The sequence below is a fragment of the Schistocerca cancellata genome, chromosome 8 (genome assembly GCF_023864275.1).
Source record: "Schistocerca cancellata isolate TAMUIC-IGC-003103 chromosome 8, iqSchCanc2.1, whole genome shotgun sequence".
NCBI lineage: Eukaryota > Metazoa > Arthropoda > Insecta > Orthoptera > Acrididae > Schistocerca > Schistocerca cancellata.
Genome location: NC_064633.1, coordinates 196,118,065 through 196,190,153, shown reverse-complemented (window position 1 = coordinate 196,190,153; position 72,089 = coordinate 196,118,065). Strand labels below are relative to the sequence as shown.

At 43.3% G+C, this 72,089-nt stretch overlaps 1 long non-coding RNA gene across 1 annotated transcript; it reads left to right on the top strand.

Moving 5' to 3' along the window:
• The first annotated feature begins 37,716 nt into the window (after positions 1–37,716).
• On the top strand, positions 37,717–42,546 carry LOC126094733 (uncharacterized). The gene is made up of 3 exons (XR_007521865.1): positions 37,717–37,908; positions 40,044–40,158; positions 42,443–42,546. It is a non-coding gene; the product is annotated as an uncharacterized LOC126094733 (long non-coding RNA).
• Positions 42,547–72,089: the final 29,543 nt, after the last annotated feature.

The following is a 72,089-nucleotide window of genomic DNA, read 5'->3' as shown; positions in this document are numbered from 1 at the left end:
TGAGCACTGTATTGCCAATAAAAATTGAAGTAACACTTATGAAATTCATAGGTATGTTACTGTACTAGTGAATCACAGTACTACATTAACACAAAGGCTTGACTGTTATTTCCAACTTAATTAATTCTTGGAGTTCTTCCACAGAAGTGTTGCATATGTATGGTACCAAGAGGCATATCGATGAAAATGCGCTTTAAAGAGGTACGTCAGACTTCTGCGTTAAAGAGAAATATATTAAGTTGAACAGAAGCAATTGTGAGAGATGTGAGAAGTTCCAATACCTGGGAGTGCTAGTTACGGAAGATAGCAGAATAAGAGAAGAAATAAAATTTAGGATTGCTACAGGAAATAGAGCTTACTGGGCCCTGATCAAGGTCCTTCAATCACGTAACCTGAGCATAAAATCGAAGGTGACTGTCTATCGAACACTCATAAGACCGGTGGTAATGTACAAGTATGGCTCAGAAATATGGACAATGACTGCAGCAGAAGAAGAGCTCTTGAGAAGATGGGAGAGGAAAACATTAAGAAAGATTCAGCCGTGTATGAGGTGGGGCAATGGAGGATAAGGAGAAACAAGAATTGGAAGAACTGTATAGAAATCCTGACTTGGTGACTGAGATTAAGTGTAACAGATTGAGATGGCTGGGCGAAGTAGTGCAAATGTCAAAAAGGCTTACACAGGAAATACAGGTGGCAAAAGGAGCAAAGGGAGACTTCGGAAACCATGGCTGGAGGATGTGGAAAATGATTTGAGAAAGATTGGAGTCAGGAGATGGAGGAAACGAGCAGAAAACCGTCAGGGTTGCGCTGTGATCATCAGAGAGGCCAAGGCCCCACATGGGCTGTAGCGCCAAGGAGTAAGTAAGTAATATCTGAAGAAGAACAGATTTACAGTGCCTCTCTGCAGCTGAAAAATCAGTTGAAGACCTGCTAAAGGAAGGAAGGAAGGCAGAAAACAAGAAATCAGGAGAGAAGTCTTAAATGGAAAGAGGGCCCTGAGTACCAATCTGGGGCCTTCGGAAGAGGTGACATAACAAAAAAGGCTAAGCTGTACTTTAAATTGCATTTCCTGATAATTATATTTTTTAAATTTTATGTGCCTTTTTATCAGAATCTATGAAGGTCAGAATTACATAATTTTCTACACTTATTTCTATAAACATAATAAATGTTGTCTCAAGTGTAAATTTTAAAATTCTGGGTGTATACTGAGATATGGGGGAAAGTGTTTGGAATTTTGCATGAATTTTATATTATAGTTCTAGAATTAGAATTAAAACTTATTAAAATTCTGCTATTCCCATACATTCAAAAAGCCTCATGAGAGTAGCTTACTATATGCAAAGAAATTAAACAAAAAAAATTTAGTAGAAATCTGTAGAATAGTTTCTGAGGAAAAGGTACATATATCATTTTTTGAAAATAAAAGTTTTTAAATACCATGAAAAAGTTAAATATATATAATGCAAGGCACTTAACAGGAAATGCGTTAATTTCATGTAAAGAATATTACAAAATTTCATTGTCACATCTTCAGAATTGTGGATTTAGTACAATTTTTAAATACTGTGTTTTTCCTAAACATCGCCCCTGAATGCTTTTTATGGTAATACTGGATACTCATCGAAAATCATTCTCCACCAGTTAGAGAAATTTATTTTCAGTTGTATTGACTCAATCCAAGAAGTACTGTTTTGGACTGAAGTTAACCGTCTCAAACTATTCCTTCAGTCACTGACAGTTTTCTTGAAATACAGATGTTTACTTGTCGATTCTCCATATAAGGAAGATAACTATTGACTGAATTTATTGCAGGTGATAAGTTCAAAAATGTTCAAATGTGTGTGAAATCTTATGGGACTTAACTGCTAAGGTCATCAGTCCCTAAGCTTACACACTACTTAACCTAAATTATCCTAAGGACACACACACACACACACACACCCATGCCTGAGGGAGGACTCGAACCTCCACCGGGACCAGCCGCACAGGTAGGTGATAAGTACTGACTTATTTATTATGCGAATGGCCACAGTTGACATAGAGCATAAGTATAACTTCTTGGAACATCGAAATGTCTTGAACTTCATCTCCATACTGGTGAAGCTCGAATCTGCGAAGGAAACTAGAAGCTAGAGTTCTCTATGCAACACCTTGCTACATGACAGCCATCCTAGTTCTACATGGAACAGGAGTTAACGGAAATTGGCTGCAATCGCTTTGAAAAACTCTTTGGAAACTCTTGTCTTTGTTGCACTTACTCGAATGTGACTTACAATCTTATATACCTGAGCGAAGGCATTGAAGAAAATAGGTTGAAGTGTTTTCAAGGGCAAAGCATAACGAGGTACACTGAGGTGACAAAAATCGTGGGACAGCGATATGCACATATATAGATGTACATAAGGTATATAGGAGCAGTGCATTGGCGAAGCTGACATATGTACTCTGGTGATTCACGTGAAAAGTTTTCAAACGTGATTATGGCTGCACGACAGGAATTAACAGACTTCGAACGCGAAATGTTAGTGGGACTAGTCGCATGACACATTCCATTTCGGAAATCGTTAGGATATCTACAATCTCAAGGGTGTGCCAAGAATACAAAATTTTCTGGCATTGCCTCTCACCACAGACAACACAGTGGCAGACGACGTTCGCATCACGACCGAGAACAGCGGCGTTTGTGCGGAGTTGTAAGTGCTAACAAACAAGCAACATAGCGTGAAATAACGGCACTGAGGACACTGTGACGAAACTTTGTGTTAATGGGGTATGGCAGCAGACGACCCTCACGAGTACCTTTTGCTAACAGCACAACATCGCCTGCAGTGCCTCTCGTGAGCTCGTGACGATATTGGTTGAACCCCAGAGGATGGTTCATATGCGCCCCGATTTCAGTTGGTAAGAGCTGATGGTAGGGTTCAAGTGTGATGCAGACCCCACGAAGCCATAGACCCAAGTTGTCAACAAGGCACTATGTAAAATGTGGTGGCTCAGTAATGGTGTCGGCTGTGTTCACATGTAATGGACTGAATCCTTTGGATGTTCGGCTACGTGGAGACCATTTGCAGCCATTCATGGAGACTATGTTCCCAAACAACGGTGGAATTTTTATGGATGAGAATGGGCCACAATTGTTAGTGATTGGTTTGAAGAAAATTCTGGACAGTTTGAGCGAATGGTTTGGCCACCCAGATCGCCCGGCATGAAACCCATCGAACACATATAGGATCTAACCAAGAGGTTAATTTGTGCACAAAATCCTACGCCGGCACCACTTCGGCAATTATGCACGACTGTAGAGGCAGCATGGCACAACATTTCTGCAGGGCACTTTCAAAGACTTGTTGAGTTCATGCTACATCGAGATGCTGCACTGAGCCGGGCAAAAGGGGGTCCGACACGATATTAGGAGGTCTCCTGTGACTTTTGTCACCTCAGTGTAAAATGCAATGGCTGAACGTAGGACTTGCAGCAACTTCTTAGACCCACGTGCGGAATTCAGAGCAAACACCCAACATGGAAGGTGCTCTGTCTGTACATACACCTAACCATTTCGACAAATGCATCTCATTTTCCTCAACAAAATTCTGCTCTGATCGGAAAATATCTACCCCACATGGGGTAGTGACCAATGATTCCGAGAACAAGTATTCTTCTCTCCGTACGTCATCCTTTATACATCGAACGTAGACAAACATCTAGGACCATGATGCAACGTCAGTCGATCTTTCAGACTGCACTGAAAATCTTATTTCACTGACAAGGGGAGGCCACGACGTTTCGAACGCGGATTTACTGCAAACTTCGTACAGTCGTAGTACTCCATGAGGACAACAAAATGTGTAAGCACTAGCGCGTACTTCTCAAGCGTTACTGAGAAAATCGCAAGATAATTTCGGTCGTCGAATATACAGGGCTATTACAAATGATTGAAGCGATTTCATAAATTCACTGTAGCTCCATTCATTGACATATGGTCACGACACACTACAGATACGTAGAAAAACTCATGAAGTTTTGTTCGGCTGAAGCCGCACTTCAGGTTTCTGCCGCCAGAGCGCTCGAGAGCGCAGTGAGACAAAATGGCGACAGGAGCCGAGAAAGCGTATGTCGTGCTTGAAATGCACTCACATCAGTCAGTCATAACAGTGCAACGACACTTCAGGACGAACGTCAACAAAGATCCACCAACTGCTAACTCCATTCGGCGATGGTATGCGCAGTTTAAAGCTTATGGATGCCTCTGTAAGGGGAAATCAACGGGTCGGCCTGCAGTGAGCGAAGAAACGGTTGAACGCGTGCGGGCAAGTTTCACGCGTAGCCCGCGGAAGTCGACGAATAAAGCAAGCAGGGAGCTAAACGTACCACAGCCGACGGTTTGGAAAATCTTACGGAAAAGGCTAAAGCAGAAGCCTTACCGTTTACAATTGCTACAAGCCCTGACACCCGATGACAAAGTCAAACGCTTTGAATTTTCGACGCGGTTGCAACAGCTCATGGAAGAGGATGCGTTCAGTGCGAAACTTGTTTTCAGTGATGAAGCAACATTTTTTCTTAATGGTGAAGTGAACAGACACAATGTGCGAATCTGGGCAGTAGAGAATCCTCACGCATTCGTGCAGAAAATTCGCATTTCACCAGAAGTTAACGTGTTTTGTGCAATCTCACGGTTTAAAGTTTACAACCCCTTTTTCTTCTGCGAAAAAAACGTTACAGGACACGTGTATCTGGACATGCTGGAAAATTGGCTCATGCCACAACTGGAGACCGACAGCGCCGACTTCATTTTTCAACAGGATGGTGCTCCACCGCACTTCCATCATGATGTTCGGCATTTCTTAAACAGGAGATTGGAAAACCGATGGATCCGTCATGGTGGAGATCATGATCAGCAATTCATGTCATGGCCTCCACGCTCTCCCGACTTAACCCCATGCGATTTCTTTCTGTGGGGTTATGTGAAAGATTCAGTGTTTAAACCTCCTCTACCAAGAAACGTGCCAGAACTGCTAGCTCGCATCAACGATGCCTTCGAACTCATTGATGGGGACATGCTGCGCCGAGTGTGGGAGGAACTTGATTATCGGCTTGATGTCTGCCGAATCACTAAAGGGACACATATCGAACATTTCTGAATGCCTAAAAAAACTTTTTGAGTTTTTGTATGTGTGTGCAAAGCTTTGTGAAAATATCTCAAATAATAAAGTTATTGTAGAGCTGTGAAATCACTTCAATCATTTGTAATAACCCTGTATATCTGTGCATGGCCATTTTAACCATGAAGCGGCTGCAGCCGAGAGGTGCCGGTAAGGTAGCTCAGCGTGTTCGGTTACAACGTTAGCTACCCTTTATAATAAAACAAACCGAGCGAACGGATACCGAACAAACTGAACGGGTGTCATTGGCGTCCGCCCAGAACAAGTTCAACTTACAATACACAGCAAAATGTTTTATTTTTTATTTTTAAGTGTTTGGCGTTCAAGCCACTGGATCGCTGGATCGAGTTCCGTTCGTTAGTCATTTTTTTATTTTCAATACAGTCATTTTCTTTATTATTTATATTACAATTGATATAATGGGGAAAATACGTGTAATCTGATGAACTTTTATTAAATTTACAATGTTATTTGGCAGTCTACTAATTTTTATTATCACAAATAATGTAATATTCATAACTATCGACTAGAAAACGACCAAATGCATAAAGTGATACTGAAAATGTATGCTTGTCCGTGATTTGAGGAATCCTTTATACCTGGAAGGAGCCCGAAACGACTTGTTACCTCCGAGTTTTGACCGGCACAGACGGCTTTCGAAAGATGTACAATTAATCGTCGCTTTAGACATTACGAGTACAAATTGCAGGATGGTATTTTTCGTAAAAACATGGAAAACATAAAGTTAATCGGCACAAGCTGCATTGAATAAATGCCACGTTTCCGCATACGCAAGGTCTTTTGACGTTTTCTGTGGAAAAACAAACCTTGTTAACATTTTCAAAAACCTGTCTTTCAGACGATAGTTTGGAAGCAAACCACGCATAACGCAGTATTTCCTTAAAAATCGGCGCTGATAATTGGTTATGCAGTATCGAGTGTATTTTAATAGCGTCTTCCAAGGAGCAATTTCTCGTTCTCTTTCGATTAAATACGAACAGTTTTGAAGACACGGACAAGCATACATTTTCAGTATCACTTTATGCCTTTGGTCGTTTACTAGTCGATAGTTATGAATATTATATTGTTTGTGATAATAAAAATTAGTACGCTGCCAACTAACATTGTAAATTTAATAAAAGTTCATCCGATTACACGTATTTTTCCCATTATATCAATTGTAATATAAATAGTAAAGAAAATGACTGTGTTGAAAAGGAAAAAAAAAAAGACGAACGGAACTCGATCCCGCGATCCAGCGGCTTGAAAGCCAACCACATTTCTTTTTTTTAAAAAATACGTTTTGTTCTATAATGTCAGCTGAATTTGTTCAGGGCGGACATCCGATGACACACGTTTAGTACTTATTCGTTCGTCCGTTCGCTCAATTTGTTTCATTAGAAAGGGAAGCTAACGCTCCAACCGGACACGCTGAGCTACAGTACCGGCACCACTCTGCTTCAGACGCTTCATGGTTAAAATGGCCACGCACAAATATATATTCGACGACCGAAATTATCTTGCGATTTTCTCAATAACGCTTGAGAAGTACGCGCTACTGCTTACACATTTTGTTGTTCTCATGGAGTACTACGAGTGTACGAAGTTTACAGTAAATCCGCGTTCCAAACGTCGTGGCCTCCCCTTGTGAGTACCGTGTCAAAAATATCAGAACTCATACCCTCGGCACGACTTCTGGTTCTATTGTTAGAAAGAAATATCTTGTTTATCTTTTCCATGTGCTGGCGAGCGACCGACTGTCTACTGACAGAACAATAGTGAGCGAGCCGACAACACGGTGGAGCCGATGATGTACTAGCCGCACCAGGTAAGAGGCCGGCAGCGGCCAGCTGTCATCAACGATTGCGCGATTTTAAAATAATGAAGTGTGGCATCCGCTATATCACTCGTGTATTAATGGTCATATTTGATAATATTAGAGGGTGAGTCGAAAAGGATTTTACAACTTTGGAACGACACAGAAATTTATTGAGATAACTCACAGAACGGTAGATGTCGTTTTGTTGCAAACAACCTCAAGTTTGATTCACGTAGTGCCTCAGTACCCCATTCCGCCACCAGGAGCGCCAGTGTAGTGCACAGGGTGTTCACTAGAGAGGGCAAGCTGAAACACGTAACTCTTTCGAAACAAATGAATCAGTACAATGTAATGTTTCGATACGCTGTTTCGAAACGATGAAACAGTTTGTGTTTTGTAATCTAAGAAACCTACACATTTTATCATCTTGAATGTCTACTGTATAAGTATGTCCATATAAACATAAATGAGGCGCGAGAGCGGTAATCATATCGCAGAGAGTATGAAACTATCACTTAGGTGTCTTGGTAGTTTCGTATGTCCTGAAGCAAATGCGCTGCTTTCGTGTCGTGTGACTTTCATACTTTTCAACTGGCTGAGGACAGCCACGGCTGAAGACAGAAGAACTACCACGAACGGAACTGGAGGTGGGAGCAAACTGCAGAAACAACGGTTATGCTACTGGGATTCCCACATTCCGGTTGTATGGGTAATACCCATCTTGCTAATTTCCATGCACACAAAGGGAATCATTGTGGATAATAGGCACAGTGACTATAGACTCACAAATAATGCCAAATAATTCGAATAAATAACAAAATATAACAGAAAAAAATTTTGTCTTTCAAGGTGTTTCGAACCGCTACTATAAATTCACCATGCTTCCCAGCCCTTCCCGTTCCCTATTACACTATCAGTGATTTGTCAAACAAATTGCTTGCAATTATACCTACATCAAATTTACGTATATGTCTAATAACTGTCACTCTACGCCTTTTTTTATTCAAAATGTTGTAGGCTTACTAGCGTTTCTTAATATGATTACTGTACATGACCAGAGAAACATATGTTATAAAAAAGCGTAATTTAACTGAATGATTTTCACATATTTATTATTTTGAATGTGAATAGTATGCGTTGTTCTATTGTTTGGTTAGTGTTTATAAAGCAGATATTACGCGATTTCGAAATAGGACAATCAGATAGAAACGAAGCTTTATTTTCGGATATCTTAAGCTTCATGCTATTTCTTGTCAAAAACATTTCGACACTCTTGAAATGTTTCACTAAGTGGTATGTTGTGTTTCAGTACCTGTGCCGAGCCCGAACCTCGCCCGACACAGAGCGAAATGAAACATCATTGTTTCGATACAATTAGTCCGTTCCAAGCACAGGTGGACTGAAACAGCCTTATTTTGAAACAACGATACAGTTTCTGTGTCTGGCTCGAGATCAAATCTGGTCCGGTTATCCGAGACAGGGGCGGAATGAAACACAACTTTTTCGAAACAGTGAACCACAGCCGTTCCGAAACACTGAAACAGTTTCACGTATCGATACACTGTATCGAAACATAGAAACAGTGGCCAAGTCTAGTGTTCACTGTGTATTATGGTTTCATGAAACGAACTATGCAACGACTGTTCGGCGTAAATTTCGCACCGAATACGATAAAGAACCTCCAAGCAGGTCTACAATTTATTCTTGGCACAAGAACTTCGTTTAATATGGTCGTTCAGTGCGACATGATAAATCACCAGATCGTCGGCGTATTGATTATGTCGAACAGCTTAGGAGGAACTTTGCCCACAGTCCACAAAAATCAACGCGACATGCATCTCGCGAGACTACGTTCCACAAAAGACTGGCTAGCACTGCGTAGACATTTGCACTTAAAACCACACAGATTCACAGTGACACAGCACATTAGTGGTGCAGTAAAGGTTGCTCGCGGGGAATTCTGTGCGGAAATGTTGCATTGGATAGAGGACTACAACACATTCCTGAACGCAATAATCTTCAGCGATGAGTCAACTCACCCTGTACCCCATGCATCACCATTCCGCAGATCCATTCTTCCCATACATTTTTATACCAAATTTGCTCTTATGCTCGCTTTTCTTGCCACCAACTATAGCCTTTCGATTTACAAGGGCAGTAATCGTAACTGAATTGGATATACACTCCTGGAAATGGAAAAAAGAACACATTGACACCGGTGTGTCAGACCCACCATACTTGCTCCGGACACTGCGAGAGGGCTGTACAAGCAATTATCACACGCACGGCACAGCGGACACACCAGGAACCGCGGTGTTGGCCGTCGAATGGCGCTAGCTGCGCAGCATTTGTGCACCGCCGCCGTCAGTGTCAGCCAGTTTGCCGTGGCATACGGAGCTCCATCGCAGTCTTTAACACTGGTAGCATGCCGCGTCAGCGTGGACGTGAACCGTATGTGCAGTTGACGGACTTTGAGCGAGGGCGAATAGTGGGCATGCGGGAGGCCGGGTGGACGTACCGCCGAATTGCTCAACACGTGGGGCGTGAGGTCTCCACAGTACATCGATGTTGTCGCCAGTGGTCGGCGGAAGGTGCACGTGCCCGTCGACCTGGGACCGGACCGCAGCGACGCACGGATACACGCCAAGACCGTAGGATCCTACGCAGTGCCGTAGGGGACTGCACCGCCACTTCCCAGCAAATTAGGGACACTGTTGCTCCTGGGGTATCGGCGAGGACCATTCGCAACCGTCTCCATGAAGCTGGGCTACGGTCCCGCACACCGTTAGGCCGTCTTCCGCTCACGCCCCAACATCGTGCAGCCCGCCTCCAGTGGTGTCGCGACAGGCGTGAATGGAGGGACGAATGGAGACGTGTCGTCTTCAGCGATGAGAGTCGCTTCTGCCTTGGTGCCAATGATGGTCGTATGCGTGTTTGGCGCCGTGCAGGTAAGCGCCACAATCAGGACTGCATAAGACCGAGGCACACAGGGCCAACACCCGGCATCATGGTGTGGGGAGCGATCTCCTACACTGGCCGTACACCACTGGTGATCGTCGAGGGGACACTGAATAGTGCACGGTACATCCAAACCGTCATCGAACCCATCGTTCTACCATTCCTAGACCAGCAAGGGAACTTGCTGTTCCAACAGGACAATGCACGTCCGCATGTATCCGGTGCACCCAACGTGCTCTAGAAGGTGTAAGTCAACTACCCTGGCCAGCAAGATCTCCGGATCTGTCCCCCATTGAGCATGTTTGGGACTGAATGAAGCGTCGTCTCACGCGGTCTGCACGTCCAGCACGAACGCTGATCCAACTGAGGCGCCAGGTGGAAATGGCATGGCAAGCCGTTCCACAGGACTACATCGAGCATCTCTACGATCGTCTCCATGGGAGAATAGCAGCCTGCATTGCTGCGGAAGGTGGATATACACTGTACTAGTGCCGACATTGTGCATGCTCTGTTGCCTGTGTCTATGTGCCTGTGGTTCTGTCAGTGTGATCATGTGATGTATCTGACCCCAGGAATGTGTCAATAAAGTTTCCCCTTCCTGGGACAATGAATTCACGGTGTTCTTATTTCAATTTCCAGGAGTGTATTAATTTGACGTATATAAACTGAACTGTTTAAATGTATTCAAATTTTATAATTAATGCTCTACTGGCCATTACAATTGCTACACCAAAAAGAAATGCAGATGAAAAACGGGTATTCATTGGACAAATATATTATACTAGAACTGACATGTGGTTACATTTTCACGCAATTTGGGTGCATAGATCCTGAGAAAACAGTACCCAGAACAACCACCTCTGGCCGTAATAACGGCCTTGATACGCCTGGGCATTGAGTCAAACAGAGCTTGGATGGCGTGTACAGGTACAGCTGCACACCAAGCTTCAACGCGATACCACAGTTCATCAAGAGTAGTGACTGGCGTGTTGTGACGAGCCAGTTGCTCCACCACCATTGACCAGACGTTTTCAATTGGTGAGAGATCTGGAGAATGTGCTGGCCAGGGCCGCAGTCTAACATTTTCTGTATCCAGAAGGGACCGTACAGGACCTGCAACATGCGGTCGTGTATTATCCTGCTGAAACGTTGGGTTTCGCAGGGATCGAATGAAGGGTAGAGCCACGGGTCGTAACACATGTGAAATGTAACGTCCACTGTTCAAAGTGCCGTCAATGCGAACAAGAGGTGAGCGAGACGTGTAACCAATGGCATCCCATACCATGACGCCGGGTGATACGCCAGTATGGCGATGACGAATACACGATTCCAATGTGCGTTCACCGCGATGTCGCCAAACACGAATGCGACCATCGTGATGCTGTAAACAGAACCTGGATTCATCCACAAAGTGACGTTTTGCCATTCGTGCACCCAGGTTCGTCGTTGAGTACACCATCGCATGCACTCCTGTCTGTGATGCAGCGTCAAGGGTAACCGCAGCCGTAGTCTCCGAGCTGATAGTCCAAGCTGTTTCAAACGTCGTCGAACTGTTCGTGCAGATGGTTGTTGTCTTGCAAACGTCCCCTTCTGTTGGTTCAGGGATCGAGACGTGGCTGCACGATCCGTTACAGCCATGCGGACAAGATGTCTGTCATCTCGACTGCTAGTGATACGAGGCCGTTGGGATCCAGCACGGCGTTCCGTATTACTCTGCTGAACCCACCGATACCATATTCTGCTAACAGTCATTGGATCTCGACTAACGCGTGCAGCATTGTCGCGATACGATAAACCGTAATCGCGATAGGCTACAATCCGATCTTTATCAAAGTCGGAAACGTGTTGGTACGCATTTCTCCTCTTTACACGAGGCATCACAACAACGTTTCACCAGGCAACGTCAGTCAACTGCTGTTTGTGTATGAGAAATCGGTTGGAAACTTTCGTCATGTCAGCACGTTGTAGGTGTCGCCACCGGCGCCAACCTTGTGTGAATGCTCTGAGAAGCTAATCATTTGCATATCATAGCATATTCTTCCTGTCGGTTAAATTTCGCGTCTGCAACACTTCATCTTCATGGTGTAACAAATTTAATTGCCAGTAATGTAGTTTAAAAAGGGGGAACAGATTAAAATGACGACAAAAGATAGCAGCAGCAGAATTCGGACTGGAGCTGCGAGTGACCATTCAGCCTCAGTGCCGATACGTCAACTGCTGCTAAAAAAATCCCTCATACTCTGCTCTTAATTTCTTTGAGAACGTTTTACCTTTTCCTATGGCCTACTAAGGTGAAATATTCTACGAACTTGAATCTATCACTCTTTCCTCCAGGGATCTATTGGAAAAGCACCTACAGAATTCGACATGCTTCTTGCACTACGTTTTACGTGCACTTTCATAGAAAAAATGTGCTTGGTGTTATGAGCAACGTAGCAGGGATGACGTCACATCAGAGCATGCGGAGTCGAAACGGACACCTGCGTCTCTTCTCCGAGTTGACGCTAGCGCGGCTGACCGTCATTCACCGCTCGTCACTGGTTTCCAGTTATCAGGGAGAGAGCGTTGCAGAGCATGCTTTCGTCTGTCTTATTTGCATACCAGATGCATTCGAAGAGGGACAGCGCAATTTTTGTGCGATTTCCGTCTCGAATTTGAAGGGAAACGGCATAATTTTGGTGTGATATTTACAGTGTGCTGTTGCACATTAGCACATGATCACCGGCTGACACTAACGGTAGTGAAGAAGAATGGTCAACTTCTCTTTATTGGGAGAATTCTATGAAATAGGGACCATGTACAAAATACTTGTACGAGTCTTTCTTGAGTACTGCTCGAGTGTTTGGGATTCCCGGCTGGTCGGATTAAAGGAAGACATGGAAGAAATTCAGAGGCGTGCTGCTGGATTTGTTACCGGTTGGTTCGATCAGCGTGCGAATATTATGGGAATCCGCCGTGAACTCAAATCCCTGGAGAGCAGAAGATCTTGTTTCCGCAGGTCACTGTTGACAAGGTTTAGAGAACCAGCTTTCGCGATTCTACTGTTGTCAACGTACATTCTCGCCTAAGGACCGCGAAGACAAGATAAGAGCAATCAGGGGCCGTACGGAGGCCGCACGCACAAAGCTTCCGATGTCTGGGGAGACGTGCCGACACTGGAAAGAATCCACCCAGCGGGTTGTTGTCAGGGACGGTGTGCCGGTCAGACTGGATGTGGTTTTTAGGCGGTTTCCCACATATGTCCAGGTGAATTCCGGTCTGGCACCCAATTCCCGCCTCAGTCCCATGATTCGCAAGTATTTCGGAAATGTTCTCAAATTTTCACGCAGACAACACTGGACACAAACAGTTTTGGTCATATGTAAAATCGGTAAGCGGATCTAAATCCCCTATTCAGTCACTCGTTGACCACGATGGCACCGAAACAGAGGACGACCGAAGAAAGGCAGAAATACTGAATTCAGTGTTCCGAAACTGTTTCACTGCGGAAAATCGTAACACGGTCCCTGACTTCAGCCGTCGCACGGACGCCAAAATGGAAAATATTGAAATAAACGATATCGGAATTGAAAAACAACTGCTATCACTTAGTAGCGGAAAAGCATCCGGACCAGACGAGATACCCTTAAGATTCTACAGAGATTATGCTAAAGAACTTGCCCCCTTTCTATCAGCAATTTATCGTAGATCGCTGGAAGAACGTAAAGTACCTAGCGACTGGAAGAAAGCGCAGGTCGTTCCCATTTTCAAGAAGGGTCATAAATCAGATGCGAATAATTATAGGCCTATTTCGCTTACGTCAATCTGTTGTAGAATAATGGAACATGTTTTGTGTTCTCGTATTATGACATTCTTAGATGATACAAATCTCCTTCATCATAACCAACATGGATTCCGCAAACAGAGATCATGTGAAACTCAGCTCGCCCTATTTGCCCAAGAAATTCACAGTGCCGTAGACACTGGCGAGCAGATTGATGCCGTATTCCTGGACTTCAGGAAGGCATTTGATACGGTTCCGCACTTACGTTTAGTGAAAAAAATACGAGCTTACGGAATATCGGACCAGGTTTGTGATTGGATTCAGGATTTCCTAGAAGAAAGAACACAACATGTCATTCTTAACGGTTCAAAATCTGCAGATGTAGAGGTAATTTCGGGAGTACCGCAAGGAAGCGTGATAGGACCTTTATTGTTTACAATATACATAAATGACTTAGTTGACAACATCGGTAGCTCCGTGAGGCTATTTGCAGATGACACGGTTGTCTACAAGAAAGTAGCAACATCAGAAGACTCGTACGTACTCCAGGAAGACCTGCAGAGGATTAATGCATGGTGCGACAGCTGGCAGCTTTCCCTAAACGTAGATAAATGTAATATAATGCGCATACATAGGGGCAGAAATCCATTCCAGTACGATTATGCCATAGGTGGTAAATCATTGGAAGCGGTAACGACCGTAAAATACTTAGGAGTTACTATCCGGAGCGATCTGAAGTGGAATGATCACATAAAACAAATAGTGGGAAAAGCAGGCGCCAGTTTGAGATTCATAGGAAGAATTCTAAGAAAATGTGACTCATCGACGAAAGAAGTAGCTTACAAAACGCTTGTTCGTCCGACTCTTGAGTATTGCTCATCAGTGTGGGACCCTTGCCAGGTTGGATTAATAGAAGAGATAGACATGATCCAGCGAAAAGCAGCGCGATTCGTCATGGGGACATTTAGTCAGCGCGAGAGCGTTACGGAGATGCTGAACAAGCTCCAGTGGCGGACACTTCAAGAAAGGCGTTACGCAATACGGAGAGGTTTATTATCCAAATTACGAGAGAGCACATTCCGGGAAGAGATGGGCAACATATTACTACCGCCCACATATATCTCGCGTAATGATCACAACGAAAAGATCCGAGAAATTAGAGCAAATACGGAGACTTACAAGCAGTCGTTCTTCCCACGCACAATTCGTGAATGGAACAGGGAAGGGGGGATCAGATAGTGGTACAATAAGTACCCTCCGCCACACACCGTAAGGTGGCTCGCGGAGTATAGATGTAGATTGGGCAGACAGTTTCCGTCTGTAGCTGAGAGGGGTGAGAGGGGGGGGGGGGAGGGGCGAGAGCGGTATAACGGCAATGGAAAAGAACGAAGGCTCGAACGGAAGCATATAGACAGTCGATTTTCCCTCACTCAGTTTGCAAGTGTATGATTAGCAGTAGCGTAAGGTACCCTCCGCCATGGTGTCTTTCGTGTAATGCTAGCACTTCGCTAGCGAAATTGATTGCTCAGAGAAGATTTCTCCATCGGAAACGAAAAGAACTTCCTTCTGGAATTATTTGCTTAAAAGAAGAAGCACAGTCATATGACGTTCACAGGATGTGGTGAAATTAATAAAGATTCTGCAATTCATTTCTCGCGGGCAAAATTTCTTCATGGATGTAATAATTTTTTTTAAGGAAAAATTTCAGGACGTGGTTGTTCTTTCTTGTCGTGCCCTGAGAACCATTAGTCTGTTTAAGGACACTTCAGGGCATGGCTCAATCTTACATATTTATCCGTTATACGATCCTCCGCCAAAATCCGTTCCTCAGCGGTGCTGTTCCCACATACGCCGTGGGAAAACTTCTGGATGCATTGATGGAAAATTGTAGCTTGAAACGTCAGTGATGAAAGAAACTTTAAGTCAACCTTGGAAGTGTGTCATACAAACATATGGTCAGCTATACAGGAACATAGGGACAGACAATTGCACGAGATCTAGAAAGCAGTCTTGGTCCATATCTGTACCTATATAAATACCCTAAATTAAGATTTCTGACTACCCTACCCGACCCTCACGCCCCCCCCCCTTTCTCCTGTGTATTACTTTGTTACTACACGAATCGTTTTCATTTGACTGCCACTTACACGTTCAGACTCGACAAGAAGACTGGTTAGGCTGGTGAAAATGATGCACATGGTGGGATAAGGATAACTCATACTTTGAAGGCGAAATTTGTTTCTGATTTTTTGGTGATGAAAAACACTGATCTGCAGTTATATTAATTTCCAACACAATAATTGTTTCATTGAATTTTTTCAGTAACAAATATATAGCAAAGTTTAACTAATTAAAAATCTGTATTATACTTTCAGGAATAAAAATGTATAAGACTTTCTCCTATTGCCAAAGTGGGATTAACTTCTACAACTGATAAAATAACTGTGTTTATATGAAAATAAAAATTTATGTAAAGAGATACAATCAAATGAAGAGCTAGACTTTAATACGTGACGCTTTTTACAATACAGGATGGCGCACGAAATGTGTTACCAATTGTTTCTTTCACAATTTACGACGCACATTAGATATCCCGCTGGGATCTCTACAGCAGTACCAGCTGAGCTTGGAAAAACAGATGAGTTACGAAATGACGTGTAACTCACGATACTGCCGCTAGGAGACTAGTAAGTAGCAACGGCTGACAAAGGAAGACTGACGACACAGCAACGATCGGCAATTGTGTTACTTTTTCTTGAAACGAAAAGCCTTGTTGTGACTCTGATGCGTTTTCGAAAACAGTTTAACACACGATGGGTCCCTTGCAAGAAGACCATCCACAGGTTGTACGATAAATTTGTACAGGAAGGAACAGTATTGGAAGCGAAGCGACCTCGGGCTAAGCCTGTTTGTTCGCCGGAGAATATTGAATCGGTACGAGTTGCTGTACAGAGAAGTCCCGGGAAATCGTGTAGAAAGGCAGCAGTGCAACTGGGAATATACAGACGCTCCGTTCAACGCATTCTTAAAAGTCACCTCCATATGTACCCATACAAGATGACCTGTGCACAGAAGCTCACTGAAGAACACAAGCAGCAGAGACTACTGTTTGCTCAGTGGGCGGAGGATAGGGAAGAAGCTCTCAACAACGTTTGGTTTTCAGACGAGGCGCATTTTCATTTAGACGGTGTGGTTAACAAACAAAATGTATGCTTTTGGGCCACTTAAAACCCGCAAGTGCTTCATGAACGACTACATTATGCTCCGAGAATTACAGCATGGGCAGCAATTTCCAGTCACGGACTTATTGGACCAATTTTCTTTGAAGAAACTGTGAACAGCGAGCGTTATTTGAGCATGCTTTGTAATAGCATCATTCCACAGCTTCTTGCTACTGCCTTGCCCTTCAACACGCAGTGGTTCATGCAAGATGGAGCAAGGCCACATACTGCAAACACTGTGTTGGAGTTTTTACACGAGCATTTCGACATGCGGATCATTTCACTCAGTTTCCAGGTCGCTTCAATGACCGTCAAAATTGGTCCCCCAATAGTCCAGACCTCAATCCATGTGACTTTTTTATTTGGGGGTACCTAAAGGAAATAATTTTCCCGAAACGTCCACGTGATTTAATGGGGCTCAGAAGACTTATTCTTCAAGCTTGCAGTGAAATTACGGAAGACATGTACCGTAGGGTAATCACTAACTTCAGTGTTCTTTTGAAGGAAGTTAGGAAACGAAATGGTGGACATATTGAGCATGTGCTCAGTTAGAACAAATCTCCATGGACGGCTCTTCATTGTAGTATATGTTGCTTTCAGATTGTATTGACAACAAAGTTTATATTCAAAAACAAAATGGTAACACATTTCGTGCGCCACTCTGTATTTTCGAAGAATCTAAAACAATCTCCATAATTGAATTTGTTAATACTGGTTAAACTTTAAGATGGTCAAAGTGATCTGTAAATGAATTTCCCGCGGTATTGACAGGTCAGCTTTGCACACTGGTAAAGACTTGTGTTAACACGTACCTTTCTGAGATAGTGACACGACGCAAGATGATTTTACACCGAGTCGACTCATCAGCTGCTGCCTCAATGTGTCCAACCCTTGTTCGATGTCTCGCACCAGGCACGCAAATTGGTCCAGCCAGACTACTGTTGACATCAGGAGCATCTCTTCCAAAGTATTCAGCACTGTTAAGCAAGGGAAATATATGCTCGTCTTTGACACGTAAGCACGTGAGGCCCAAACGGCGACCATCAAAACGACCATCGCCACTGGCACGAGGTCCTGTGTCCTACTGCCAGTTTTGCACCTGCTCCTCAGGCCTCGTACAGATTTCAGAATCGACAAGACTTCGTCCATGTTTGCCGAACGAAGACCCTTACATACGAGTGTTAAGGATGTGGTTTGCATCAAGGACATAGTTACGAAGGACACGGAGGCATCACGGAAAGTAACTTCGAAACAAGTAAATGATCCAAACACAACAAACAGTGTTGCACATAAGAAGGTTGTTATCCAGATAGCAGGTAGGATACGAGTAGCCGTCGTGTGGCTGTTCTGGTGGCTACGGGGACATGGCAGGAAGCCAAATGCCCACCACAGCTTGAGTCTGCCTGGATGGTACCACCCCATGGCACCGTTTGTTTCTCTCAGGGTCCACCCACGTCGGCGCAGTGAGCGGCCAATACGCATCTGGAGAGTGTCCGTCCTCACGTAGGTAAAATACGAGACTGATAACAGGCTACAGTGTCGACCTGTTTCAGGACATTAACACATTGTTATTTTGTATTACTTTGTATACTTACGTCAAGTGTCCCAACGTAAGAGAAATGCAGAGTCCATTTTTACTTGTCAGCTTGTGTTCTTTTACAAATGGGAGCTGGAGCAATTACCAAACGTTAACGAAAAATCGTTTACATAAAAACGCACGTAAGAAGTGTGACAGTGCCACTTTCCGATCGATGTCCTGTCCATTATCGAAATGCCAGCCGCAAGCGGAGAGGCTATTCTCCAAGGAATATTTCAAAGTAATGGACTGCTTATTTCTTAAACCTTCATGTGGCAAGCACATTATTGCGCACGAACAAAAAGGACGAACGTGTTCTCAAGTTATTGACTACACTGCGTCTTGAGAGCGATGCATTAATATTCTGGAAGACAATTTTTCTAGGCATTGTGTAACAGCCTCGCCTAGCGCCATCTGGTCTTGCTTAAATGTTCACCCGCCTAACAGCTTTCCGTCTTGATTGTGATCATCAATCAGCCTCCTCTCATACTTGCAGGCGTAGTTAACCGTGGCCTCTAGTATAGTTACTGTATTTATGATCGAGCTACTGGGGAGTTATAATTAAGGAGCAGTTCCAGTGTGGGCTGTAAGTATCGTATGGCAGGGAATATTGCTAGATACGCTAATATGTTAATGCGAAAACGATTTTCCAGTTTTTGCCACGAAGAGCAAATCTAGCGCTGTACATCATCTCGTCAACGTCTCCGGTGGCTATATTGAACAAACTGTGTAAGTGGCAGTTCAAGTGGTTCAAGTGGCTCTGAGCACTATGGGACTCAACTGCTGTGGTCATCAGTCCCCTAGAGCTTAGAACTACTTAAACCTAACTATCCTAAGGACATCACACACATCCACGCCCGAGGCAGGATTCGAACCTGCGACCGTAGCGGTCACGCGGTTCCAGACTGTAGCGCCTAGAACCGCACGACCACTCCGGCCGGCAAGTGGCAGTTAATAATAATAATAATAATAATTATGCCTTCTCACTTCTGTGTCCTTTTCTGGCCATGTATCGCTCTTAACCCATTACATATGCAAACATTTCTATATTTTTTCTTCGCCAGATTGCATCTGGTGGTCAAAATTGGAACTAATTTTTTTCCAGCGTAGATTGGTTCCACATTAAGCCATAGAGGTTTCACTACCATACGGTAATTAAAGCCCACAATGGACCTCTGTGAGTAGCTATACTGCATTATAAATTAAAAAAATCAATGATCGGTTGCAGGATTACAAAACTTTTAAACAAAGGTCATACGTAGACTCAAAGAAAAGGGTATATCGAATAAAACTCTCGGATACAGACAGAAAAACCTGTTGGAGTTACTGCATCTAGTGCCCTGTCTGTGGGAAAATTAATTATCATATCGTCTCTACTTGCGGAGGATTCTAAATTCATTAACTAAAAAACTAAGGAGATAGAAAGAGGATAATTTTATCATTAAAATATTCGTAGACTATATTAAAATGAAGAAATTTCACATTGCCGGGAACACCCTTCACAAACGTACGGATGCAGCCAAGGGTCCACTGCAGACGACCATGAGCAACACACTGACACATAGTGAAACAGACATCGTTAATAAGTTACTAAATAAGTCATGATTACAGAGTGGTGGACAATGCTTCGCTAATCTAGAAACAAAATTTAACATTTACACTGAACATCTTACGATGTTTTGTACATAAAACTGCCTTTTCCTGCTGCTAGTACTTTATTTATCCCATACGCGTTTCGCCTTCTCCTGTTCCAAGGCATCATCAGTGGCATCTATAACGATACAGTTTTGTTAGTTATGGATTATCAAACAGTTCACTTCGCGATTTTTTGTAAAAAAGTAATTATTTACGATTTACTGATATGCGTTTCCTCACATCTGGTCTGGAGGTCGCACTACCACTTTTGTCACTGCCATATAATCACATCTTTGTGTTCTCGCCTACTACACACTGTTCACCATGTTTCTCACTCTTTTTGTGGTGGACTATTGTTCTTTTGTCGCTCGATACAACTATTTCGTCGTACACTGCTTTTCACAGCGTAAATATTGCGACTCCATTACGTGTTTCATCTTCTTTGGTATGTTTACCTATTTGTTGCCAGCCTAACGAAGTATATGTTCGTTACTAACTTCTATTTATGATGTTTATACAGTGTGTGTGTGTATGAGTGAGAGAGAGAGTGAGGGGGATGGAGTTTTTTTTTTTAAGGTTGGGGGGGTGGGGGGACTAGCTGTTAGCGACTGGCTGAAAGCTGAAAACTTTGGTGACAGCTGTTTTGACTTTTCGTTTCAATATTCTGTGGAGGGCTTCATGGATGAGTGAGAGTAAAGGTGTTGGGTTCTATTATTATTACATTGGACGGAATTAGACGGTATTATTATATATGTGTTGAATGACCAAATACACATGCCAAGCAATTCATTATTTACACTAATAGATAAAATAATAGAATAACGTTCGCAAAAAGTATTTATATAATAATACTGTCCAATGACATAATAATAGAACCCAACATCCTTACACTCACTCATCCATGACCCCTTCCCAGAATATTGAAACGAAAAGTCAAAACAGCTGTCACCAAGGTTTTCAGCCACTCGCTAACAGCTAGTCACCCGCCAACCCCCCCCCCCCCCCCCCCCCCAAAAAAAAAAGTCGACTCTATCCCCCTCTCTCTCTAACTGACACACACACACACACACACACACACACACACACACACGGTATAAACATCATAAATATAGAAGTTAGTAACGAACATATACTTCGTTAGGTTGGCAACAAATAGGTAAGCATACCAAAGAAGATGAAACACGTAATTGAGTCGCAATATTTACGCTGTGAAAAGCATGTGCGACGAAAAAATTGTATCGAGTGACAAAAGAACAATAGTCCACCACAACATAGGGTGAGAAACATGGTGAACAGTGTGTGGAAGACGAGAACACAAAGATGTGATTATATGGCAGTGATAAAAGTGGTAGTGCGACCTCCAGACCAGATGTGAGGAAACGCAGATCAGCAAATCGTAAGTAATTACTTCTTTACAAAAAATCACGAAGTGAACTGTTTGATAATCCGTAACTAACAAAACTGTATCGTTATAGATCCCACTGATGATGCCTTAGAACAGGAGAAGGCGAAGCGCGTATGGGATAAATAAAGTAACTAGCAGCAGGAAAAGGCAGTTTTATCTGCAAAACACGTATTTATATGCTTGCTGCGGAGGATGGCCACACAAAAAAACTTGATCTTCCGATGTATGTGGAGCAGTTAAATGAAAACGAGACAAGTGGAGAAAAGTAAGTAAACTGTTCATTATTGCAAGAGTAATTGCCCCAAAGAAAGACATTCGTGGCCATCGATTTACTTCGGACGAAGAGGTGCATAGCTGGATACGATCATGTTTCCGTTGGAAACCGCAAACATTTCTCTGTGAAGGCAGTGACCGACATTTCTCACAATAAGGTAAGTATATTAACTGTTATGATGATTAACTTTGAAATAATAAACAGGTCACTTACATTTTTTCCATATGGGTCTCTTTCATTTGACTGTCCCTTGTTGTTGTTGTGGTCTTCGGTCCAGAGACTGGTTTGATGCAGCACTCCATGCTACTCTATCCTGTGCAAGCTTCTTCATCTCCCAGTACCTACTGCAACCTACATCCTTCTGAACCTGCTTAGTGTATTCACCTCTTGGTCTCCCTCTACGATTTCTACCCTCCACGCTTCCCTCCAATACTAAATTGGTGATCCCTTGATGCCTCAGAACATGTCCTACCAACAGATCCCTTCTTCTAATCAAGGTGTGCCACAAATTTCTCTTCTCCCTAATTCTATTCAATACCTCCTCATTAGTTATGTTATCTACCCGTCTAATCTTCAGCATTCTTCTGTAGCACCACATTTCGAAAGCTTCTGTTGTCTTCTTGTCCAAACTATTTATCGCCCACGTTTCACTTACATACATAGCCACACTCCATACAAATACTTTCAGAAACGATTTCCTGACACAAATCTATACTCGATGTTAACAAATTTCTCTTCTTCAGAAACGCTTTCCTTGTCATTGCCAGTCTACATTTTATATCCTCTCTACTTCGACCATCATCAGTTATTTTGCTCCCCAAATAGCAAAACTCCTTTACTACTTTAAGTGTCTCATTTCCTAATCTAATACACTCAGCATCGCCCTATTTAATTCGACTACATTCCATTATTCTCGTTTTGATTTTGTTGATGTTCTCCTTTCAAGACACTGTCCATTCCGTTCAGCTGCTCTTCCAAGTCCTTTGCTGTCTCTGACAGAATTACAATGTCATCGGCGAACCTCAAAGTTTTTATTTCTTCTCCCTGGATTTTAATACCTACTCCAAATTTTTCTTTTGTTTCCTTTAATGCTTGCTCAATATACAGATAGAATAACATCGGGGAGAAGCTACAACCCTGTCTCACTTCCTTCCCAACCACTGCTTCCCTTTCACGCCCCTCGACTTTTGTAACAGCCATCTTGTTTCTTTACAACTTGTAAATAGCCTTTCGCTACCTGTATTTTACCCCCTGCCACCTTCAGAATTTGAAAGAGTATTCCAGTCAACATTGTCAAAAGATTTTTCTAAGCCTACAAATGCTAGAAAAGTAGGTTTGCCTTTCCTTAATCTATTTTCTAAGATAAGTCGTAGGGTCAGTATTGCCTCACGTGTTTCAACATTTCTACAGAATCCAAACTGATCTTCCCTGAGGTCAGCTTCTACTAGTTTTTCCATTCGTCTGTAAAGAATTCGTGTTAGTGTTCTGCAGCCGTGGCTTATTAAACTAATAGTTCGGTAATTTTCACATCTGTCATCGCCTGCTTTCTTTGGGATTGGAATTATTATATAGACCGGAAGGATTAGACATTGTACTTGCACTCATAACGGCTTGATAGAAAAGACAAGAGGTTTGGGGGGGGGGGGTTCAATGTCTTCTTACCACATGGCAAATATCGAAGGTGGCATACAGTCCAACAGGCTGCTACAGTGCCCCAGCCTGGAACTATCTAGTCAACCAGTATGAATGGAGGTTGGTTATAACTGTGAAAACTGTATTCACGATGACAGCAATAAAGGAACTGCTAACGAGTGGTCATGCATCAAGCGAAAAGCCCTAGACACTGATGCTCTGGAGACACAAATAACAGCACTGAGTCCATTGGAACATGTCAATCCACTGCAGAATTATTTTACGACAAGCTGCTTGAACCGAGGATAATATCAACTCTTATTAACTTGGGATTTGCAGGTCTACATGTGCAGGAGTGCCTGTTTATGCCCCCAATAACAAAGTGAATGCAGATGGTTGTGGATGATGTGATTCTTTATGCTTCTAACAAGACACAACGTACGGTCGCCGTATTGTCGGTGAAACTCTGTGGGTGTCCCCCTCTGATATCTCTTATCCTACCGCCATGTCATTGACGTCTTCAGTCGAGGAGAGGTTAGCCTAGATTAATGTGGACTAAGTGACCCTACAGTACCGATTATATCCTACTTTTCGAGACAAATAATATCGAAGTATCATTCCTCACTCGTTGCAGTATCCAATAGTCATTCACTGGAAGTTTATCACATGGAATGAATGGTATCCTAGCCAGTTAATCAAGCAAACAACCAATACTGATATTTCTCTGAGCAATCAAATAACATATCAGTAATCAGTGAGTAAGCGTTTGAATAATCACGGCACACTAGGGATACCGTTAAGCCTTTCATCTACCCCCATACCAGGTCACCGAGTTTAGCACTGTGTTCGTCACAGCTCGAACAGCAAAACAAAGAAAAAAAAACAACTACAAACAACATACAGTAATGGGAATGTTGATACTCCATTCATATGTTTCACTATCTAGATGGACACTCCAACTTCAGTGGACAGGACTAGGTGATACTACCATGTTAAACAGTTTGAGTTTGTTGATAGGTTTTCCGTTCTCCAGGGGTATGCACCTAGTGGTGTGACTGGTGATAACAGAGACCCCAAGCTGTTCACAGTATTCCCTTCCAACTTGTTTCATACTACGATCCACCTACCTTATGATCAAGTTACCCTGTGTCATCTTGCTATCACACAGACACCCACACGCCTCACAAGTACTCTGAACACTACATTGCTTCAAGTACGTCGTACTGACCATACCCACATTCGAAGTACTCCGTATGTCTCAGACTTGTAGCCATGTTTTCATCAGTTTTGTACGTGTTATGTCTGTTGTTGGATGGTAGCGGGAAATGGGCATCTGGGTTGTCAGAATATTTTTGACAGAAATTCAGAACCAGGAAGTTTGCAGCTTCAAAACTGGAGTTTTGTTGGCTCCAAACCTATTCTCTAAGGTCACAGAAGTGTTGCACTCTGCGGAGAGAGAAGGCTTCCAACGCCAGACAGTGGCCATATTGGCCGAAAACAGGAAGGAGCTGGGAAACACGCCCAGTGAGGGGGAGAGCTGGCACGTGACCACTTCCAGCCCTTCCACTGGCTGTTCGAGGGGCACTATTCACGTACCTTGGTCAGCACTGCCTTTGGAATAGTGGTAGCCTCTGTGGGAAAGCTACCTACACGTGTAGGTGCGCATCGTGTAACATCCGGTACTCCGCCAGTCCAGAGCCAGAAGGCAAAGTCCTAAACAATGAAATGTAACAAAATAAAATTTGGAAAAAATGATTCCCCACTCCTTGCATTAATCCCTCTGTCTGACTGCTCACCACGCACATTCCCTCCCCCTTCTGTATGAACCCAGTTATTGGTATTAATTTTAATTTAGCAAGTACAAAGGCAGAAAACAAGTTAAGGATTCCCTTGGAGGATTGGAGGACATTTAGTATAGGGACTTAATGTAGAGGACATAACAGTGAATTTGAAAGACTCCTTTAAGCGAATCCAAAACTGCCAAGGGCGCAAAAGTTATCAGTTTTAGTTTTCATATGACTTGATTGAATTTTGTCAGTTTGAGAAGATAGAAGGAGCGATCTGTTTTACTTGGTATAAACATTTTAAAACCGAGAGCACATAAATATTTCTTTATTTAAACAACCAGATTTGAAAGTTTTTGCTGTCATCTTAAAGTCTTATAAAAATCTCGTTGTTACTAAATGTGTTCGTTTTGAGCTGGACCTCACGCCAAGTTGCCATGTAGATACTTGTCCATTGCGGTGTCACCGCCAGACACCACACTTGATAGGTGGTAGCCTTTAAATCGGCCGCGGTCCGTTAGTGTACGTGGGACTCGCGTGTCGCCACTATCAGTGATTGCAGACCGAGCGCCGCCACACGGCAGGTCTAGTCTAGAGAGACTCCCTAGCACTCGCCCCAATTGTACAGCCGACTTTGCTAGCGATGGTTCACTGTCTACATACGCTCTCATTTGCAGAGACGACAGTTTAGCATAGCCTTCAGCTACGTCATTTGCTACGACCTAGCAAGGCGCCATGTTCAGTTACTATAATTACTTCAAGAATGTATTCTGAACAGATAATGTTGTGAATCATGTACTGTCAAGAGCGATGTTCATCATTAATGGATTAAAGTTAAGTATCAAACTAATTACGTCCGCTTTCTGAATTCTCATTCCTTGTCATGTTCCAGACCTCACGTCAGTAAGCTAAAACGCGTGCATTTCGGCCTCCACTCGTAACACGGTGTTGGCTCTTCTGCTAACACAACATCCATATACGCCGTTTAAGGTGTATTTTCAACGTTTAGAATATATCCGGCTTATGTAAACAGATACGCTACTGTGTACTGTGTTTTTGTGACGTAACAATCATCTGCGGGTGATATGTACACTAAAGTGCCAAAGGAACTGGTATAGGCATGTGTATTCAGATACAGAGATTTATAAACAGGCAGAATACGGCGCTGCGGTCGGCAACGCCTATATAAGACAAGTGTCTGGCGCAGTTGTTGGATCAGTTAGGGCTGCTACAATGGCAGGTTATCAAGATTTAAGTGAGTCTGAACGTGGTGTTACAGTCGGCCCACGAGCGATGGGACACAGCATCTCCGAGGTAGCGATGAAGTGGGAATTTTCCCGTACGACCATTTCACGAGTATACCGTGAATATAAGGAATCCGGTAAAACATCAAATATGCGACAACGCTGCGGCCGGAAAAAGATCTTGCAAGAACGGGACCGATGACGACTGAAGGGAATCGTTCAACGTCACAGAAGTGCAATCTTTCCGCAAATTGCTGCAGATTTCAATTCCGGGCCATCAACAAGTGTCAGCGTGCAAACCGTTCAACGAAACATCATTGATATGGACTTTCAGACCCGTAGGAAAGCCGGCCGCTGTGGCCGAGCGGTTCTAGGCGCTTCAGTCCGGAACCGCGCTGCTGCTGCGGTCGCAGGTTCGAATCCTGCCTCGAGCATGGACGTGTGATGTCCTTAGGTAGTTAGGTTTAAGTAGTTCTAAGTTCTAGGGGACTGATGACCTCCGATGTTAAGTCCCATAGTGCTCAGAGACATTTTTGAACCCGAAGGAACACTAGTGTAACCTTGATGACTGCACGACACAAACCTTTACACCTCGCCTGGGCCCGTCAACGCCGACATTTGACTGTTGATGACTGGAAACACGTTTCCTTGTCGGACGAGTCTCGTTTCAAATTGTATCGAGTGGATGGATGTATATGGGAATGGAGACAACCCCATGAAGACATGGACTCTGTATGTCAGCAAGGGGCTATTCAAGCTGATGGAGGCTCTGTAATGGTGTGGTACGTGTGCAGTTGGAGTGATACGGAACCAATGGCACGTATAGATACGACTCTGACAGGTGACACGTACGTAAGCATTCTGTCTGGTCACCTGCATCCATTCATATCCGTTGCACATTCCGACGGACTTGGGCAATTCCAGCAGGTCAATGCGGCACCCCACACGTCCAGAAGTGCTACAGACTGGCTTGAGAAACACTCTTCTGAGTTTAAACACTTCCGCTGGCCACCAAACTCCCCCAACATGAACATTATTGAGCACATTTGGGATGCTGTTCAACGTGATGTTCAGAAGAGATCTCCACCACCTCGTACTCTTGCGGATTTATGGACAGCGGTGCAAGATTCGTGGTGTTAATTCCCTCCAGCACTACTTCAGTCGAGTCCATGCCCCCTCATGTTGCTGCCCTTCTGCGTGCTCGCGGGGGCCTGGACGATATTAGGCAGGTGTACCAGTTTCTTTCACTCTCCATTGTGTAAGGACATTTGCACAACGTGTTTATGTTTATAAACATTTTATTTATGACAGCCCTTTTGTAATGTGGCGCTGTTTTATCCACATGACAGCCTGGCGTGAGGTCCAACTTAAAATAAAGATCACAAAAGATATTTTAAGACCTGAGGCTGACAGAAAAGTCTGTCGAAACCAGTTAATAAAGAACCGTTTACTTGGCTTTAGAATATTTCTTCAAATAACAGAATTAACTACACTACTGGCCATTAAAATTGCTACACCACGAAGGTGACGTGATACAGACGCGAAATTTAACCGACGGGAAGAAGATGCTGTGATATGCAAACGTTTAGCTTTTCAGAGCATTCACACAAGGTTGGCGCCGGTGACGACACCTACAACGTGCTGACATGAGGAAAGTTTCCAACCGATTTCTCATACACAAACAGCAGTTGAGCGGCGATGCCTGGTGAAACGCTGTTGTGATGCCTCGTGTAAGGAAGAGAGATGCGTACCATCACTGTTAGCAGAATATGGAATCGATGGGTTCAGGAGGGTAATACGGAACGCCGTGCTGGATCCCAACGGCGTCGTATCACTAGCAGTCGAGATGACAGGCATCTTATCCGCATGGCTGTAACGGACCGTGCAGCCACGTCTCGATCCCTGAACCAACAGAAGGGGACGTTTGCAAGACAACAACCATCTGCACGAATAGTTCGACGACGTTTGCAACAGCTTGGACTATCAGCTCGGAGACTACGGCTGCGGTTACCCTTGACGCTGCATCACAGACAGGAGCGCCTGCGATGGTGTATTCAACGACGAACCTGGGTGCACGAATGGCAAAACGTCATTTTTTCGGATGAATCCAGGTTCCTTTTACAGCATCATGATGGTCGCATCCGTGTTTGGCGACATCGCGGTGAACGGACATTGGAAGCGTGTATTCGTCACCGCCATACTGGCGTATCACCCCGCGTGATGGTATGGGGTGCCACTGGTTACACGTCTCGGTCACCTCTTGTTCGCATTGACGGCACTTTGAACAGTGGACGTTACATTTCAGATGTGTTACGACCCGTGGCTCTACCCTTCATTCGATCCCTGCTAAACCCTACATTTCAGCAGGATAATGCTCGACTGCCTGTTGCAGGTCCTGTACAGGCCTTTCTGGATACAGAAAATGATCGACTGCTGCCCTGGCCAGCACATTCTCCAGATCTCTCACCAATTGAAAACGTCTGGTCAAATGGTGGCCGAGCAACTGGCTCGTAACAGTACGCCAGCAACTACTCTCGATGAACTGTGGTATCGTGTTGAAGCTGCATTGGCAGCTCTAGCTGTACACGCCATCCAAGCTCTGTATGACTCAATTCCCAGGCGTATCAAGGCCGTTATTACGGCCAGAGGTGGTTGTTCTGGGTACTGATTTCTCAGGATCTACGCACCCAAATTGCGTGAAAATGTAATCTCATGTCAGTTCTAGTATAATTTACTTGTCCAATGAATACCTGTTTATCATCTGCGATTCTTCTTGGTGTAGCGATTTTAATGGCCAGTAGTGTAATTTTCATACAAAAGAAGTTTGGCTTTGTAAATAAGATAAAAATAGAGAAAGCAGCTCAGCCCTTTGTTTTGGTTTGTTCTTTTGATGCGTTGCCATCGGAGCGCAGATGGTGCCAGAGTGGCGACGATGGATGAAGCTGATGGGGCAGTGCGAGGACAGGCCAAGGGCGTCAGCCGGGCAGCGGCTGGATGGCGCTCTACAGTATCCGGGCGCAGTGACAGGGAACATTAATCAAGACCAACAGTGCTGGGGCCGAAGAAGGGTCGGCAGGCGCGAAGAACGGGGGTTGCAAGAGACTGCAGCACTCAGTGACGAGGGCACATCGGCGGATGTGTATAGGAGGATGTCGATATAAAAGGGGGAAAGAATTACAGATAACAGTGGCACAAACTACTTTCAGTTTACAGTGAATTATCGAATAGTGGTTGTATCACACTTCAGTTGCAAAATCTCTCTTTTGAACTGACGAATATGTAACACATTACTTAAGTATTTGGATTATGTAAGTTATTAAAAGATCATTAATTGTTTACTACTCCCCATTATTAGGTTTCCATCATACAAAGTTACATGTTCCCTTAATACAAGACAAATGGGGCTTTCAGCATTTCAATTACAAAACTAATGGTTGCATTTACATAGCCGGCTGCTGTGGCTGAGCGGTTCGAGGCGCTTCAGTTCGGAACCGCGCTTCTGCTACGGTCGGAGGCTCGAATCCTGCCTCAGCATGGACGTGTGTGATGTCCTTAGGGTAGTTAGGTTTAAGTAGTTCTAAGTTATAGGATACTGATGACCTCAGAAGTTAAGTCCCATAGTGAAACTTCCTGATAGATTAAAACTGTTTGCCGGACCGAGACTCGAACTCGGGACCTTTGCCTTTTGCAGGCAACTGCTCTACCAACTGAGCTACCCAAGCGCCACTCACGACCCGTCCTCACAGCTTCAGTTCTGCCAGTACCTTGCCTCCTACCTTCCAAACTTCACAGAAACTCTTCTGCGAACCTTGCAAAACTGTCACTCCCGGGAGCGCTAGTTCTGCAAGGTTCATAGAAGAGCTTCTGTGAAGTCACGCGTTAGTTAGTCACTTAGGGAAGAAATTAAAAATGACCTTCAACCAATAATTAACGGTTTTGCAACTAGATTAGGTGACCTTGAAACAGGAGGCGAAAACTTGAAAACAAGTCAGTGTAATGACAAGGACGAATTGTTAGCTAAAATCAACATTGTAGTTCCGACTGCGATAGTTACACAGGTAAAAGAACAGGACGAACATCTTAACACAACGGTAAAATAAGTTAGCGAACTGATGGAAACTTTGACAAGAACGAAAAGAACAGTGAAGCACAGCTAAAGAAAAAGTTGATGACCTAACAATGAAAGTGGCAAATTTGTCAACGAATGCAGACAGATTCAAAGGACACAATGCCAGTACAATTTTCTGACAAGGCAGAGTATCAGTCTTTAACAGTTCTAAAGAAAATCAAGCGAAAATTAATCGGGAAAATAATACTATTAATGAGAAAGTCGAACGTCTTGAAAGAAAGCTTAACCGCGACGACGAAAAAGACGAATTTGATCGTGTACATTCATATTCAGAAAAGTTTGGTGACCATATAGAATAGAACCACATATCCAGACACTATAATGAATCGCCGATGTCTTGCAATCAGTGATGAATACAGCCACTTTCCCCGGGTAGGGAGGGGGGGGGGGATATATAGCTTGCCCGGGGGGGGGGGGGGGGAGAGGACAAAGTTATAGGCTTAAAATTTAAGTGATAGCGTTCTAAAGACGTAGCAGCGCTATTAATATTTAAAATTTTTCGTGAATAGCTAATATATAATTAAGTATTATGTAGGTTAGGTACTAAGCTGTTAGGCTAAGCCTAAGTTGATTATATTAAATAATAAAATAATTTTATTGCAAGCAAAAAAACTCATTTACATCAAACTAATACGTCGAGGCTTTTTTACAGCATATCTCTTGATGACGTCATCAATAAAACTTTCTGTTGGCTCGTCGTCCCCTTCAGTTGAAATCTTCACACAAGCTTGGAGCGTTTCCTGACCCATCCTCTTCCTTAATTTTGTCATTATCCTGTTCAATGTGCTAAATGACCTTTCCACACTGCAAGTCGTAGCCGATGTCGGCTCTCAGAATGAAAGAAGCAACATCAGAAGACGTATCGTCTAATTTATTACTAACAACGTACCTAAAAGAATGCAAGTCTGCAATAACAGCGTCGACATTTGTAAGTCCTAAAATCAAGCACAGTTCTTTACAATCATTATCACTAAACTCTAGAAATTTTTTAAAACTTTCAAAATATGCACTTAGTTCTATCACTTTTATTGCCTTCTCATCAAACTGTTGTCCAAGTTCATCAAATATACTTTTAACAAATTTCCTTGCGCTTTTCGTAGCTCGAATCTGCTCTTCTACGTTCGTGAATAGCACATCTTTGACTTCTGTTGCGTCCTCCTGCAGTTTTTTAATTTTAGAGTTTCATTTTCTGCACTATATCCATCGCAGTCCCAAAGACAGTCTATGTGTCTTAAATGTTCCAGAGTTCCAGAAACAAGTAGAGGGATTTGCGAAATTTTAAGTGATTGTCTCTGCAAAACTTTACATAAGTTTGAGACTGCATTTAACGTATCGTCTAAAATCACTAAACCTACAATGAAATTGGAATTCATCATTTCTAACATGGTTCCTCCAGCTAAACTTGTTAAATCCGCGCCATCCTTGTGTATATGTTCACATGCCATTTAATGTACTTGTAGGTTAGGAAAATAGCATGAACTGTGCGATAGGCATTTAGCCATTGGATGTCAACAGCTTCGGGTATTTTTAAAACAGGTTGCTCTAAAGCACACTGAATTTCATGTAAAACATTTTCTCGTTTGGAAGAACCATGAAAAAGTTTGTAAATGTCTTTAACAACATGTAATGTGCGTTTTATAATTGGGTGTTTATTCCTAGAGTTAGTGGCAGCAATTGACAAAACATGTGCTCTACAGTGAATGTATGGCAGCTTATAGCCTTTCCTCTCTGACAACCGAGCGCGGACTTCTGAGATAGAACCACTAAAATTAGCAGCCCTGTTGAAAGAACAAGATAATAATCTGTCGTAAGAAAGTTTTCTTTTCTTTAGTTCAGTGTCAATTGCTGTAAATATGGATTCATCTGAAGTTCTTTTCAACTCAACGAGACATAAAAACCTATCCTTCACTTCAAACGATGGAGACGGTGCAACATATCGAACTACTAAAGACAGTTCACTTTAGTTGGAAACATTTGTAGATTCGTCTGCCATTAATGAAAAACATTTGTCATGGAGAAGTGTTTCATCTTGAAAGTCTAAACACTCTCCCATACAAGTCAACAATTCTGACGCAGTATACTTACTAAGATATGTGGACCTTTCGCTCTGAAATTTTAACCACTTTTCAAGATTAATGTCGCTTTTCAGTACTACCTTACGAATTAGAGGTTCATATTTTGTTGTGTGGGGTATTTCTTCCTTACTAAGTAAATACAGACTTCGAATTAACGATGACAATGCTTGGCGGTTTAAAGCTTTTTCATTTTCATTTTGTTTAAAAATCTGTGTATGAATTTGAGCGATTAATGCCTGTAATCCACAATTTTCAAGTGCAATGGCTCTTGCATGTTTTTCTGAGTTGGTGTGCTTTTCTAGTTTTCCCGTGCTTCCGGTGGCTTTTCTAAATTTAGTGAAAGGTACAGAAATGAACACTCCTCCGGTTTTCTGTAGATCTTTGATATGGTTTTTTAAATGAATTTCGCACAATTTGCAGAAAGCCCCACCCCGCTCGTGATCAAAGTACAACCAATTGTACTTACACTCCCATTTTTGCTGATACTTAATCTCGCGTTGAATACTTTGTTTAGAATTGCAATTTACGTATGGGTCAGAAATAGCACATTTATCGTTGGAAAACTGTGGAAGGGAAACTGAAGACTTGGTAATCTACGCAATTCATCGTCACAATCACTAGCACTTCTTTCAGTAGAAACACACGTGTCCTTGTCTTTTGCAATACACTGTCTTTTATTAGAAAAGAAAGAAATTAAAGTTTGTTGTTTCGACACTAACACTTCTTTTTATGTTATAAACTGACGAAGACTGCACGTAGTACACTACATAATCACATCACACTTCCACAGTAACCTGTCGACTGACTGTTACAACCTTACAACAGTTTCAACAATGCATTGAGTTTTTATACAACAATGAAAGCTTAGATTATACTCGTAGAGCAGCGTTGCCAAAAGTCCCACTCATGGTGGAATGTACCGCTTCTTTAAGCAAAAACTGTGTCCCCATTGACACTGCGAAAATCATTGTCAAGTGTACACAAATACACTCCTGGAAATTGAAATAAGAACACCGTGAATTCATTGTCCCAGGAAGGGGAAACTTTATTGACACATTCCTGGGGTCAGATACCTCACATGATCACACTGACAGAACCACAGGCACATAGACACAGGCAACAGAGCATGCATAATGTCGGCACTAGTACAGTGTATATCCACTTTTCGCAGCAATGCAGGCTGCTATTCTCCCATGGAGACGATCGTAGAGATGCTGGATGTAGTCCTGTGGAACGGCTTGCCATGCCATTTCCACCTGGCGCCTCAGTTGGACCAGCGTTCGTGCTGGACGTGCAGACCGCGTGAGACGACGCTTCATCCAGTCCCAAACATGCTCAATGGGGGACAGATCCGGAGATCTTGCTGGCCAGGGTAGTTGACTTACACCTTCTAGAGCACGTTGGGTGGCACGGGATACATGCGGACGTGCATTGTCCTGTTGGAACAGCAAGTTCCCTTGCCGGTCTAGGAATGGTAGAACGATGGGTTCGATGACGGTTTGGATGTACCGTGCACTATTCAGTGTCCCCTCGACGATCACCAGTGGTGTACGGCCAGTGTAGGAGATCGCTCCCCACACCATGATGCCGGGTGTTGGCCCTGTGTGCCTCGGTCGTATGCAGTCCTGATTGTGGCGCTCACCTGCACGGCGCCAAACACGCATACCATCATCATTGGCACCAAGGCAGAAGCGACTCTCATCGCTGAAGACGACACGTCTCCATTCGTCCCTCCATTCACGCCTGTCGCGACACCACTGGAGGCGGGCTGCACGATGTTGGGGCGTGAGCGGAAGACGGCCTAACGGTGTGCGGGACCGTAGCCCAGCTTCATGGAAACGATTGCGAATGGTCCTCGCTGATACCCCAGGAGCAACAGTGTCCCTAATTTGCTGGGAAGTGGCGGTGCGGTCCCCTACGGCACTGCGTAGGATCCTAAGGTCTTGGCGTGCATCCGTGCGTCGCTGCGGTCCGGTCCCAGGTTGACGGGCACGTGCACCTTCCGCCGACCACTGGCGACAACATCGATGTACTGTGGAGACCTCACGGCCCACGTGTTGAGCAATTCGGCGGTACGTCCACCCGGCCTCCCGCATGCCCACTATACGCCCTCGCTCAAAGTCCGTCAACTGCACATACGGTTCACGTCCACGCTGTCGCGGCATGCTACCAGTGTTAAAGACTGCGATGGAGCTCCGTATGCCACGGCAAACTGGCTGACACTGACGGCGGCGGTGCACAAATGCTGCGCAGCTAGCGCCATTCGACGGCCAACACCGCGGTTCCTGGTGTGTCCGCTGTGCCGTGCGTGTGATCATTGCTTGTACAGCCCTCTCGCAGTGTCCGGAGCAAGTATGGTGGGTCTGACACACCGGTGTCAATGTGTTCTTTATCCATTTCCAGGAGTGTATTTGGTTTGAGCTTTGGACTCATCGATTAGGAGAAATCTATATTGCTATTAAATCTTGGAAGTATTCCCAGTAATGCAATAAAAAATTAAAAAAATGTTTTATAATGTCAGATGGTACTTCCAGTTCCGTAGCAATACCTGGGGACGTGTTTTGCGACGTCAGGTTTATTCTAAGGGCAAATAAAGTATAGATACGAGTGGCGGATAGGAATAAAGTTCACAGCGAGGGTGGGCTGCGTAGCTAAGGGATTAGCTTACACGTTAGGCTGATTGGAGGTGCGGTGAGGGAAGACATGAGAGAGGAAAGGCTGAATTTTCCACAACTGACGTTGCCAACACACCTTGCAACGCTTAGCTTTGCCGCACACTTACTATACAGCAACTGCTGATTTGTTAGTGTTGGCAATAATAATAATAATAATAATAACAGAACAATCGATGCTAAGTGTTCCAAACCGAACCGATAAGTAACGAAATCAAACTACAGGGACCCAGCCGCCACCTATTGTATTACACATTCATTTTGCTTGTAAAAACAGCATGTCATCACGACTTCTCCATAGTTGACTCCAGACTTCGTTAGCAACAGCAGCTGGCGTAGTTTAAATTTTATCACAACGGTACAAGTTAACAGACCAGGTGATAATTTTTGTTTCACAACAACTATAGATATGAATTTCTCGAGGGGGGGCGTGAGAATTTTCCCCCCAGACCACCCCCTGAATTCATCACTGCTTGCAATAGAGAACAGTGTAGTTCACACAGAAATGGTAACTTCTATTACAAACACTTTTTGACAGTACGTAAATTCAAAGTTTTTAGGAATAACAGTAACGAAATTCACCCCAAGCTTGAACTGGTCAGTTCCTATATTCTTTTCCATCAAAGACTTTGAAGTGAAATACTTTGAAGACATGGCACGCAGAAATCAGTACCTGTCAAACACATACAGTCAGTCGGAATTAATTCGCATTTGCTTAATTCTGCAGTCGCCGCAGCGCCTGTCCCTTGCATGGTAAATCGGAATAACATAGGTACCGCAACATCATACAGTCTCTACACTAGCTCTAGCTCCTGGACTTACAAAAAAAAGAAGCGAGCAGAGGACTTCAGTTTGTCCATGTAGAGAGAGAAGATTAATATTTTTGTTACTTAACTAAAACGTGACTACAACTGACATTTTATGTTTGCTTGTAGTAATATTTTTCTATTACGCATATTTTTCATGTGGTACAATTACAGTTTGACAAGTTGCAGTTTTTTTCCTTTACTTTTACTGTGAAACCTTGCTTCTTGCCACATTTCATGATTTCTAGGTCAACAGGACGTGTCCTACAGGTTTTTGTGAGTGGGTTCACGAGTATCAAAATATTTTATGGTATTGTCTTATAACGCTAAAGTTTTTCACCACCAAGTTACCACAGATCTCAGTATGTGATAGAAATTTCAACTTGATGCGTCTACCCATTCCTAAGCAAAATACGTTTTAACATTTTGACGAGAGTCGGATAACAGTTGGCAAAAAATATATTTTTTTCGTGTGATATAATAACAAATTAGCAATATTTAAATTTGCAAGACGCAATATTTACAAAGGGGCAGGAGAAATCGTGACTAAACACTGTCAAAATACGAAACATAATCCATGAATAACGAATTATGTAAAACAGTTCGCCTTACCTTAACATCACAATACTTTTACGAATGTCCACAGGCTCAGCTTAAGTACACAAAAACACGTTTGGCACACAAAAACTTGTCACAGATCAGGACTAGGCAAATACTACAATGGTAAAGCCAAAATCGAGCTTATGCCACGGATTTTACCTGAGCACACATTGCAATGTTTGCAGATAAGATGGCATACTAATTCAGATCTGTGGCTGATTTCTACTGGCAGTCAGAGGAGATACACAATTTAAAATAAAAGTTAAAGTGCATGTCTAATTTAAATGACAACAAGGTTTGTGTGAGTATATCTTAGAAAAATAAAAGAAAAACCCACCGAGGATGCCATTGCTGTGGTGAAACACGTTTGAATATTAAAACAAAACAGAATTTTGTGTACTTGCAGAAAGGCGGACCAGTCATTATTTTCTGCTAGCGCGGGACAGACCTCGAAACTCCAATACAATATTTAATTAGCGATCGCATTTCTCGTCAGGCCGTCCTTCATACACAAAATAATTGCCTGCTTATGATAAAAATAAGTCCCTTATATGTTTGCAAAGACGAATTTAAGATACAGAAAAAATACTATATGATTTAATATTCCGCGAACACGAAAGAATCGCGCGATGGTTCACGATGACCGGCCAAGTTCAGACATAAGTAACACTTGAAAGCTATTGCTAGAGTTGGCAAACCCGTGCAGCTGTAGGTGCTGACGCCGCTTCGGTAAATGTTCACTGCTTCGAAAGAGTGAGACTGTTTTCCGCTTTCTGCTCGTAATCGTGACTCATGGCCGACCGCGGACTGGCGTGCTACAGCAGCAGGGCACACCCCTTCCCCTTCCCCTTCCCCTTCCCCTCCCCCTCCCCCTCCCCCTCCCCCTCCTGATACGTGTGACGCTGCCTGTGGCTGGTGGCGGCAGCAGCGTAGCGTAATTTAGCGTGGGATTCCGCGTGAAGTTCACGGCCCATGCCGCGAGTGCAGTTCGCTGCGCACGGCACCAAGCTCACGACGCCCTCTATATATGCCGTGGCGGGCCGGCGGTAGGCATTCAGTCGTCATCAGACGCCACTATCTCTCATTGAAACTTCGAGCCGCGCACCACAGCCAGCCAACATGCCTGACCCTTGCTGCGGAACTGGAGAATGTAAGTTAACTTTGCCTTGCTGTATAATACAAATGACGAAGTGCTGTTTACATCTGTTGTCAGTGACTGAGAGTGGCTAACATAAATGACTGTCAAGAGTGCTTAATCGTGTAGAGCACTTTTTTATTAAAAAAATGGCTCTGAGCACTATGAGACTTAACTTCTGAGGTCATCAGTCCCCTAGATTAAACCTAACTAACCTAAAGACATCACACACATCCATGCCCGAGGCAGGATTCGAACCTGCGGCCTGAGCGGTCGCGCGGTTCCGGACTGTAGCGCATAGAACCGCTTGGCCACCCTGGCCGGCACTTTTTTATTCCTAGTCCTCTCTGCGCCTTGGTGAAGTCAAAGCGAAGGGGAAATCGTCCTTGTTAGTCGTCTTCTCTGGACATACTGGGCGCGAATTTAACTATCCCTACTTCTAAAATTGCAGTGTATTCATGCCATCAGATGATGACAGTTTGTTGTGTTGATTCTCCTCAAGCCAGCATCTGGCGTCTAATAATTTTTGGGTTTAAACGTTCAGGCGCCAATACCTACATCTGAACTCCTTTTTGAGAGGTGCTAGTCACTTTCCCAGTTATGTCTGATATTTCGAATATTTTTAATAAATCATTTTGCAATGTCCCACCAAGGCAATAAGCACCATTTGTGCTGCCCTCCACTATAAACATCCAAAGTTCCCTTTAATTCCAGCATGGGTAATAAAAGTGTTCTCTGAACAATGTTTATAGACGAACTACTGTTTCCTAGTATTTTAGCAATAAGTCAAAGCCTGCAATTTTCATTACCTAAAATACAGAGAAGCAGTAGTCACACTTACTATCATTACATGTTGCGACTCCTAAGTTATGGACACACAAAACTATTTTATCACAGTAGACAAAATATTCGTATTGATAGCATCCACAACTTGTATTTGTATTTAAAATGCTTCTCATTCATTGTTCAGTCTGTTTCAGATGTTATTTTTTTTTAAATGAAATGAAACCTTTCGATTACTGGATTATTTTCAGATCTAATTAGTTGCGTGAGCAGTTTTCTTCTCTGTTCAAAAACTTGCACCACTGTACACTGGTATGAGTTTCCGAGTAGACGAGAAGCAACTACTGAGATATGAAGATGATCCAGACAGGTCGCAACACGTAATTTAATTTTTAAAAAATGTGAGAGAGACTGAACAATAAATGGGAATTGTTTTATTTATATTTAATTAGCAGTCGCAAATATCATGAGGCTGTCCTTTATGGACGAAAAAATTGTGCGCTTACAGATAATTAAAGTCCCACAGACTGTATAACCGACTTTATTTGTAAATCGTTGTACCGACACATTTATTCTTTAACAATAAGTAAACAAGACTACTTCCTTTCACTCTACGTTTTAGACCTGAGATTTGATATTATGATAATTGTATGTACAGTACCACTTATTCGTAGTGTACAGGATATGTCAAGCAAGCTGCATCTAGCACGCCATTCCTATTTTAGAGTAACCTGTTTAGACTGTTAATTTCTTGGAATACCATTAGTCGTAATATGGTTATAGTAGGAGGAACAAGTGATCTCTGTAGTCAGTGACGAAAAAATAGTCATTTGGTTTACCAGTTTGGCTATAATCTCGAATGTGTTGCAGGAACTTGTTAGTCATGCTATGGCAGTTATATTCATGAGATTACATTTCAGACCTGTCGTTATGATTATTGCAAATCAAATCGAGTGCTTATTCTGAAATGTGGCTGAGGCCAACTGTAGTAATAACGTGACATCTTTTTCGGTTCTATTGATCGATGTTGATGCTGCTGAGGTAGGTGAACAGTCAAGCTTCAAATCTGACACATTCAGCAGCTTTTGATGTTGGGATGGTCGATTCAGATTTCCACGGCTTGATCTTTCCAGTGCTTACACACAGTATATTCTTACTGTTCTAGTCTTAACTACCAGTCATTTACCGCAAGCGTGTCTTCATTTCGCTAAATTACATGTTAACTTCAGAAACATCTAAATCTCTTGAAACTCATGTTTCCCAGTGAATGTCAAAGTTAGGAAAACACACGTAAAATCCGACGAGGTTGCCAGTGTTGTCCCTGTGTTTTCTGAGTACGTTCTGAAGTGGTTTGTTTTGTTTTCCAGCTTGCCAGGGCTCCAGCTGCAACTGCGGTCCCTCGTGCACCTGCAAAAACTGCGCATCTGGCACCAAGGGCTCTGCCACCTCCAAGTGAATGACTGTTTCCTTAAGTCCAACACGGTGAGCACCAAAGCAAAAGGAAACATTTGCAGTTGCTAGTTCTAATATTAGAGTTAATACTGATTATATTATTCACATTATTCGAAACACACCTAATCTACAGTTTTCTTTGATGGTTTAGTCAACATTTTTATACATTTTTTGTTAAGTGACATTTACATTATATTTATCTTTATACGACTGCAATCGTTCGCATGACCTAACTCATATTATTTTCAAGTCCAAGTAGTGATATCAAATCGATACTAGCATAGAAAATACATATCGAAAGGCTTGTTGCAAGAACACCTTGAGATGTTATGACGTGATTGATAAGACATTCACAAAAGATTAGATGCCTCTTTTGCAGACATGAATCAATTAGTTTACTGCAATGATTATGTTCTATCGAGTCTCAGAGTACGTACTGAAATATTTTGCCGTATTTCTGCTTCTTTTCTGAAACTCGCTGCACACAGGTGAGGTGTAGAACTTGTGATCCAGGAAGTAGAGACACAAAGCACAGGACCTCTTTCTGAAGCACAAAAGTTCCATATCATATGCTTCTAACATCACTTTTCTAATCTCACCATTGGTGGTACTGAGATTAGGTACAAACCTTTATTACAACCACGTAGCCTTGCTCGTTCACCCTCTCAATCGTCACGTTTCAAACACTGTCAAATGCAAACGAGCACACGTCTTTCCACTCAGAAATATGTTCAGCTTTCGATACAAGCGACAGCTTCTTGATTAAAGATGTGAACTTTGAAGTACATTAGATACGTTACATCTTGTTACCAAATAGCTGTAAAAGTTCTTGTGCGTCATGCACCTTACTGCCTACTCTAGAGCGCTATGTCAGTGTTTGGAATTATCAGACAGGTCGGACAATAGACATTTTATGAATCTCGAGATGCACTGCTGCATTGTAACAGGTTGGTGTAAGCCCACATGAAAGTATAACAGAAATGCTCAGAGAGATTAAAATGCAATCCTTGGAAGAAAGACGTCATAGTTCTCACGAAACTCTGCTCAGTAGATTTAGCGATTCAGATAATCCGAATGCGAAGAAGACTGAGTGACTATTATGCTGTCACCATTGTATGGCTCACGTAGAAGTTACGAGAGTAAGATAAGAGAGATGCTGGAAGTTTAGAAAATTATCCGGTATTGTCACTAAACAAAAGTACAGAATTTCCAACAAAGTTGCAGCATTAGAAAATTGCAGCGAAATGCAGGAAGATCTGCTGCGGATAGGCACTTGGTGCAGGGAGTGGCAACTGACCCTTAGCATAAACAAATGTAATGTATTGCGAATACATAGAAAGAAGGATCCTTTATTGTATCATTATATCATAGCAGAACAAACACTGGTAGCAGTTACTTCTGCAAAATATCTGAGAGTATGCGTATGGAACGATTTGAAGTGGAATGATCATATAAAATTAATTGTTGGTAAGGCGGGTGCCAGGTTGAATAATTGGGAGAGTCCTTAGAAAATGTAGTCCATCAATAAAGGAGGTGGCTTACAAAACACTCGTTCGACCTATACTTGAGATTGCTCATCAGTGTGGGATCTGTACCAAGTCGGGTTGACAGAGGAGATAGAGAAGATCCGAAGAAGAGCGGCGCGTTTCGTCACAGTGTTATTTGGTAAGTGTGATAGCGTTACGGAGATGTTTAGCAAACTCAAGCGGCAGACTCTGCAAGAGAGGCGCACTGCATCGCGGTGTAGCTTGCTGTCCAGGTTTCGAGAGGGTGCGTTTCTGGATGAGGTATCGAATATATTGCTTCCCCCTACTTATACCTCCCGGGGAGATCACGAATGTAAAATTAGAGAGATTCGAGCGAACACGGAAGCTTTCCGGCAGTCGTTCTCCCCGCGAACCATACGCGACTGGAACAGGAAAGGGAGGTAATGATAGTGGCACGTAAAGTGCCCTCCGCCACACACCGTTGGGTGGCTTTCGGAGTATAAATGTAGATGTAGATTACTCTGCGTTGTTTGATTTATTGATCCCGAAAAAGTTCGATTAGTCACAGCTGCAAATATGGAAAGAGGTATCTCTTTACGATGTTTCTTGCAGTTCTCTGTGGCTAACTTCAACACTTCAAGGTTATGTTTTCTAAAATGCCCCTGGCTGAAAATCTGATGCAGCAGACTTCTGCTGTTGCTTTGCTATTGGGTTTCCGAGTGTAAACGTTTGGATAAATGCTTTGTTTGTGAGTTGTGTAACCATGTATATGTTTTCCTTTTCGAAAGTATTCACTTCGCTCTAACGAATTATTTCTTTTGTTACAGGTGTGACAACCGTCTTGCTGCATCTCACTCTATTTAAATTTCACTGCACTATTTAAATGTTTCTTGCTGCATTTATTCATCAAAATAAAATGCTAAAAATCTAAGTCTTTGTGTACCTTATTGGTTCAAGTGTAGCTCCCAAGCTACCATTTCTTTTGCTATATTACGACTAAGCAAGCAAGTGAGATATTCGTTTCCAGATATATGAAAGATAAAAAGCTCGCTATAGAGCCACGCACCACTGCTGCAGGCAAAATTGAAATATGGAGTGAGTTAGGGAGGAAGAGGCAGGTTAAACTGAAAGGTAATCACTCACATGTGTCTGGGTGGTTTTTGTGGAAATCCACAGCCCGCAGATGGCAAGTACACTGCTTGAGGTGCGATCCAACTCTGTGTGTAAATGCAGACTATCAGCAGATGCCCAGCAAGATGAGGTGATAACAAAAGAGTGCGGGTGAGGCTTGCCTGTAGCATGGTTGCACCAAACATGGAGAATCTGAATATTTCTGCTAAGAGATTACTTGCACCACTAATTTCCAGAAAAATTCAGTAAACCCAGACCTCTGTCAAATTCCTGTAATTTCCAGTCTTTCCACCAGGCCTGTCCTACAGTATATGTTTTCAATAGACGCAGCTCCTGAATAAATAGACACTGTATAGGCAATTAGTGGAAAAACTAAAAATGCTGTGTTTGAAACCTGTAAGAGCAAAAATATAAATATCTTTGGAGTTTGAGCACGTCTTTTAGGTTGCTACAATCAACTGATTACTTTTTGTTAAAAATTATGTCTTATGACACGTTTTGGCCTTAGCCCATCATCAGAACATCAGCCAAAATGAAACATGTGTGGTGTCACCGCCAGACACCACACTTGCTAGGTGGTAGCTTTAAATCGGCCGCGGTCCATTAGTACATGTCGGACCCGCGTGTCGCCACTGTCAGTAATTGCAGACCGAGCGCCACCACACGGCAGGTCTAGAGAGACGTACTAGCACTCGCCCCAGTTGTACGACGACTTTGCTAGCGACTACACTGACGAAGCCTTTCTCTCATTTGCCGAGAGACAGTTAGAATAGCCTTCAGCTAAGTCCATGGCTACGACCTAGCAAGGCGCCATTAGCCTAACAGTGCTTGTAATTAAAGAGTCTCATTTGTATCGTCAAGAGCGATGTACCACAATGATGGAATAAAGTTAAGTATTCGAGGAGCTACGTACTTTTCTTAATAGCATTCATAAGTATCCTGTTTCAGACCTCACGCCAGCCGGCGTGTGTGTACGCGTGCCTTTCGGTTACCCGTCACTGTGGACTGGCTGTCTTGTCAGTCCACAACAACATGGTTCTCATGAATGCACAAGCGCAACAAGTATGACATTAAGAGTAAAAATACTTAAAAAAAGACCAACAGTTAGGCTTACATACCACATAAAATATCTTAAAGCATACTACTGTGTAGCAATCCTGACATTGATGCTTAACTGACGTCGAGGCTCTGTTTCAAAAACGACTACTATTACTGGCTTCCAGATGGTATGATCGCTTGGTTGTAGTGGCATTAGAAACTTAAATGACAAGAAGATGGACAAATTAATTACAAAAATAGTATATGAAAAAGAGTAAATATAAGGAAAATTAAAAACAATAGGCAAAAGCGTTAAAAACAAAAGTACATCGATAAATCAGGTGCTTCGTCTGAGCGCTGATGGGAAGGGGATGAAGGGAGAATAGGGGGGAAGCATACTGGGGCAGTCACAAACCAAAACTTGAATCTAACTTTATACATAAAATAATCACGTAAGACTCTTTAGGAAATGCACATAACCAGGTCAAGGTGAGGGAGGAGGTGAGGCATTTGGTATGGGGAGAAGCAGCGCTTTTTTTCTACAATTTTCTAAATGATAGTCTCAGTTGTAGTCAACAAAACATCACGATCTTACAATTTTCGGCAGTTATGATGAATAAGGATAAACTTCACATGGAACTAAACAAAGACATAACATCGTTGTTATTGAATTAATAGAACCTAATCGAAAGGTCAGGGGTCGATTCTGACAGAGGTCTGCGGCACAGAAGTTATTTGAGTGTAATTAAGAGTTCTGATAAGATTAAGTAGAACAGATAATAATAAGGGCTAACGTTTCTAGACTGCTGCTTTCTACCGAGTTCCCGACCAAGAGAAACTGATTCGATAGGTCGACTTCAATCGAAGATCACTCAAAATCTTAAATGAAAAGTTGGTTGCACTGGGTTCATTTATTCGCTGCCAATATGTCAAATGGTAACTGCACTTAGCATCTCTAATCATTTTACATTATAAACTTAAGTAAACAAATAAAAATAAGCTTGCGGAAGTGTCTCATTTTCCTTACAGTGAATTCCACACGGGTTAAAGAGGCTGATCACTGCCATCTTCACGCTTAACCTCCTCGCTTTTCGTGTCGGTCGCCAGATGTCTCCCTTTCAGGTACCATGAATTCACGTAATCCACAGTTTTGAAAATTCGTAATAGAGGGCGAACCAACGTGACGAACATAAGATTCGCTACTGTATTCATATGCTTACTCTTGTAGGAGTCAAGGTAAATTTCATTTGTGAAAGCCTCTTTCAGATTCACTTGTCGAAGTTGGAATGCTGCTCGTAGAATTAATAAGGGGCATCGGAGACATTGGATATTTCTTCTCAGCGAGACATTCACGGAAACGTCTAAAAATTTGTCTTTCAGGAGCTCGAAAGATTTACACTAGCTTCTCCGTAAGATACCTCAGGATTTTCGGCCAAGTGGTAGCGCCCAAAACTGTAGCCTGTTCTGCGGTTTCATTGTCTTCTGATGTTAAAAAGCGGTTCTCCATACACCTTTCCAGGCACTCACAGAACTTTACAGCATCAATACGATTCCCTTTATTTCAAGCTGACATCAAATAAAAGCCAGCGATCGTAAATACATGCATTAACTGTATAGACAACGTATGGCACTAAAATACTTATTTTTGCCTACACGAGTAACATTTCTTCAAATAAGGCAGCAATTACTAAGATTAAGTAGAACAGATAATAATAAGGGCTAACGTTTCTAGTCTGCTGCTTCCTACCGAGTTCCCGACCAAGAGAAACTGATTCGATAGGTCGACTTCAATCGAAGATCACTCAAAATCTTCTCCAGCTGCTGTGAACAGCGCGTTGATGACAGCTGATCGATTGACTTTCGAGTCGGAAGTTATATTTGCTGGGCTAGATAGAAGATAGAAATGTACCGATATTTTTAATTAAACAGTTTTCAGATGTTTAAGGTACACGCGTGCCACCGCCTACCCTCACAAAAAAAAAAAAAAACAAAAAATAAACCTCGGGAAAAGTATCTTTATTGACTTATGGGGTAATTCAGTTACAAAACGGAAAAATGAAATATTAAAATTGTTAAATAGTTCATGCATTTACAAATTTCATTAGAATAATTCTGCATATTAATCCTCTAACCAAAGTAAGAGAGCGGAAAAATACTATGGATTTGATAGTGACCTAATGGTTCAAATAGCTCTAAGCACTATGGGACTTACCATCTGAGGTCATCAGTCCCCTAGAACTTAGAACTACTTAAACCTAATAACCTAAGGACATCACACATATCCATGCCCGCGGCACGATTCGAACCTGCGACCGTAGGAGCCGCTTGGTTACGGACTGAAGCGCCTAGAATCGCTCGGCTACAACGGCCGGCAGTGACCTAATGAAACAGTGATATAGGACGCTCTCCGAGTTTACACAATGGTTGTAGGGCTCCTGCGCGACTTAATGTCGCAACGAAAGCCATTTGGTGCTTTACATAAAAATATAAGTATCTTATTATACAAAACAGATAGGCTTCTTACTTCAGTACAGGAAAGCGAAAAATTTTAAAGGATTTTTCTACAGATATACTGTGTGTGAGTGAATATTATCCAGAAGTACGTAAAACAGGAGTACGTAGATAGGTACAAATTAATATATCGTTACTATAGACGTAAGGGGGAAAGGCTGTATACACCAATGGAGTAAAGTCACAGGCCACAGACCTAAGTGAGTATTGCATTGAATGTCTCTTTGCGTGATCCGTTTCAGTGATACAGGTTAGTAGTTATAACAGTCCACAGGCCCCCGAGAGGAGATGTTTTAAAGTTCATTAAGCAGTTAGAGGGAGTACCAACGCGACTTTGTAGAAATAACTGAGAAGTGGTTGTATGCAGAGATTTCAACATTGATTTTATTTTGGATAGTTCTTTCACAGGGCGTCTAGTGTTATTGTTTGTCGCTCTGGTTTGATACAATCAGTAACATTTCCAACAAGAATAAGACATAGTGCAACTGCGATTGATAATTCTAAATGAAACTGTTTTTCACGCAATATGTGTGAAACCTATAATCAATAGTCGAATAGAAGCGATCAGTTTTTAAAAAAAAGGAGTAAAGTGCAGTTTCACAGAATGGTAAGTGCTGACTCAGCTACACTACCGAGGAAAGTTTACCAAAGACAATCAATAGATGAGAAATTTGATTATATGCCAGAAAATATTCTTGTAAAACAACGATTCCAGATTTTTTGTAATGAGTCGGGGACAACGACAATGCAAGTCGAAGAATAACATCTGCCATGAAAATATACAAAGTAAGCCGAGAAAAAGAGTAAATAACATCTGGCATCAAAATATCTTGCACTAGGAAGAGACAGCTTCACTTAACGCAGAAGGCTATCTCTAAACAAGGCTTACAAATACACTCCAAGCGCTGCTGTAAAATTCTTCAGTGTATCAGCAGAAAGGGAAAAACCATGTACTGCGCACAAAAAATTCAATATCTCAATAGCAAGGCAGGACAATTTGGATTATTTTTAGGCATGAAACGAATAAACACTATAAGACAAATGATATTCGGATCTCTGATGAGTATCCGTGAGCCAGATTATGTTAGATACACTCCTGGAAATGGAAAAAAGAACACATTGACACCGGTGTGTCAGACCCACCATACTTGCTCCGGACACTGCGAGAGGGCTGTACAAGCAATGATCACACGCACGGCACAGCGGACACACCAGGAATCGCGGTGTTGGCCGTCGAATGGCGCTAGCTGCGCAGCATTTGTGCACCGCCGCCGTCAGTGTCAGCCAGTTTGCCGTGGCATACGGAGTTCCATCGCAGTCTTTAACACTGGTAGCATGCCGCGACAGCGTGGACGTGAACCGTATGTGCAGTTGACGGACTTTGAGCGAGGGCGTATAGTGGGCATGCGGGAGGCCGGGTGGACGTACCACCGAATTGCTCAACACGTGGGGCGTGAGGTCTCCACAGTACATCGATGTTGTCGCCAGTGGTCGGCGGAAGGTGCACGTGCCCGTCGACCTGGGACCGGACCGCAGCGACGCACGGATGCACGCCAAGACCGTAGGATCCTACGCAGTGCCGTAGGGGACCGCACCGTCACTTCCCAGCAAATTAGGGACACTGTTGCTCCTGGGGTATCGGCGAGGACCATTCGCAACCGTCTCCATGAAGCTGGGATACGGTCCCGCACACCGTTAGGCCGTCTTCCGCTCACGCCCCAACATCGTGCAGCCCGCCTCCAGTGGTGTCGCGACAGGCGTGAATGGAGGGACGAATGGAGACGTGTCGTCTTCAGCGATGAGAGTCGCTTCTGCCTTGGTGCCAATGATGGTCGTATGCGTGTTTGGCGCCGTGCAGGTGAGCGCCACAATCAGGACTGCATACGACCGAGGCACACAGGGCCAACACCCGGCATCATGGTGTGGGGAGCGATCTCCTACACTGGCCGTACACCACTGGTGATCGTCGAGGGGACACTGAATAGTGCACGGTACATCCAAACCGTCATCGAACCCATCGTTCTACCATTCCTAGACCGGCAAGGGAACTTGCTGTTCCAACAGGACAATGCACGTCCGCATGTATCCCGTGCCACCCAACGTGCTCTAGAAGGTGTAAGTCAACTACCCTGGCCTAGCAAGATCTCCGGATCTGTCCCCCATTGAGCATGTTTGGGACTGGATGAAGCGTCGTCTCACGTGGTCTGCACGTCCAGCACGAACGCTGGTCCAACTGAGGCGCCAGGTGGAAATGGCATGGCAAGCCGTTCCACAGGACTACATCCAGCATCTCTACGATCGTCTCCATGGGAGAATAGCAGCCTGCATTGCTGCGAAAGGTGGATATACACTGTACTAGTGCCGACATTGTGCATGCTCTGTTGCCTGTGTCTATGTGCCTGTGGTTCTGTCAGTGTGATCATGTGATGTATCTGACCCCAGGAATGTGTCAATAAAGTTTCCCCTTCCTGGGACAATGAATTCACGGTGTTCTTATTTCAATTTCCAGGAGTGTATAAATCATCAGCCACCAGATTGAGTAGATTCTCCCTAGCAGTGCAGAAAACACAGGAACAGAAATGGTACACTCGAAAGCAGTTACCGCGCGAGAGGGTGCAGTGGTTGAAACACTGGAGTCTCATTGGGGAAGACGACGGTTCAAATCCCCTTGTGGTTCTCCTGAATTAGGTTTCCTATGATTTCAGTAACGCAGAAAGCACATGCTCGAGTGGTTTCTTTGAAAGGGCACTGCGGATTTCCTTCCCATCCTTCTTTAATACGAGCTCTAATGACCTCGATATCGACGGCACATAACACACAAATCTTCGTTCCTTCCAAGAGAGGTCCGTAACATTTATTGAGACAGGCATTGCATATTACACCAGCACACATCTGTTTTGCCAACTCAGGTGTTGAACAGAGCACAAAGCTCATGAGGTCACTCATTTAACTCCGATGCTATGAGGCAATGTACGAAAATCTTGTGCTCACTTGTTGGCCATACGATCTTTCCCTTGCTTGAATTTCTCTTTGTAATTAATATATGGTTCAAAGTGTATTCCCTGAAATACTAAAATATTCAGTGGTATCACCCATTCATAGAAGTGCAGATAAGACTTTCTATGTTCTCAAAAATAATTGAAAAGGTTGTTCTAAACTCTCTATTGTTCTTTTAGGTTTCTGTAAGGTTCCTCTACAGAGAAAACAAAATATCTCTCAAACTCTGTTCTCGTAGAGCAAAAGAAAAAATAATGACTCTGATCTTACCAAAGCCTTGGATGGTCTACATCAAGAAATTCAACTTGAGGAAACTAAAGTACACTCCTGGAAATTGAAATAAGAACACCGTGAATACATTGTCCCAGGAAGGGGAAACTTTATTGACACATTCCTGGGGTCAGATACATCACATGATCACACTGACAGAACCACAGGCACATAGACACAGGCAACAGAGCATGCACAATGTCGGCACTAGTACAGTGTATATCCACCTTTCGCAGCAATGCAGGCTGCTATTCTCCCATGGAGACGATCGTAGAGATGCTCGATGTAGTCCTGTGGAACGGCTTGCCATGCCATTTCCACCTGGCGCATCAGTTGGATCAGCGTTCGTGCTGGACGTGCAGACCGCGTCAGACGACGCTTCATCCAGTCCCAAACATGCTCAATGGGGGACAGATCCGGAGATCTTGCTGGCCAGGGTAGTTGACTTACACCTTCTAGAGCACGTTGGGTGGCACGGGATACATGCGGACGTGCATTGTCCTGTTGGAACAGCAAGTTCCCTTGGCGGTCTAGGAATGGTAGAACGATGGGTTCGATGACGGTTTGGATGTACCGTGCACTATTCAGTGTCCCCTCGACGATCACCAGTGGTGTACGGCCAGTGTAGGAGATCGCTCCCCACACCATGATGCCGGGTGTTGGCCCTGTGTGCCTCGGTCGTATGCAGTCCTGATTGTGGCGCTCACCTGCACGGCGCCAAACACGCATACGACCATCATTGGCACCAAGGCAGAAGCGACTCTCATCGCTGAAGACGACACGTCTCCATTCGTCCCTCCATTCACGCCTGTCGCGACACCACTGGAGGCGGGCTGCACGATGTTGGGGCGTGAGCGGAAGACGGCCTAACGGTGTGCGGGACCGTATCCCAGCTTCATGGAGACGGTTGCGAATGGTCCTCGCCGATACCCCAGGAGCAACAGTGTCCCTAATTTGCTGGGAAGTGACGGTGCGGTCCCCTACGGCACTGCGTAGGATCCTACGGTCTTGGCGTGCATCCGTGCGTCGCTGCGGTCCGGTCCCAGGTCGACGGGCACGTGCACCTTCCGCCGACCACTGGCGACAACATCGATGTACTGTGGAGACCTCACGCCCCACGTGTTGAGCAATTCGGCGGTACGTCCACCCGGCCTCCCGCATGCCCACTATACGCCCTCGCTCAAAGTCCGTCAACTGCACATACGGTTCACGTCCACGCTGTCGCGGCATGCTACCAGTGTTAAAGACTGCGATGGAGCTCCGTATGCCACGGCAAACTGGCTGACACTGACGGCGGCGCTGCACAAATGCTGCGCAGCTAGCGCCATTCGACGGCCAACACCGCGGTTCCTGGTGTGTCCGCTGTGCCGTGCGTGTGATCATTGCTTGTACAGCCCTCTCGCAGTGTCCGGAGCAAGTATGGTGGGTCTGACACAGCGGTGTCAATGTGTTCTTTTTTCCATTTCCAGGAGTGTATTATAACGTTATAGGGAAGCTCCTTGATGGACAGACAACAGAAAACTGGTAGCTTTAGCAAGTGATGTCACAGAAAAAGATCAGGATGGAGTAATATTTAATATGACGTTTTAACAAGATCGGTAGTTGGCCCATTCTTTTCTTTGACCTTCACAAATGTTTTAGCAGGAACGTTGAAGGGTTCTTAAAAACTGTAACGTTCACTCTAAGAAAGAAAAATAAAAATAAAACTAACGAATCTCCACAAAGGAATATCCGAATGGGACGGATATCGTTACATGTGATGTATATGTACAGACAAACAAATGTTTACAACTTCAGATAAACTATATGATTTATTCAAGAGAAACAGCTTCACAAATCCTGCAAGGCAATAACGCGTTGGTCCACTCTGTCCCTTATGCAAACAGTTATTCGGCTTGGCATTGATTGATAGAGTTGTTGGATGTTCTGAGTCAAATTCTGTCCAATTGGCGCTTTAGATCGTCAAAATCGCGTGCTGGTTGGAGGGCGATGTTCATAATGCTCCAGACGTTCTAGATTTTGGAGAGATCCGGCGACCAAGCTGGTCAAGGCAGGGTGGGTTTGGTAAGCACGAAGACAGGCAGACTCTCGCTGTGTGCAGGCAGGCATTATCTTGCTGAAATGTGAGCCCAGCCTGACTTGCCATGAAGCGCAACAAAAGAAGGGCGTAGAATATCGTCGACGTACCGCTGTACCGTAATGGTGCCGCGGTTGACTACCAAGGGGTCCTGCTATGTACAGACCATTTCACCTGGTTGTCTGATCGTAAGGCAGGCGATAGTCTCCCATAGTGATCAGAGCCATTTGAACCATTTGATTTGGGCGATAGTCAGGTTGGTATCCACCACTGCCCAGGGCGTCTCCAGACACTTGTTCGGCCTGGAATCTCATTGACTGGATTAGAATTGTTTGCAGTGATAAGTTCTGCTGCGAAGTGAGCCCTGATAACCAGCGAAGACTTGTCTGGAGGTGGCCTGGACAGCGGTGGAATACCAACCTGACTGTCACCAGCTACGTGTCCAGGAGTGATGGTCTGGGGTTCCATTTGTTTTAATAGCTAGACCCCTTTGGTTCTCGTCTGAGGCACCTTTACAGCACAGCAAGTACGTCGACGATATCCTACGCCCCTCTGTTTTTACCTGTCATGCCAAACCGTCGTGGTCTTACATTTCTGCAAGATACTGCCCACCCGCACATGGTGAGAGTTTCTACAACTTCTCTTTGTGTTTACCAAAACCTTACCTTTGCCAGCAAGGTCACAGGATCTCCCCCGAATTGAGAACTTTTGGAACATTATGGGCACGTCTCTCCAGACAGCTCGGGATTTTGACCATCTAATTCGCTAATTGGACAGAATGTAGCACGATATCCCTCAGGATGAAATCCAACACGTCTGTCAGTCAATGCCAAGCTGAATAACTACTTGCGTAAGGACTAAGGTTGTCACTTTTTGATATAAGAAATAAGTGACATTGTAAGTAGGCTGTTTAGGGTTTTATGTTGGTAACGTCACGTAGTGCTCTTAATGAAAATCGCTGACTGCACTGTGCGCAGTCTGTGGCTGGTTGGACTCATTGTTGGAATATTCGCTTGTGTATTGTTGGGCAACTGCATATGAACAGCGCGTAGCGTTGGGCAGTTGGAGGTGAGCTGCCAGCAGTGGTGGATGTGGAGAGAGAGATGCCAGAGTTTTGAGCGCACGATCTGGACGTGTGCCCGTCAGAAAAAGGAAATTTGTAAAGATGGAGGTCATGAATATAAAATGACTTTTGAACATTATTAAGGTAAATACATTGTTTATTGTTTGCTCTCTATGAAAATCTTTCATTTGCTAACTATGCTTATCAATAGTTAGTTCCTTCAGTAGTTAGAATCTTTTATTTAGCTGGCAGTATTGGCGCTCGCTGTACTGCAGTAGTTAGAGTTAAAAAGATTTTTGTGAGGTAAGTGATTCATGAAAGGTATAGGTTATTGTTAGTAAGGGGCCATTCTTTTGTAGGGATTATTGAAAGTCAGATTGTGTTGCGCTAAAAATATTGTGTGTCAATTTGATGATGATCAGAATAAGTAAAGAGAAATGTCTGAGTACGTTCAGTTTTACTCAACTGTCTTTGTACCAAGTAACGTAGAAGTTTACTAACACAGTCATTCATAATTTTTCTAAGGGGACGTTTCAACATTTACCTAAAATGCAGTATTTTTCACAAAAAATGTGAGACAGTTCATAAATACTTGGAAATCAAATGTTACGTATAAATTTCAATTATCTTATAGTTAATTTCTTTAGCAGAATGAAATTATTATTGAAATTCGTAAAAGAAAGTAACTTATATCCTCTTAGCAGTGCATATAGTAAAATGCATTAGGTGTGACAAAACATGCAGAAAACTTTAATAGGATTACTAAAATGTAAACTTTCACGGCCGGAAATATCATGTCCATTATAATTATCCGGGCTGTTATGCCGTGGTCGGTTGATGAATTCTATGGTGATTCCCAACGTTTCGTCTCCGACTGCGGGAGACATCTTCAAGGGGGTCCGTAGCTTGATGGAAGGTCCAACACACACACTGGCTCGCTACTGACTGCCGCTAAATTCCGTGTCCGCGCGCCCCCGCGCCGCGGCGTGACGTCACGTGTTTTGAAAACAGTGCAATTGGCCGCTGTCCGTCGCCGTCGATCGCCGTTACCATCACCCAGTAGTGGACGAGTGGTACACATCTTCTTTAACACCGGCATCCATATACCGTCAGAAACTTCGGTATAACGCCGACGGCTCTGCAACGAGACAGGAATGTGAGGGAACACAAAAGCTGCACTCTCTTCTTCTGGAGTCCTTCCAGGCGTCGCACTTCTCTTGACATATCCTCCCCGTAGAGGCGTCTGATACTAAAATGTAAACTTTCACGGCCGGAAATATCATGTCCATTATAATTATCCGGGCTGTTATGCCGTGGTCGGTTGATGAATTCTATGGTGATTCCCAACGTTTCGTCTCCGACTGCGGGAGACATCTTCAAGGGGGTCCGTAGCTTGATGGAAGGTCCAACACACACACTGGCTCGCTACTGACTGCCGCTAAATTCCGTGTCCGCGCGCCCCCGCGCCGCGGCGTGACGTCACGTGTTTTGAAAACGTCAGTGCAATTGGCCGCTGTCCGTCGCCGTCGATCGCCGTTACCATCACCCAGTAGTGGACGAGTGGTACACATCTTCTTTAACACCGGCATCCATATACCGTCAGAAACTTCGGTATAACGCCGACGGCTCTGCAACGAGACAGGAATGTGAGGGAACACAAAAGCTGCACTCTCTTCTTCTGGAGTCCTTCCAGGCGTCGCACTTCTCTTGACATATCCTCCCTGTAGAGGCGTCTGATACTAAAATGTAAACTTTCACGGCCGGAAATATCATGTCCATTATAATTATCCGGGCTGTTATGCCGTGGTCGGTTGATGAATTCTATGGTGATTCCCAACGGAATTTAGCGGCATGAGATACAGAGAATTCGCGCGCAGATGGAACAACGCCCCTTTTGGCATTGTCCAATAACATGTTTATCCCCACGTGTATGACGATTCCCAGCTAGTCTGATATAACGTTACTTGTTTAACTTTCTTCGTAGGGACTGCACTCCCTGAATTTGATTAGAGTATGACATCTTAACACTGATGTTTTCGACTAACTATAATAAATTCACACTGTACGTAGATTTAGCCTAAACAGCATGAAAATTCACGTTGGAAATTGGAAGGGAAGACCTACGGAAGTACGCGGCGGAAGACAAGGTGAATAACCCAGGGGTTTACCAGCGAATGACGAGACATGACAAGATTTTCTTCTTCTGAGACACAAAAGAGAAAAAAATAGTAGAGCCATTTTGAAATTCGTCGGCGCTCAAATCAAACATGGATTTTGAAATATTCAGAGGCAAAAAAAGACAAACGCTCATTTTTATGAGACAACAGTTTATAATGTGCGACGCAAAATTTTAATCTCGAATATGGCATGTCCCGCACAATATGGGACAGGTGGCAACTCCAATAAGGGCCAGAGGTGGATCAACACATTATTGCTCAGTTTGTGAAGGTCTGTCTCTTGGATGAATCATCCATTTTTTCTCAAACTGTAATCATTTGTCTGTGTGTACATGTACATCACATCTACCGATCAACGTCTCATTTGTATAAATCCTTCATGGTGCGTCATTTTTTTTCTTAGAGTGTATTTTGCTGAAGGATCCACAAAAGTTCATACCAGACACAAGCGGGATATTAGAGGAATAGGTTTGCAACGAGTCAGGGGAAACATATTAACTCATAATCTTACAAAACCTTACCCAGTGCACATTCATTCAAGCAGAAGTAACTTGCAAGCACCATAAACTCCCTGTACGAAACTCTTAGCCAATGAGTTGGGTAACAAACTGAGGTGGTACCAGCGTGATCAGCAGGTGGATATGCTAAGCAAAAAATTCAGTTACTTCTGTTTTGGGCTCTCAATGCATTGTCTTACAGAGTGGTTTGCTATTGTAAACTCCTGTATTGTATATTTGACACTGTCTTGCGACTTAATGTTCTGCGACAATGCAGTTAAGAAAATTTCCGCAAAGGTTTAAAATAACTACACGGTCACAGCCGTCCACAGCTACAAAGCTCTAATCAAAGCCGCTCCTGTTTTATGGTAACGTCTCTTGGGTTTTCATTCTATCACTTCCTCCAAATGTTCAACTATTATTCACTCCCACCTCGTCTACCATGTCCGTCTCTTCTCCATCTCTTCAATTCTGTATTAGCTAATTAATTTCCCCATTTCCTCTCCCACAGTGAACACCTGCGATTTCCTAATCGTCCTGCGTACTTGACGCCAACCACCCAAACATTTCAACGTGATTACCATGCCACGTCTCTGCAAATCCCCCCAATCTTACACACACACACACACACACACACACACACACACACTCTTTCCACTTAATTTCCCACCAAAACCGTCTTCACCTCGTGCCACGTAACACGATACCCAATTCCCTGAACACATCAGGTCTCCTGTTCTCCCAACTTCCCTCCTCCTCCTTCCAACAATTCCGTTCACAATCTTATTTCCATCTCAAAACCTTCCCAACACATACAGCTCACTTCTTTCTCGAAATCAAAGAACCAAATTTCTGATTCATCCATGCTCCCTGTACCTTCCATTACTATCGCAATCAACAACGCCTAACCTGTGGGGAAGACATTACGAATATTTATGTAATCATAAAATGGTTTATATGGCTCTGAGCACTATGGGACTTTACATCCGAGGTCATCAGTCCCCTAGAACTTAGAACTACTTAAACCTAACTAACCTAAGGACATCACACACATCCATGCGGGAGGCAGGATTCGAACCTGCGACCGTAGCAACCGCGTCGTTCCGGAGATCCGTCAGTTTAACCCTAGGACGCCTAAAGGTTTTTTTTATGTCCCCTGCTTTTGCCCAAGTAACTTTCATACTACATATTCCCTTTGAATTATTGTTTTTTGGCTATTTTATGAAACGTTAGTGTCAATATATTTTATAGAATATTCCTGCTTTGAAAGAAAAAATAAATAAACTTATTAAGGGTCCAACAAACCCGCCCCCCCCCCCCTTAGGCTTCCATGCTATAGAAAATTTCCCTTAGTAGGATTTCGTATTTCTCATCTCTACAACAATGCAAATTAATTTATTGTTGGTTGGTATTCTTGATATTCACAACAATCTGTTTACTATCAGAGGAAGTGATTATTGATCTCAGTCATCTGTTATTTATCTTGTAAACTTGCAGTGAGTTAGTCCAGTTCCGAACACGTAGGCCTCCAGTAACTTTGGTGTCCTATACAGCAAAAACGAAACCAAGTAAAAGCTTACTGATGTTGTCAACAATGCACCAAGATAAAGGCACTGTTGGAGGAGAGAAGAATAAAAACCGAGATAAATGCATATTATAATTCCACTAAAGGTGGAATTGATACCATTGATCAAATGGCGCGTATGTAGACCTGCAAGAGGGAAACAAAAAGATGGTCTCTATTTGTATTTTACTCTCTCATCGACATTTGTGCTATCTATGCATCCACCGTATTCATCCAGCAACATCCAAGATGGAATGAAAAGAAACACAACAAACGTAAACTTTATCTTCTGCAAACTGGGATAGAACTAGTGAAATTGCAGTTAGAAGAAAGAAGTGCCAATGCAAGAGGGTTATCTAACCAAACTGTTCAATCAATGGAGACTATTCTACAAAATAAAATCAAAGAAGTGACAACAGAAGCACTTCAGCCTCCTGCAGGGAAAGGTCGGTGCCATATTTGTGTAAGAAAAACTAAAACAAAGAAACAGAAGTACAACAATCTAAGTAAACCAAAACAATATTGTAGACAGTGTCATAAACAAGTGTGTAACACACATTCAGAAAAAAATTGTGAAGTGTGTGTCTCGTGCCTTGAAGTTCTGGACTCAGAGTAGTTCTATTGTATATGAATGCATCTGTATTTTGTATTGTAATATGTCAATTTTTTATTCACTCAATCCAATATTTATAACAATTAACAACATGCCTTAGTTAAAATACGTAAACAATTTTAAAAGTTGTAATTTTTCGTCAGTAAACTTATTTAATACCTGTGGGCTCGGCCGAACCCCCCCCCGCCCCCCCCCCCCCTTAGGCATCCAAGTTAGAAAAAAAGGCTTGGGCGTCCTAGGGTTAAAAGGGGGCAGGGAGTAGTGTGTTGTCATTAGAGAGTCAGCAGCAGACGAACGCGTCTAATGGGAGAGCTCAGTGACTTCGAACGTGGACTAGTCACCTGAGTAACAAATCCGTCACGGAATTTTCAACCTCTCTAAAGTTGCCCAAGTCAACTGTTGGTGAAGTGACTGTGAAGCAGAAACGTGAAGGAGCAACTACAGCTAAGACAAGACCAGGCAGACCTCATATATTGGCTGTCAGCGACTGTCGTATATTCGGCGCATGAAATCAGAGGATGGAATCACTTGTGAGTTCCACGGTGCTACCAGCAGTCCAGCTGGCACAGTGGCTGGCCGTAGAGAGTTCAAAGTAATGGGCTAAAATGGTCGAACAGCTTCTCATAAGCCACACATTTCTGTAGTTAACGCTAAGCGATTCTTGATCTTGTGTAAAATCACGCTACACCCTGTGGCAGTCCGACGGAAGGATTTTGGTTTGGCGAATGTCTGGAGGGATTTACCTACTATCACGTGCAGTGCCAATAATGAGGTGTGGAAGGGCTGTTTGTACACACATCAAAAAAAGTTTTGCATCACCTCGGTTCCTACCGGGTACCTGAATGTAGACTGTGAATATTGTATCACAGACTTGGCACTTTGTTCAGAGATGTCACTAAACCCGCCCAAAGATGTAAACAACCATAGACGAAGGGGGTCCGACAGCCGATCAGTTCCACAAACCTAGAGACGGAAGAAAGCAATTTGTTTACATAAGGCTGGCCGCGGTGGCCGAGCGGTTCTAGGCGCTTCAGTCCGGAACCGCGAGACTGCTACGGTCGCAGGTTCGAATCCTGCCTCGGGCATGCATGTGTGTGATGTCCTTAGGTTAGTTAGGTTTAAGTAGTTTTAAGTTCTAGGGGACTGATGACCTCAGATGTTAAGTCCCATAGTGCTCAGAGCCATTTGAACCATTTTGTTTACATAAGGGTCATTAATTTGGACAAGTGCAGGTGGCCAGTTTGCTTCACTACCCCCCCCCCCCCCTACTATCTGCGTCTCCTATCATCTCGTCATGGAACAGAAGTCATACTGTTAATTCACATATAAAACATCGACACATTTTTACGTAGCGATCCTTTTTGTTTTGTTGTTTTCGTATTTCGTAAGCTAATAGCCGTGTAACACCACCACTGATATGTCAAGAATTGTAGAATTTTCTGACGATAGAAATCGCTCACAGTTCTCGCAAGGAAAATCGCGCTCGACATTGTCCTTGTGCCTCTTTCTAACGAGAGAGTAAGGAAGCAGACCGCGACGTTCTGTTGTTCTCTATGAGAGAAGGTTAAGTGGGACACCAGCGCTCCAATAAGCACGAGGAGGTACTTGAACTCTGCTTATTGATCTTGTTCATCTCATCACATCAAAACAACTCCAGTAAAAACCAACTCAAAGAAACGATTACGCCTCGCAGCAGCCAGAAAGTTAATCACGACTTCATACTGAGAAAGACGACGCCCCACACAGGAGCTCTCGCACAGTTTGGCGCTCGTCTCTCAAACTAAGTTTTCGACTTATCCTTGACTATGCAAAGTATCCTCTTCTTAATGCGTTCATTGTCAATACGTCCCAGAGATGGCAGCACCGTACGGCAGATGGAGTTTTACCGCCAGCGGCGAGTATGAGAACTGTTTTAAATACTTAATATAGCGACGTTTTCCTTACTTGAACAGCGTGCAATCATTCGTTTTCTGAATTTGCGTTGTGTGAAACCAACTGAAATTCATCGACAGTTGAAGGAGACATGTGGTGATGGAATTATGGATGTGTCGAAAGTGCGTTCGTGGGTGCGACAGTTTAATGAAGGCAGAACATCGTGTGACAACAAACCGAAACAACCTCGGGCTCGCACAAGCCGGTCTGACGACATGATCGAGAAAGTGGAGAGAATTGTTTTGGGGGATCGCCGAATGACTGTTGAACAGATCGCCTCCAGAGTTGGCATTTCTGTGGGTTCTGTGCACACAATCCTGCATGACGACCTGAAAATGCGAAAAGTGTTATCCACGTGGGTGCCACGAATGCTGACGGACGACCACACGGCTACCCGTGTGGTATGTTGCCAAGCAATGTTGACGCGCAACGACAGCACGAATTGGACTTTCTTTTCGTCGGTTGTGACAGTGGATGAGACGTGGATGCCATTTTTCAATCCAGAAACAAAGCGCCAGTCAGCTCAATGGAAGCACACAGATTCACCGCCACCAAAAACATTTCGGGTAACCGCCAGTGCTGAAAAAATGATGGTGTCCATGTTCTGGGGCAGCGAGGGCGTAATCCTTACCCATTGCCTTCCAAAGGGCACTATGGTAACAGGTGCATCCTACGAAACTGTTTTGAAGAACAAATTCCTTCCTGCACTGCAACAAAAACGTCCAGGAAGGGCTGCGCGTGTGCTGTTTCACCAAGACAACGGACCCGCACATCGAGCTAACGTTACGCAACAGTTTCTTCGTGATAACAACTTTGAAGTGATTCCTCATGCTCCCTACTCACCTGACCTGGCTCCTAGCGACTTTTGGCTTTTGGCTTTTTCCAACAATGAAAGACACTCTCCGTGGCCGCACATTCACCAGCCGTGCTGCTATTGCCTCAGCGATTTTCCAGTGGTCAAAACAGACTCCTAAAGAAGCCTTCGCCGCTGCCATGGACTCATGGCGTAAGCGTTGTGAAAAATATGTACGTCTGCAGGGCGATTACGTCGAGAAGTAACGCCAGTTTCATCGATTTCGGGTGAGTAGTTAATTAGAAAAAAAAATCGGAGGCCTTAGAACTTGAATGCACCTCGTATATAGGGTAGTTATAATTAAACTTTCAAAACGCTGTAGAAATAACACCACTGGTCAGAATGACGTCAAATTACAACGGAATATTATCGTAGAAGGGGGAAAACGTATGGCAGAAGAAAAAAATGGTGTGAAAATTGATCAATAGCTGACGCTATATGTGTGAGAATACGTAAATGAAAACACCTGCCATGCGCACGACCCATTGAAGTTGGTGTAAACACGCTGCGTACACGACTTTTACTCCTTTCGCGTCTGCGACGTTCGCCATGACTGTCTCAATGCAGGATCGCGCTCTGCCTGTAAGGCTATATTACAAGAATGATGACTGTGCACACTTCGCTCTGCAAATGTTCCGGGCACTAAGCGTTTGACAAAAGGCATTGGTCCGATGACTGCTGTGTGTCTGGAGAAAATTCGAGAAGACGGGCTCTTTTGCTGTGCAACCTGGTAGAGGGACGAAACGAATTGATTCGACGTCAGTGCAAGCAGTGGCCACAGCAACGCATTAGGAGACGCTTGGTGGTGTGGAAACGTGTAGTGCTCGGAGAATTGCCCGCATATTTGACATACCCATGAGCACGGTGCTTAAATTCCTACGAAACATCCTTCTTTGCTATCCATTCAAAATTATCCAAGTGCACAAGTTTCTTCCTGTTGACCTGCCAGCAAGAGAGACCTTTACTTTAGAATTTCTTGTCCACATGGAAGTGAAGAATGATTAGTCGTGAAAGATTTTATGGACAGACGAAGCCTACTTCCATCTGACAGGATATGTCAATACACAGAATTATCGAATATGGGCAACGGAAAATCCACACGCAAATCAACCAGAACCACTTCATCCTGAAAAGGTTACTGTGTGGTGCGGGTTTACAGCATCATTTATCATAGGTCCATATGTTTTCGAAGACAGGTGCTTCCGGTCCTGTTACCTGTACCGTCATGGTAAGTGCTATGAATGTCTTTTGCGCAACCACATCATTCCAGCTCTCCAACAGCGTGGATGTGTGGATGAGATCATTTTTATGCAAGATGGTGCAACTCCGCATATTGCAAATCTAGTAAAGCTGCTGCTGAAGCACCATTTCGGAAATGCTAGAATTACCAGCCACCATTTCCCTACACCGTGGCCGTCTCGATCACCTGAGCTTAATCCGTGTGACTTCTGGATGTGGGGCTACCTGAAAGATGTTGTATTCCGATTGCAAACTTAGCTGCATTGAAGGCACGCATTGCGCAACACATTCTGAAGGTGACTCCGGAAACACTTCGATCAGTTGTGGAACATGCTGTTTCTCGATTTCAGCTTGTTGCAGAAAACGTTAGACAGCATGTTGAACATGTTTCTCGCCAGTTCCACTGAAATTAATAATCTGATTTGACTTTGATTGATACTTTTTATGCGGTTTTTGGCCTAAGGACAATTAAAACCCATGTGAGTGATGCTTTTTACGCGGTTTTTGACCTCAGGACAATTGAAAACCGATTTTTCCCATCCGATGTGATATGACCTTGCCGGGGTGGATGGGCTTACGTAAATAACAGTATCACACCTGTACACCCATGCACACTGTTACAGTTTATTTAACGTCAAACGTGCATCTTAGGCGTTGTTGTATGGTTCATTTGTCATTTGTAGTCGTCCACTATTGAATTATGATGCTTACAGTGCAATCTATTGCTACATTTTGTAACTATTTATTTTTCTTCTGCCATGCGTTTTCCTCCTTCTCCGATAATATTCCGTTGCGATTTGACGTCATTCTGACCAGTGGTGCTATTCCCACAGTGGTTTGAAAGTTTAACTTTAATAATAATCACCCTGTACATAACACTGTAAGGAATTCTGTCTGCATTATTAGCGAGTCAAAAAATAATGTATCAGTGTCAGGCCACCCAAGAGAAGTCAAATACTATAAGATAATACTGGACTTTTAATAACGGCAGGAATGTTTCAGCAGAAAGATAGATATGTGACTAAATTGCAAGGCCGTCCTCAAAAGTAATGCCTCCGAATTGCTTATGCAGAGAGTCTTAAGGCTTTTTAAATACACTGACGTGACAAAAGCGCGTGGGATAGTTATATGCACATTCACAAATAGCATTAGCATCACGTAGATAAGGTATAAAAGGGCAGTGCATTGGCAGAGCTGTCATTTGCACTCAAGTGATTCATGTGAAAAGGTTTCCGACGTGATTATGGCGGCACGACGGGAATTAAGAGACTCTGAACGTTAGAAAATTCAATATTTCGAGATTCATAGTTTCAAGAGTGTGCCGAGAATGTGAAATCTGAGGCACTACCTCTCACCACGGCAACGCAGTGCCCGATTTTCTTCACTTAACGACCGACAGCAGCGGCGTTTGCGTAGAGTTGTCAGCGCTAACAGACAAGCAGTACTGCGTGAATAGCCCCAGAAATCAATGCGGGACGTGCGACGAACGTACACGTTACGACAGTGCGGTGAAATTTGACGTTAATGAGGTATGGCAGCAGACGACCGACGCGAGTGCCTTTGCTAACAGGACGACATCGCCTGCAGCATCTCTCCTGGGTTCGTGACCATATCGTTTGGACCCTGGGCGACTGGAAAACCGTGACATGGTCAAATGAGTCCCGATTTCAGTTGGTAATAGATGATGGTAGGGTTCGAGTGTGGCGCAGACCCCATGAAGCCATGGTCGCTACACTTAGAACTACTTAAACCTAACTAACCTAAGTACATCACACACATCCATGCCCGAGGCAGGATTAGAGCCTGCGACCGTAGCAGCAGCGCGGTTCTGGACTGAAGCACCTAGAACCGCTTGGCCATAGCGGCCGGCCACAAGTTCTCAACGTGGTACTGTGGACGCTGGTCGTGGCTCCGTAATGGAGTGGACTATTGTAAGAGGTCCGAGCAGAAGTAATTTCGATGTATTGCTCTTGCGCTGCCTGCGATATGCAAGGTCTCTGACCAGAGAGCAGTGTTGACTGCAGTAGGAACTGTGTAGCTGTAGCAGTAAGTTGTTGCTAGTCTGGAGTCTCCTCTGGTCTGGTATGGTGTATCGTGTTGGCTGGCCCGGTCGCGGTGCAGCGATGCCGGAGCCTGAATATTATTGTATAAGGTAAAAAGCGGCCCCGCGCATATGTAGTAATGTTATCTCAAGTCGCATGTAAATGTTTTAAAACTCTCGTAATAATAATCTTCCTCATAAAAAGTAACTTTTAACAACCATTCATTTCAATTTAAAGAATTTACTAATTTCTCCCATCCATGATCATCCCGATTATTGCAATAGAAAAATCAGTTGCTCTCTTTCATAAATGACAGATAGGTCGGCCAGCCATTGCACAGAGCTGTGCCGGAAAAATTTATTGTAAGAGCAGATATATTCGGCGACTTCATTGAGGTAAGAATTTTTCCTTTTTTTTTATTCAGAATGATCTTTCAGGGCCATGACGCAGCACTGCTGTCGTCCAAAATTTACCAGGTTAAATTCACAGTGAATTATTGAAAAATCATAAGTGAGCGACTATTTAATTGAGAGGTTAGTTACATTGTATTATTACCAGGTTACTGAATTTATTTTTTTTTGTTGCAACGTTACACTGAATGTGAACGACATAATTATAATTTTTACTGTTGACAGGTTTAGGAATTTTTCTGTTGTGAGGTTACGCTAAATGTGAATGAATTTTGAGCTTAGATAAAATCAGAAAGAATTTTGTGTGGAGGTTAATGTGAAAAGAATTTTGTAGGGAGGTTACACTGAGAAAGAATTTTGTTTTGAGGTTACACTAAAATCAGAACCATTATCCATAATATTTATTTTTTATTTTGTGGGGAGGTTACCGTAAATTAGAATCATACTCATTATTATTTTTTATTTAAATTTTTTGTGGGGAGGTTACACTATGTTTACATGGGATAGACCCAATCCATCTGGATGCTTGGCTACTCGCAGAGCATTTGCATCCATTCATGGATGTCATGTACCCAAACATCGATGGAATTTTTATCGATGACAATGCATCATGTCACCTGGCCACAACCGTTCGTGATTGATTTGACCAACATTATGGAAAATTTGAGCGAATGGTTTGGTCACCCAGACCGCCCAATATGAATCTAACCGAAATGTATGGGACCTAATCGAGTTGTCAGTTCAGGCACAAAATCCTGCACCGGCAAGACTTTCGCAATTATTGACGGCTGTTGAAGCAGCTTGGTTCAACATTTTTGCATAGGACTTCAAAGACTTGTTGAGTCCATGTCATGTCGAGTTGCCGCTCTACGCCGGGCAAAAGGAGGTCCGACACGATATTTGGAGGCATCCGCTGAATTTCGTCACCTCCATATAAAACAAACATTCTACATCTTTATTCTTCTAGTACGCATATTTATTTCTCAACATCTTCACCCCGGCGATGAACACCCTCCTCTCAATGAGAGATCAGTTTGTTGATGCCCTAACTGTTGACTGTCTGTGTTGATGCAGCCACAACCTGGGCTCTAATTTTTTTTTTTTTAATTTCGGTGAGGTCTTATGAGACCAAACTACTTAGCTCATCGGTTCCTAAGCCTACACACTACTTAATCTAACTTAAACTAACTTACGCTATGGACAACACACACACCCATGCACGAGGGAGGACTCGAACCTCCGACAGGGGGAGATGAACGGACCGTGACAAGGCGCCTCAGACCGCACGGCTACCCCGCACGGCCAACCTCGCCTCTACTTGCACTGCTTCATCACTACCAAAATGGAGTTCTTCCAAGTGTTCCATACGCTTTAGAAACAGGTGAAAATCGAATTGGGGTAAGTTGGGATTGTATGGACAATGGTCGATGACAGTGAACTCAAGGCGTCGGATTATTGGAGATAGAGCAGCGCGCGTGTGTTGTCTTTAATTGTCACAATGAAGCAGAGGGTGCTCTACAGTTTCGAAACTCGATTCCATTATACTGTTTCTCACACACCGACATAAAGCTCCATGTTATACGTCAGCAGTATAGGGCTGCAAATATATACACATGGAGAATAAAGATGTATACTTTTAATTATGCTTTTTTTTATTTAGAAAGTTTTAATAGTTTTCACATAAAAAATTCGGGGATATTAATTCCCAGCACTCCCTCATACACTAACATTCCATACTTGTGCCGCTACTGCTGGGATATGATGGCCTGGGGAAGGGCGAGTACATCTTTAAGTAAAAACACTTAAATGCTGGATGTCGTCTGTGTTGCTGCACGAAGTGCAGACAAGCACTGTATTTCGAGGGCCACTCTGTCTCCTCACGACTTAGTGCTGCGGGCGTCACTGGCCCTCCGTCTAGTACGTATTGTGGTCATGGCTCTCACCACTTCGCACCCAGAAAGGGGGGGTGCAGTCTCGACCAACGACCAACAGTAGTGGCCATGACTGCAATAAAAGAATTAAGAATATTCCCTAGCATGGATGCACGTGTCTTTGGTGGCAGGAACATACCGCCATATGTGCTCTGTAAACGCCTCCCCCATCCACCCACTCACCCACAGTCATGTCTATGCAGGTCAGCCGGTTGCAACAGAAAGCAGATACGCTATCGTTCATCCTCAAGCCGACCACCAGATAGTTACAAAATCCCCGTGCATGCGAGATTTGTGATATGCTACAACTGCTTCATTTTATCGAGGACATAGAGACAGTCGAAGTGACAGAACAGGAGACAGTCGTAACGAAGAGTGAGAAAGGGAGCCAGAGACAGTGACTGTGGAGAGACAGAAAGGACAAAGTGCCAATAGGAGAGACAGGACACAGTGGAAGAAATACCTACATAGACAGTGGCAGTGAGACGGAGATGCTGAATATGAAGGCTTCATTTCAAAGAGAGTCTGGGTAAAAGGATCTAGGCTCTGAGCACTATGGGACTTAACATCTGAGGTCATCAGTCCCCTAGAACGACTTAAACCTAACTAACCTAAGGACGTCACACACATCCATGCCCGAGGCAGGATTCGAACCTGCGACGGTAGCGGTCACGCGGTTGCAGACTGAAGCGCATTTAACCGCTTGGCCACACAGGCCGGCAAAAGGATTTAGATTTTTCTGTGTAAAAAGAGCTCGAATATGTTCGTATGGCAACATTTAGGGTGAGGAAGGCGAAATGAGGTTTGATGCTGCCGGTTCCCCACTTTCCTGTCAGAGTTTTTTTTATAGAGGAGATTATTCGCCTTTTTTTGCTCCACAAGGGGCATTTTTTAGCTGGAATTAATATGGACTACAACATTCCTAACTTCTGTCATAGTGACACTGAAATGTGTAGACGGAAGGCTGTACTTATAATGAATCATTTGTTAAGAGGGAGAATAAGAGGAAGGTGGATTAATAGTGCCCCCTGTGCAATGACATAATAAGCTTTGCTGCTACATCAATATCGAATCGCGCAGTAGTGGATGACATCGACTATCTATATGCAGTAAATTATATTTAATTACGTTCAGAATGAACTGTCGAACTCTGCAATATTTAATGTTAGTTAATGTTTCTGGTGATGGTATAATTGTACAGTAGAGGCGCTCTAGACCTAGGTAGGTGAATATTTACATTTATTAACGTTCAGATCAACCACGCCAGCAACCACCAAACCACTGCAGGCCTTCGTGGAATTCTCTTCACCGTCTTACAGACAGATGCATCATCTTATGTCTACATCTGAAAAATAGTGCAAGGCATATAGTTCATGGTGACATAGTGTATTTTTTTAATAAAGTTTCTGTGTGAAAAAAATGTCGAAACTTACTTTTGGGACGTTCCTCGTTCGTTCCTAGCTGTGTTATAGATTTCTCCAATGGATCACTTTACATATATCGCAACTGATTAGCAGATCAACCACAAACAATCAAGTAACGCGATTTTATCAGTGGTAGTATTTTGTAAACCACTTCATTCGTGGCTGGATTACATTCTCTTAAGATTCCTGCAACTGAATGTGAGCCCAACATATTCTTGTGCTCTATGCATTCTACTTTAGATTGCTCCAAATTCTTATTCTAGGTATTTTACGACAGCTAACGTTTGCAGCGATATTATAGAGGAGTTTTAGGTCTGTCTGTGAACAGCAGTTAGATTTATTTACGTTTTGGTCACCTATCAGTCCATGCGGCATCATAATTGATTCCCCATAAATCTTCCTGCTATTTGCTACTTCCTCTTTATAAACAACTCCATCATCTGCTAACATCCTACATCCAAACAACAAATACCCCGCAAGAAACTGCACAAAGCATGACAGAAGGTCGGTACCACTATTATTGATTTCCCTTCCATATCACTGTCTCTCACTGATCGATACCTCCATGCATACCCAAACTCCCCAATGTCTTGGGCGAAACAAGTTGCATTTTCTCCAAGATTTTTTTTCCATTGCATATTCGTATGGAATATACTGACCCATACGATTCTAGCAGCTTTACGAAGAAATTTTTTGCAAATCACCAACAAAGCACAAAAACGCGATTTTATGAGTAGCAACAGACTTTTGTACATTATATCCTTTTTGGATGAATTACATTTCTTCCAGTCCTACATCTGCTTCTGCCTTTATGTACCCACCCTGTGACCTGCTTTTCTCTGGCAAGTTACATCCAGCAAGTTAAGGGTAGTACCACTCCATATCACTCCATCCCTGGATCGACAGATTTCAACTTTGTAGCCCTCCCCCACCACTCCAGACAGATATGGATGCCAACTAGTGAAAGCTGTATAAACCCACCAGTCCTCCCATATAATTATTTGTCAGAGGGATGTTACTGTTTCCCAATAAGTGTCATTTGATTCCCAATGTGTCTAAGCGCCGACCAGTGTGGCCGTGCGGTTCTAGGCGCTTCAGTCTGGAACCGCGCGACCGCTACGGTCGCAGGTTCGAATCCTGCCTCGTGCATGGTTGTGTGTGATGTCCTTAGGTTAGTTAGGTTTAAGTAGTTCTAAGTTCTAGGGGACTGATGACCTGAGGTGTTAAGTCCCATAGTGCTCAGAGCCATTTTTTGTGTCTAAGCATCTTGATGTTGGGATAGCATGTGACATATTAAATGCAAATACTTGCATTGGAAGAATGTATCAGCTCACAGAAATGCCCAACGTCAAGCGTGGACGTTTGAGGCATAACAGTATAAATTTCGAATTTTTTCTCCTCTTTTTGTTTGTGAGAATACTAGGGGTGGTGTTATAGCAATGTCATACAACGATAATATATAGCTGGTGCACATTTGTTTCAGTGAGCTATTTGTTTAATGTGGTAAGGTATCTATTTTTTTATGGCCCGATGACTACACTGATAAACATCGCGTAATGCGATTGGAGGGATGTTACACAGTCACACACAAGTCGGTTAGATGACTGACATTGTTCGTCATTTCGCGCAATATTTCACTACATCGTATTTATATATCTTAGAATGGAAACGCCGGGTATGTGTGAAAATCAGTCTAAAGAAACTTACAATTTCTGTGGGCGGTGGAATGTGCATGCCATTGGTTTCAACACACTAAGATGTGGGCACATTGTCATCCCAGTCGCCGAGCCAAAGATGCTGTTTATGCAGAAGGGTTGTGCTCCACACCTCTTGGTGGTCACAGAAAAATATTGTGTGCCTGAGTTGTGGCACATTGCGATCTGCAGCTGGTCCTGTATCAATAAGTGGAAAACTTCATGTCAGGTGCACTGCACCACTCTTGCCCATGCATTGTGAATTCAAGCTAGTTGATTGCAAGGGTAGTGGAAGTATAATTTGCTGTTAACATCTGATTCGATATAGGATGCCAAGGAAACATAAGACGCTGAATAGGCAATACTGTGTAAACAGACTTATATCCAGAGGACTCAGTGCCTGTTTACATGGTACTGCCTATTCAGCAGCTACTATCTGCAAATAACAGACATTTGTTTGACGCAGTGCAGTACGTTAACACATGCAGTACTCACAGTATCATGTTTCACAGATGGAGTTGCTGAGTTGTACATTCTTCCATTATTTGACATCAAAAGTCCAAATGGGGGGACACAATGAAGTGATTGTAAAATACAGCAGAATGGATGAATGTGAACACACTTGATAAGGACAGCATGTGGACATACTAACATCGTTTTCGCTGTACATACATTCCACCTGCACAATATCATAAACAGTCACAGAGATAGCATTACCCAGTTAATATATTCTCTGTATGTATAGGGTAATAAATCGAAGTTTAGTAGACATACACTATCAAAATAGTGTACTAAGATCAACCTTATGCTGTAAAACGTGATACCATCTCCTAGACAACAGTGCCTTGATTTCCACGTTAAATATTTAAAACTATGGATAGACAGATAATTGTTTACATTAGTTCTCCATCTATAAAATGCAGTGGCTTAAGTCTGTTCCACACACTGGTTCTTTTCCTTTAGATATACGAAAGAATATTACTTGTAGGGCTCACTCATAAGTCTGATGTTGTTCCTAGCTAGGCATACGTCCCAAAGGCTTGAATGTATTTTTGAGTTGAGCATAGCTGCTCTCAATTCTGACCATCGCTTTCTCACAATGAAATTTTACGGTTTCTCGAAATTTCATTCTGATGAAGACACCCTCAATAAATATCGAAATCTGGGTCAATGTACCGAACACTTATTTTCAACCACTTGGTTGTATAATTCCTATGTTTGAAAATTATATACAGTTTCTGAGAAACAGTCATGTTTAAAACTATAAGACTCACTCATTATTTAGAAATATTCCTATTTGATGGTACTGTGGTGAAAAATATGTTTCTTCTACTGCTTGCTAAATGCCAGTTGCATACTTCTCATTTAATGATTTACACATGGCATCCAGTTCATTCAGTGCACAGAATGTTTGACTCCAGTTACACCATCTTAGGAGTCCTGAAAAGTTGGAGCTTGCATAAGTGCTTTGTCAGCAAGTGAATATTTCAGCAATCAGCAACTCAGTAGAAACACATACACACTTTTCTCAGCACAGGTTGAGGTTAGCAAAAATGCAAGTTCACATATGCTGCTACCTAATCGACATGTGTGTCATATTAGGCAAAGCAAATATTATACAAAGTCATAAGGATGCCAACAGTTCAGTCTATCTGTTGAGATTGCTAAAGCATTTCAAATGTGCTTGATTATTTGATTTAATTGCACCCAGAAGGATAAGTGGAGGCAGTGCAAGACATATTTTCTCATAACAGTGGTTTGTTTTGTGCTTAGAGTGCATATTTTCTGTAAAAATTGTCTACAGTTATAGCAAATTACAGAAAATGCTAAATACTTCACTGCTGTTAGTGTTAATTAAGACAGAGAACTTGAAGGCAGCTATTAATTATGCTAATACTGGTGAGAAGTTTTAGGTGCGATAGCGCCCTGTCAGACACACTATTTGCCTAGAGGGCTAACATGTCTTCTGGCATTTTCAAGAATTTACCATGACTCCATTAAATTATGCACATATATTGTAATGTCAAAGCGTGTTACATTAATATTTACCGCCATTTTGTATCATATGCCGTGACATCATTAATTTATTCACCCAAAATAATGTCAAAGTATCTTATGCTAATATTTACTGCCATTTTTGCAGAATATGCTATAGTGCCATTACTTTATACTGTCAAAGTGTCTTACCTCGTAAATTGTGGTAATATTTGTAACCATTTTTTAACTCTGCTGCTGAACTATTTACTAGAGCATGCAGACCTCAAATGATGAAACTCGCATAGTTGGAATTTAAATGAAATTAATTTGTTGTACCAAACACCCATATTCTTATCCTCTCACTACAGAGCACAGAACTACAATGGAGTGCCAACTGCACAGGAGTGGGGGTCCCATGGGTTTGGCTGAAAGCATGATGACTTGACATATGGCAGGAAGAGGGGAGGTCATTGCCTTGAATGTAACAAGCACAATTGCCTCAGCACACTGGAAGTACAATTGCTGGAATGATGACACTGCAATATGCTGACGTCAGTGCCATTCCTGGAACGCTGACTCCAAGAAGTGCTGAGATGAGCAATTTGAGCCAAAACCAGCAGCGCCCTACTACTGTGGTTGTCAGCAACTTTGGCTCATCTGTTACCGATTGATAACTTCTGGTACACTATCTGGTGCCCACTACACACACAGACACTACCGATCAGTAATTTACAAGAATAATGTGACTCTTGAAAGAAGTGTGCCAATTGTCTCATGACATGATAATTTTCGCTGCCCTTGAATGACAAAAGCAATTGGATGAGACAGATGAACAACAGTTTACAACATCCCAATGCCCATTTGTCTGGATATATTTCTCTGTGAAGCAATGGTGGAGCAATTGTAATCGTTAATAAAGTAAACAGCTTCTCACTGTATTGTTAAACTTTCGTAATGGTACATCCCAACTACATCGAGAAACTTCCCTTTCTTACGTCCCAAGCAAAAACAGACGGTGGTCCCTTCTGTCGCCT